We start from the raw sequence: 72,089 nt of genomic DNA, 5'->3' as shown, positions 1-72,089 counted from the left end.
TAGAAACTCTGGAAGAAATAGCAGATAAGACACTTTGCGAATCGACAAAAATGACTGCGTTCAATACATTGTTGTCCAGAATATGCTCAATGGCTAATAAAATACCATAGAGCTCTGCGGTGAAGATGCTTGCCATTGAGTCAAGCTGTACAGCTCTTTCAAAGTTACTAGAATAAACTGCACAACCAACGTGACTTAAAGATTTCGACCCGTCGGTATAGTACTCGTGGCAACCTCTAGATATCCTTTCTTGTAAAGATATAAACTCTTTCTGAAGAAACTGTGGAGCAACGGTCTTCTTACTGTATTTGGTGAGAGACCAGTCACAACATACGGGGAGCTCGTTCCAAGGGGCAATTCTCTCTATAGATTTTAGCAAGTTAACGCCACTTGTGGAAGGGACAGGGAGGTTGAGAGGGTTACAGATACTTTGAACTCGAAAGCCTAGGGGGCGCACAATTGTTGGCTTGTTTTCAAACAATTTACAGAACTGAGGGGTGTGTAACATACTATAAGCAGGATTTTTGGGATCCGAGAGGACTTTGTAATAATAACACAGGCTCAAGTACTGTCGCCGTTTTCCAAGAGACATTTGATGTGTGTCCACATACAAGCTTAATACAGGTGATGTGCGAAATGCCCCAGTGGCAAGCCGGAGCCCAAGGTGATGAACCGGATCCAACATCCTTAGTGTGGAAGGTCGTGCTGAACCATAAACGATCGCTCCATAATCCAGGCGTGACCGAACTAAAGCATTGTACAACCGTAGGAGGCATCGCCTGTCAGACCCCCAAGATACATGTGACAGCACCTTAAGGATTGCAAGCACTTCTGCTTTATTTCCTTTAAATGAGACTTAAATGTAAGCTTTTTACCAAAGATCATGCCTAAAAATTTATGTTCGTGCTTCACCGATATTTCTGTGTTATTCAATTGTAAGAATGGATCCAAAGATAGACCTCGTCGCAGGGAGAAGGGCACACACACAGTTTTCTCTGGGGAGAATTTAAAACCATTTTCATTTGCCCACCTGCTCATCCTATTTATCATGAGCTGCAATTGCCGTTCACAACTAGAGAGGTTGCAAGACGAAAAAGATATTTGCACATCGTCCACGTAAAGAGAGTAAGAAATGGATGACGGTATAACTTGAGCTAGACTGTTTATCTTAACTGCAAATAAAGTGGCACTTAAAACTCCGCCCTGGGGAACACCATTTTCTTGTAAGAAGATACTGGATAAAGTCGAGCCTAATCGAACTTGAAATGTACGTTCACTTAAATAGTTCTGTAAGCAACGGAGCATACGGCCACGCACTCCACAGTTGTACAGATCTCGAAGGATACCATACCTCCATGTAGTGTCGTATGCCTTCTCTAAATAAAAAAACACGGACACACAATGCTGCCGGTGAACAAAGGCCTCGCGTATGACGGTCTCAAGTCGGACCAGATGGTCCATAGTCGACCGTCCAGCGCGAAAGCCACACTGGTTAGTATCGAAAAAGTTTTTCTCCTCCAAAAAAAAAAAACATAAGGCGGCGATTTATAAGCCTTTCACAAGTTTTCCCCAAGCAGCTTGTAAGTGCTATGGGGCGGTAGCTTGTAGCTAGAGAGGGATCTTTTCCAGGCTTCAGCAAAGGTATAACGTGGGCACATCTCCAAGTATGCGGAAAAGCAGCAGCTTCCCAAAGGTAATTGAAAAAGGATAGCAGGTGGTACAAGGATTCATGAGAGAGGTGTTTGAGCATCTCGTAGTGAACTCTGTCTGGCCCAGGTGCAGACTGCTTTTTTAAGCTGAGAGCAACTTCGAGTTCACACATTGTGAATGGTTTGTTGTATGCAACAGAGTTAAAGCCTGACATAGTGAATTTCTGTTTTTCAGCGGTAGATCGGAACTTTACAAACTCCGTACTGTAATTGGAAGAGCTACAAACACGCTGAAAATGTTCTGCGAGGAAGTCTGCTTGCCCTGTTAGAGATGCCGACATCGAAGGAAAAAGTGGAATCCTGAAAGCATGGTACTGCCCGCGAACTTTTTTGAGACGATCCCATACTTCTTTAGCCGTGACAAAACTATTTAAGGATGAAACATACTTTGTCCAAGAAGCCCACTTTGCCCGTTTTCGCGTCCATCGAGCTTGTGCTCTTTTTTTTCCTAAACTCGATCAAGTTAAGGAAAGTTGGATATCGCCGAAAAGTTCCCCACGCCTTGTTCTGGCTTTTCCGAGTGGAAGTACATTCCTCATTCCACCAGGGCTTGCACCTCCGGGGAAGATTTCCTGAAGTCTGTGGAATTGAAGTGGAAGCAGCATTTATAATGCATTCTGTAACGTAAAGCGTCGCATCCTCGGGAGTCATATGAAGAAACAAGGAGGGATCAAGTGCTGCTTCTAAACCAAAAATAGCCCAGTCGGTCTTTTCCAACTTCCATCGCGGGAGTCGAGTTGGTATCGATAAAATTGGTAAAACTCTCTCTAAAATTATGGGTAGATGGTCGCTGCCAAAAGGGTTGTCTAAAACGTTCCATGAAAAGCATGGAAGTAGAGATGGTGATGATAGTGATAGGTCGATTGATGTAAAAGTGTTGTGGGCAGCACTAAAAAATGTAGGTTTTTTCTTATTCAGTAAGCAGATTCCAGTTGATAATAAAAGTCGTTCAACAACTCCACCTCGGGAGTCCTGACGAGAGCTTCCCCACAAAGGATGGTGGGCATTAAAATCACCAAGGATTAAAAAAGGTTTGGGGAGTTGGTTGATGAGTGCTTGGAGTTCGTGAAGATGAAGCGGAACATTAGGTGGTAAGTAGAGTGACACTAGAGTGATGAGGCGGTCAAGAAGGATGCGAACTGCAACTGCCTCAAGTGAAGTTTGTAATGGAACTTTGGCACATGCCACTCCACTCTGAACCACCACTGCTACACCACCCGAAGGGCTTGAGGAATGGCGGTCCTTTCTAAAAACTTGATGATGACGCAAAACCTTTGTGTGCGAGTCAGTTAGGTAAGTCTCCTGTAGGCAAATAGCAACAGGGCGGAGCTCATCAAAAAATAAATTGATGTCATCTATGTTACGTAGAAGGCCGCGACAGTTCCACTGCATAATCCCTATATTTTTAACCATTTAAAACACAATAAGTATAACATAAAAATTATATTAAAAAGCTATGTTCCTTAGGGTTTAAAATCTAATTTCACACGCGGTGCACTTTGTTTTTTAGAGGGATTCTGCTTCCGATTAGAGTCACCGGAGGCAGAAGGGGTGGACTCTGATCTTGAGAGGAGAGCCTCCTCATCAGATCTCGACCCACCCTCGTCCATGGGCTCGTCTGCAGCTGCCGGCAGCTGGACCCTGGAGGTCGACTGCCTTGGCACCTCCCCAGGCTTCCTCTGGGGAGCAGAGGTGTGGGGAGGTAGGCCCCGGCCCCGAGAGGTCGAAGCGGCCGGTTGAGCAGGAGACGTCGTCCCCTGTTCTGGGGTGGATGCTGGCAAGGCAGCATTCACCTTGCGGTTCGGGGGCGGTGCCCCTGGCACCGCTCCCGGGGGTTTGGAGGGGGACCGTGATGGGAGATGCAGGTCGTCCGGAGACGTCTGCGTTCCCATCGAAACCATTGGCCGCGCTGGTCCCCTGCGCACGGCCTCGGCATAAGAGCCTTTTGAGACAAAGGCAAAATGCTTCTTTGCCTCCACGTAGCTGATGTTTTCAGTAACTTTTAGTTTAAGGACTTCTTTCTCATCTTTCCACATAGGACATGATCGGGAGTATGCCGGGTGGTTGCCATTGCAGTTTGCACAATGAGGCTCATTATCGCACGCATCTGTGGCGTGCTCCTTGCTGGAGCACTTCGCACAGGTGTCTCTTCCTCGACAGTTCCTCGAACCATGGCCGAACCGCTGAATCGAATGTCAAGATAATATGTCTTGTTTTTCGTTCGACACCATCTCGGCGGAGGGTGATGCGGCGTGCACCTACAACCCCTTGGCTGGCGAGGCCCTCAACGAGCTCTTCCTCAGATGTTTCGAGCAAGTCATTCTCAGAGATGACTCCCTGAATGGTGTTCAGCTTGCGGTATGGAGTCACGGTAACCTTGTAATCTGAAACGGAGTTCAAGGCGAGAAGAGCGTCACTTTGTTGTTTTGTGTTTATCTCGACCAGAAGGTCGCCCGACGCCATCTTTTTGGCATTGAAGTTCGTCGTACCAATGACACCTTCAAGGACTTTAGAAACAAGGAAGGGAGAAAGCTTGGCAAGTGGCTTTTCCGCCTCAGAATGGAGGACAAGAAACTTCGGAAATTTAAAAAGCTCAGGGGACTTTGCGGGATGGTAAAGGACTTCGGTGCGGGCCCTTTTCAGGGCCCGATCAGGTTCTTGGTTGTGTTTGGAACCCATAATAAATGGGGAGGCGTTCGGCGTCTGTAGCGCACCACCCACCACAGAGCCCAACATGGGGATAGGTAATGCGCCATAGCAATAAAGGTTTTGCTGACGACATTACGCTATCAGTGCTACCAAGACACTATAACCTAGTGCGGGTCTAGACAAGGGGTCTATCGCCACCCAAGGTTAGCCCTTGCCGCCAAAGATGGTGAATATGAAAGAAAGAAGAGCAGAGAAAAGAGAAAGATAAGAGGGGATAGTAGAAGATGTGGCGACTGACTGAATCATCCTGGTCGGGCCAAGCCAGGACACCCGTCTACAGGAAGCAGGGGCCAAAGTGGTGTGTTGCCTCGCCCGGGGGGCCCCGAAGGGTCCAAAGTTCTCCAAACCTACCCCGGGCTCAGCTCAACCACCAGGATGCCCTTTTCCCTGGACACGGGCTCGCCACGCACAGCCAGACGTGGGTGGGTCTTAGCCACTTTTTACTCAGGGTCTGTGGTGTCGCCAAAGTGGCTGGGGTCCGTGGTGACGCTACTCACCAAGCACCTAGCACCTAAGGTGCAGGCGCCCCCTGCGGAGCTCGGGGTCCGTGGAGACGCCACTCTCCAAACACCTGCTTTCACAGGTGCCCCCTGTGGGGCAAATATTACGGCGCGTCTAGTTTTAGTCTTCAGAATATAATCCAATGCAAAAGACACAGCATAGACTTGAGCAGTAAATATACTCGCAAATTCTTCTAGACGTTTAATTTTTACAAAACGACTTGAATGCACGGCGCACCCGACAAATGATGAAGTCTTGGCACCGTCCGTGTAAAAGTGAGCATAATCTTTATATTTCTCTTCTAGGTCAAGGAATTCCTGCTGAATCACAAGAGCTGATATGCTATTCTTATTAAACTTAGTGAAAGTCCAGTCACAAAAAACACGCACCACATTCCAGGGCGCCACGCAGACTGTGTTCTGAATTAGGTTAAGTTCGTCCAGATGAAGTTGAAGTGAGGAACAAAATTGCTCTATACGAAAACTCAAGGGTCTGACGATGCTTGGCTTATTTTCAAAGAGACGGTGGAATTGAGATCTTTGTACGGAATGATACGTTGTGTGATCAGGGTTTGCTAGGATCCTAGACGCGTAGGTTAGGCTGAGGTATTGACGTCTTTTACACAGCGACATTTCATTTGATTCCGCATACAAACTAAGTACAGGCGATGTCCGAAAAGCACCTGTTGCCAAACGCAAGCGAAGATGATGTACAGGATCCAACATCTTGAGAGCAGATGGGCGAGCTGATCCGTACACCACGGCACCATAATCAAGACGAGATCGCACAAGCGCGGTGTACAATGCAACAAACATTTCCGATCCGACCCCCATGATTTATGAGCCAAAACTTTCAGAAGGTGTGTGGAACGAAGGCAAATTTCCTTGAGAAATTTCAGGTGGGGAATGAAGGTAAGTTTTTTGCCAAATATGACACCAAGAAACCTGTGCTCCTTCCTAACAGGGATCAGAGTACCGTTTAGTTCCAAAGCTGGGTCTAAGGAAAGCCCGCGACGTAAAGAAAAAGGCACACAGACTGTCTTTGCAACGGAGAACTTGAAACCATTTTCATCTGCCCACTTACAAAGTTTGTTTATAGCCAGTTGCAACTGCCGCTCACAACTAGAAAGATTGCAAGAAGATGAGGAGATCTGTACATCGTCAGCATAAAGAGAGTAGGAAATGGATCGAGGTAGCATTCGTGCGAGAGAATTCATTTTCAGTACAAACAAAGTGACGCTCAAAATGCCTCCCTGTGGGACTCCGTTTTCTTGAACAAAAGGTTTAGACAAGGTGCTGCCAAGTCGGACTTGAAAGGTTCTGTTTGTTAGAAAGTTCTTAATGCATTGCAACATCCTACCACGGATATTACAAGCATACAAGTCTTTCAGGATACCATATCTCCAAGTGGTATCATACGCCTTGTCTAAGTCAAAAAACACTGCAACACAGTGCTGCTTGTTCACAAATGCCTCGCGTATAACGGTTTCCAGGCGAACCAAATTATCGAGAGTAGATCGACCTCGGCGAAACCCGCACTGATTTTTGTCAAGGACCTTTTGGCTTTCTAATATGTATACTAACCGCCTGTTTATAAGTCTTTCAAATGTTTTCCCGACACAGCTCGTCAGAGCAATGGGACGGTAACTTGATGGTAGTGAGGGGTCTTTCTGTGGCTTTAGGAGCGGGATTACATGTGCATGCTTCCAGGCATGGGGAAAGCAGGCTTTTTGCCACAATAAATTGAAGAACAAGGGAAGACTTTTCAGGGACTCAGGAGAAAGGCGACGAAGCATTTCATAATGAAATGCGTCGGGCCCTGGAGCAGAAACCCTCGTTATGTCAAGTGCCATTTCAAGTTCACACAATGTAAAAGGCTGGTTATAAGGCTCAGAGTCTCCTCCAGATATGGAGATGTTTTGTCGCTCTGCACGAGATTTAAATCTACTGAACGAATCACTGTAGTTTGCCGAGCTGGATGTGTTATAAAAATGTTCACCAAGGATGTTGCGGATGTCAACTGAAGATGAGGAAGGGGCATCAAAAGTAGGGATTGCAAAGCACCTATAATCTCCATTTATTTTCCTGTATCTATCCCAAACCTCCTTGGCAGGCACAAAACTATTTATAGAAGAAAGATACTCAATCCAGGATTTCCATTTCGACTGCTTCCTGGTCCAACGAGCTTTAGCTTTCCGCTCCCTGAACTCTGCGAGATTACATGATGTGGGGTATCTGCGAAGTTTGCCCCAAGCCCTGTTTTGATCCGCTAAGGTTGTGGCACACTCCTTGTTCCACCATGGTTTGCATTTTTTTGGCACATTACCAGAGGTTCATGGAATAGACACCTCAGCAGCATTTAGTATCTGCTCAGTAATATACAGTGTAGCATCTTCAGGTGACATAGAAGAAAGCAGAAAAGGGTCCAAGGTGGAATGTAACCCAAAAAGTGACCAGTCAGCTTTATCTAACTTTCACCTAGGGATACGTTTCAAAAGTAAGGGCAGCTGAACAACGCTCTCTAAAACAATCGGAAAGTGATCACTGCCAAAAGGGTTGTGAGAACATTCCATGTAAAGCAAGGAAACAATGAGGGGGATGAGATCGACAAATCTATGGACGTAAATGTGGTGTGAGCTGCACTGAAAAATGTTGGCTCTCTCCCATTAAGAAGGCATAGCCCAGATGCTAATAAAAAACGTTCAACTACACCTCCACGAGTGTCTTGACGAATACTACCCCATAGGGGGTGATGAACATTAAAATCGCCTAGAATCATAAAGGGTTGTGGGAGTTGACCTACAAGGCCCTGCAATTCACTAAGATTTAATGGAGTGTTAGGTGGTAAATAAAGTGATACTACAGTTATGAGGCGGTCTAAAAGAAGGTGCACTGCCACAGCTTCAAGTGGTGTGCAGAGTAGGACCTCAGAGCAGGCAACCCCACCCTGTACAACCACTGCCACGCCACCAGAGGGAGTGTCACTAAGACGGTCTTATCTGAAGACCCGGTGACGTCTTAAAATATGAGGAGAGCGGTCATGAAGATGAGTTTCCTGAAGAGCAAAAGCTATCGGCCGAAGCTCATCCATGAAATGATTTACATCATCAATATTTCTTAAAAGTCCGCGACAGTTCCATTGCATAAAATTTACTTTTGTCATTTATAAAATTTGTATATATCGGAAAATATAAATTAATAAAATTCGGTAGTTAAAAGGTTAAAACTCAGGAGAGAGACCACTTGGATTACTTCGGCGCAGTAACCGGTTTTTTATTCTTCCCTGCACGGGTCTGCGTCTGCCACTCCATACTATCCGGGTCAGAAGCAGGAGTAGCTGAATCGTCTAACTCCATGGACACGTCTGCCTCTTGAGTTGTGTCGCTGGTGTTGGCCAGCGTTTTCTTTCGACTTGGATCACGGGGAGCCAGGCCCCGGCCGCGACCAGCCGAGGAGGCAGCGGAGGTGCTGGGCAGAGCGTCTTTCAACTCTGCCTGCTCCGACCCCTTGGGTACTAGGGGAGCAGCACGGGAGTTGTGCCGCTCTTTGGAGGAGGCCCTCTCCAGTGAGTTGGGCCGAGAGTGTTGCCCCTTCTCCCCGGGGGAAGGCGTCGAAGTAAGGACTGGCAATGGCATTGCCTGCCTGTCCTTAGACTTGAGGGCAGCTAGCGTGCTCCCTCCTGAAGGTGGGGAGAGCTGCTGCCCCTGCGGGGGGGTGGGGGCCCGAAGGGCCACTGCCAGGGCTTCAGGCGAGACCTGGGTGGCCTTCGATTCCGTTCGCGGTGGAGGGCCCCTGCGCACCGCGTCGGAGTATGTGCCTTTAGAAAGAAAAGAGAATCTTTGTTTTGCCTCGGGATACAATATGTTTTCTTTGGCTCTCAGAGTAAGGATTTCTTTCTCTTGTCGCCACAAGGGACAAGAGCGAGGGTAGGCAGGGTGAGGACCCTTGCAGTTGGCGCAGGAAATGGCATTTTCACAGATGTCGGCTAGATGGTCGTGGCTGCCACACTTTGCGCAAGTCTCTCTCCCTCGACAGCTGCGCGATCCGTGGCCAAAGCGCTGGCAACGGAAGCACCGCTGGGGGTTGGGGACATAGGGGCGGATGTGGCAATTAAGGTATCCTGCCTTGATGGTTTCTGGCAGTGTGTGTCATTCAAATGTAGGAATGACGTGTTTGGAAGGGATTTCCTCACCCTTTTTTCGGAATATAATGCGCTTAACAGCAACAACACCAACACCTTGGAGTCCCTCGAGGAGTTCTTCCTCACTAGTGTGCAAGAAGTCGTCTTCGGAGAGGACCCCACGGATGGTGTTGAGCGTGCGGTGAGGGCTAACTGACACTTTGACATCAAGAAAACTAGTCAACTTCAGGATCGCTTCACTTTGTTTTTTGGTGGTTACCTCCACTAAGAGGTCTCCGGATTGCTGCTTTTTAGCCTTGTCGGAGGCTAAAAAGGTTTTTTAGTACCTTGGCAACAAGAAAAGGCGACAGCTTTGCAACAGGTTTATGTTCATAGAGCGAATGAACAATGAAAAACTTTGTAAATATTTCGATTTCAGGATCTTTGTCAGTGGTCTTGGGTTCAAGACAACGCCTTTTAAAGGCTTGCCCTGAACGGGGTTTAGAGGGGTGGGGCGCCATAGGAGGGCAAAGAGTGTTCAGAATCCGCGGTGCACCGCCCACCACCGAGCCCAACAAGGGGTTAGGTAACGCACCATAACAAGAAGGGCTTGGCTGGAGACGTTACGCTAACAGTGCTGCCGGGAAACTATACCCGAGTGTGGGTCAAGACAGAGGTCCATTGCCACCCAAGGTTAGCCCTTCCCGCCAAAGAGGGGTGAAAAAGGAGTGAGATAAGTGAGAGAGAAGTAAAGAAAACAGGAAAGGTAAAAGTGAGAGATCGGAGGGGATAGTAGAAGAAATAGCGACTAGACTGAATCATCCTGGCTGGGCCTTACCAGGACTCCCGTCTATGAGAAGCGGGGGCCGAAGTAGCGTATTGCCTCACCCGGGGGGCCCCAAGGGGTCCAAACCTGCCCCGGGCTCGGCTCAACCACCAGGATTCCCTTTTCCCCAGACACGGGAAAGCCACGCACAGCCAGACGTGGGCGGGCGAACCCGCATGGCTCGGGGTCCGTGGAGACGCCACTCTCCAAACACCTGCAGTTCATAGGTGCCCCCTGCGGGCAGGTCGTCCGGAGACGTCTGCGTTCCCATCGAAACTACTGGCCGCGCTTGTCCCCTGCGCACGGCCTCGGCATAAGACCCTTTCGATACAAAAGCAAAATGCTTGTTTGCCTCAGTGTAGGTAATGTTTTCGGTAACTTTTAATGTAAGAACTTCTTTCTCGTCTTTCCACACAGGGCAAGATCGAGAGTATGCCGGGTGGTTGCCACTACAGTTCGCACAATCAGGCTCATTATCGCAGACATCTGCGACGTGTTCCTTGCTGGAGCACTTTGCACAGGTGTCCCTTCCCCGACAGTTCCGTGACCCATGGCCGAACCTCTGGCACTTAAAGCACCATTGAGGGTTCGGCACATAAGGTCGGACCCGGCATTGAAGGTAACCTGCCTTTACAGTCTGCGGCAGAGTGGTTGAATCGAAAGTCAAAATGATATGTTTTGTCTTCCGTTCCACACCATCACGGCGGATAGTGATTCGTCGTGCATCTATAAATCCTTGACTAGAGAGGCCCTCAATTATCTCTGGCTCAGGTGAGTCAAGCAAGTCATCCTCAGAAATGACCCCTTGAACACTGTTCAGTTTGCGGTGAGGACTGACGCTTACTTTGTAGTCGGAGACAAGGTTCAGTTTAAGGAGAGCATCACTTTGCTGCTTTGTGTTGACCTCGAAAAGGAGATCATCAGATCCCATCTTCTTTGCATTGTAATTGGCGCCAATAACACCCTCAAGAACTTTGGAGACTAGAAAGGGAGAAAGTTTGCCAAGTGGCTTGTCACCTTTCGAGTGCATAACAAGGAACTTCGGGAATTTTTCCAGTACAAAAGATTGTTTCGTGTTCAGTGCTTCGGTGCGGCCCCTTTTGGGGGGCCGATCAAAAGGTTTAAGTTTGGAACCCATATGAAAGGGGAGGGTTTTCGGAAACTGTGGTGCACCGCCCACCACCGAGCCCAACAAGGGAATAGGTAACGCTCCATAACAAGAATGGCTTGGCTGAAGACGTTACGCTATTAGTGCTGCCCAGTCTCTATAACCAAGAGTTGTTTTGGACAAGGTGTCTGCCGCCACCCAAGGTTAGCCCTTGCCGCCAAAGGAGTTGAAAAGGAAAGAAGAGAAATGAGAAGAGTGAAAAGGAGGAGAAGACAAGGGTGAAAGTAGAGAGGGGATAGTAGAAGTGGCGACTAGACTGAGTCATCCTGGCCGGGCCTTACCAGGACTCCCGTCTACGAGAAGCAGGGGCCGAAGTGGTGTATTGCCTCACCCGGGGGACCCCGAAGGGTCCAAACCTACCCCGGGCTCGGCTCAACCACCAGGATGCCCTTTTCCCCGGACACGGGAAAGCCACGCACAGCCATACATGGGTGCGGCGAACCCGCATGGCTCGGGGTCCGTGAAGACGCCACTCTCCAAACACCTGCTTTCACAGGTGCCCCCTGCGGGGGATTTACGCATAGAAAGGCGGAATGCAGACAGCAGAGCTTGATCACGAGATGTGCTATCCGTCCTTCCATGTGTAATTCTTTCGAAAGTTTTTACACCTGCCAACGCGCTCTCCTCAAAACAATTAAAACTCGCGTTAGGCATTTTTTTTTTCGTTTGTTGCACATAAAATAGCATCATTTGCATTTTTTTTCTTTTTGTGTATTCATACAGATTCTCAAGGCATGAAAATCATTCCAACAAGCCTCAGGGACAGGGAACCCCAATAGACAAAAGGTATGGCCGTGGTAACTTTTTTGTGAAGTGCACTTGATTGTTGGCCAACCTATCAAGCTTCCTGAATATGTAACCTTCAGCATGCTAGGTTCTGCCGTAGTGATCTATGCAGTCTTATCTACGATCAACTGTAATGTAAAACGAGAGTGGCTGGGGCAAAGAGAATTACAACAAAAACAAAAGGATAGTAGGACCAGCCCTCTGCAATATTTCATAGCTCTGTTTCTCTTCTGCAAGTGTATGTGTTGTGACGAGACAAACTAATGTGTTCTTACATTGTCCTGTGCAGATCCTGGGAGGATAGAGAACACACATACAGCAAAAATTAGAAAGAGCAATGAAGTGGCTGGCCCATCACATGGGTATCATAGGATCTCGGTGGCCCACACCAAGAAAACCTGGTTCAACTCGTGGTTCAACTTGACAGTGCAAGCGACAGGTATCGGAAGCTCATCAAGAGGCCAAGATAAATGAGAAATACCAAAGTGGTCTACAGAGAGCTAGGTCTACACATTATTAAGTCTCGAAAGATTTTGGTTTAAGTCTGTAAGTAAGCAATGAATAAGTTCGCCCGAATTGCAATTCATTGTGTTAACTGTTTATTTACATGGACCAGTCAGAATGACACGAGCTTTCAACTAGGCATTAAATCTTTTGGCTGTGCTTCTTGAGACCCTCGAGAGACAATGTTGTCCACTGCGTCAGCAGGTTGCTCTTTGCACGATTTTTATGGAGCAAGATCATAGACTAACAGAAGCCTCTGAGCATCCCTTTTGTTTAGACACGTTGTTAGAATGCTGGTGGCCAACAACCTCTAGGCAGTTTTCTTTTTAGGGTGGGAGGGCGAGGGGGGAAATATCTGTTGCTTTGAACCAGTGATTCCAGGACCTTTGGCAGCTAGAATTCAAACTGCGTATTTAGAGAGTTTCACTCTTTAAGATCTCAAGTTTTGGTGGACAATATCTGACCAACTAAAATTTTGCATTATCGCCTTATTACACAGGTTGAAGAATTGATGTTTCATCGTAATTTAAGTTCAAGTTGGTATTTGAGATTCCACAACCTATAACCATTTAAATATCTTCTTAGACATACCTCACCGCAGGCACGTAGTTAGGATTTTGTTTCGGGGGGGGGGGGGGCGCTTATGACAAAATGCTGTATGGGGGAGGGGGGAGAGGTCCTAGCAAAATGGAAGATTTCGGGGGGGGGGAGGGCCAGGCACAATGGGCCTCCCCCCTGGCTACGTGCCTGCCTCACCAATAGGGCTAGGGCTGTTGCATACAATTCTCCGGCAAGGCTGCATATTTACTTCGTACTGGGTTTGCTTCCATGTAACACATATCAGAAATTATGATTATTGTGTTTTCATGTCTTGGAAACAGACATTTCTGTTTGCTGTTACAGTATTTTCTCTTTAATATGGACATCTCCAGTTTCCAAAACAATTCTCCATAATGTTGGTCATCCATAATCTTGAATCACTGTCAAGGTCACAAAGAATGAACAATGAAGGTGGTATGTTGTTTATTTTTGTCATCTGCAACTGGGAAAGGGAAAGAACTGCAAGTGATTCAGGCTGGAAACCCCTGAAATTTGTAACCATTGAGTCACCATTGTCATATCTGGCAATTGTGCAGCTCTGGGAAAATTCCGTAACCGAAGAGCTTTACTAAAAAGCGCGACAGGACAACGGGCACAGAAGGAGACACAGACACAGTGCTGTGTCTCCTTCTGTGTCCGTTGTCCTGTCGCGCTTTTTAATCAATCCCCAACTCGCCCAACTTTCTACCCTCGTCATTCTTTTTTCGCCTCACTAATATATTTCCCGCCATTTTTTTTTTGCGTTTGTCTTTACAGAGGCCACAATAAAAATATAAAAAAAACATGTACTTATCCATTTCGCTCCCAAGCTAGCTGTCCATAGTACATACTTTGGGTTTCTTTATTGAACGTGAAGAGTTCGAATTGTATGGGGACACATATCAGTCCCCGAAAATATGACATTTATAGCGGCGTGACCGAAACGATAGACCCCGTTAGCGAGACATGAATATTGTTTTTCAATCGCGAAGACCGATATTCTCGCGCCATAGTTGCGTCTGAGGTTTACGAAACTATAAGCAGTCACTTGGCGAACTAAGGCAGTAATAGTTGGTGCGCGCCGATCGCCTTTCAAAATGAAAAAGCTATGTCATGTTCGCGCTAACAGTGTCGCACATTGTATCTTCACTATAGCACCTCTTGCTAACGTAGATACTGCGCTCATTATTAATTTTTGTCCGCATAGCAACGCTTGTATAAAGTGACAGTGTAAATTGTTTTTCCTTGTCATGCAAATGACTGACTAAATGCGTCAACAAGTGCGAAAAATGCTGCATCTGTTTTGATTCCCTGGAAGACGCTGACGACAAGTAACGGACTGTCAACTGCTGGACACAAGGTAGGCAAGCAGAACTTACAATTCTTTGCCATAACACGTGGTATGGTACGCGCGGACCGTAATTTCCAAACAAAACCTACCGCGGTACCGGCGGTACCGCGGTAGGGAGCAGCGGCAGGGCACGGCGGAAGGGCTGCGCCATGTTGGATTTTGAGATCGTATTCGCAAACGGCTAGGAAGCCGCTCCAGCTAGCTCGACGGCGTCAAAAGTAATTAATAAAACGTTAGCGCTTCATTTTATGAACATAATTATCGCTGCTTATTTTAGTTTCGCAATCTATTAGTAGAGCAATGAGGCTTCGGTTCGTTGCGGTAATAAGCGCCTCCGACCACGGAACCGCTGCTGAGCGTCCAGTTTTCCCAGAAATCGACTCCATTGGGTCTATGGCAGTGCCCGGGTACTGGTCACACCACTGATCTCTATGAGAAATGCTGGATCGTGCTTCTCCGGTCCAGAGCCGTGAAGCCACTGGACGGCCATCTTGCTCTTAGACGATTTGGGGTTTCGCTAGCGTTGCAGAGGCTGGCGGCAGCGTGCTACAAACGCAATTTCTACTCGTTCGTCGTCATTCGCCAAAGAAGTTTTTTCATGACCCTGTGTACCCGTTAAGACTTGCCGTGTGAACACGCAGGAAATTTTACGAAAGCGAAGTGCCGCAGAAAAAAGGCACAACTCGTCGAAAGCAAGTTTCGCCGGTCTCGCGGCGGGATCAAAGCTTTCTTGGCATGCCCAAGTGCTGCGTCTCTGTGCCTTGGCCAGCTTGGATACCGATCAAAAATCAACGCCGTGTGGATGTGTGTTGTGAGCGCGATGTGCGTGAAACCGTATGTAAAGGCACAACTCGTCGAAAGCAAGTGTCGCCAATCTCGCGACCTGATCAAAGCTTCCTTTACACGCCGAAGTGCTGCGTCTCTATACTTTCGCACACTTGGATACCGATCAAGATTCATTTCGGCGCCGTGTGGATGTCTTGTGCGAGTGCAATGCGCACAAAGCCATATGTACCTCTGGGCAGCGTTTTACTTTTATTCTGACTACTGTGTTTGTAACCTGCGGCACTCGCGGTCCAGAAACGAGCTTGATCCAGTGTCCAGTGGGGAAGAAAAAGGGGGGGGGAGGGAGGCAAGGAAGCGGCATCAGCGGCGCGTTTTTTTTTCTTCTTTGTTTTGTTTACTAAACGCTTATGGCAATCAAATTAGCAGTACAAAATCGTTATTTCTGTTGTGGCTTTTTCCTGCTGCACTGCGCTTTCATAAAAATGTTTACGTGTTTTCAACGGCAAGTCTCAACCAGTGTTGTACACGTTCCTCAAGAAAAGGAACGAAAGCTCGTTCCTCGTTCCTTCTGAATTTTGGAACGCGTTCCCGTTACAAGTTCCATCTGCGAGAAAGGAACTCGTTCCCGTTACAATTTAAAAAATGGAACGTTTCGTACATATACGTTACATTTGTATTTTTCCAATTACCATATTTGGTTAGATCAAGCAAAGTTTTCTTTTTTTATCTATCCCATCAAATGGGAACATACGAATTTATATGTCGCGACGGAAAGGCACCAGGAGAAGAAAATAAGCGGAATCAAAGTTTTATTTGTATATATATATTCAGGTTTAAAAATCTCAGCCTTTAACCAGATCCACGTTTGTGGTGAACGATTCAGACAAGCCAAATCTACGGTTACCCCACATTGCACGAGCGTTTTGCAACAAGCTGACACGTTTCCATCTAACAAAGTCCCTTGTTCGAACTGAACAACAGTTGCTTCTTGATGTTGCTCTCCGCAAGACGAACAAGTGAAGGAGGGGGTATGCTTTTGGAAAGTCAGGGTTGGATTCGTTGTTCAGTTTGAAGGTGGGGGAAAAAGGGAGAAGGAATAAAGGTTAATTTTCTGTATCGTTTAAGTGACCAATGTTCGGGATACAAAAGTGCGTTCGACGTCTCGTAACCTGTGATTTTGCTGTAACTGTAGGTCTCTCTATAAAAGTTCAGAAATGGCTGTAGTCGGCCTTAGATTTCTGGGTGTATGAGGATTCGTGGAAGCAATTAACGTAGCTGAGTTTGAAACGTCCCTCTTTGTGTCTTTTCGTGGGACTAAACGTTTTGCTTTTTGTACCACAGTCTCGGGCACTCAAAGAAAACAACAAAAAAAAAATTATGTCCACTTATTTTCCAGCAACCGACTGTTACTAAGCGAAAACCACTCACTATAAATCCTAAGATAAGTAACCAAAACGTAAACGATTTAAAAACAATATTTTTGTAATGATACAGCTTTTATACTTTTAAAATTTCCCTCGTAAAAATAGAATAAAAATGACCCCACTAAAAAAAAAGGAACGCCGTTCCTTTTTCCGTTCCAGTAAAAATGTAACGCGTTCCCGTTCCAGTTCCAGCGATGCAAAGTGGAACGGCGGCGTTCCTTGGTTCCTCCTCAAAGGAACGCGTTCCAGGAACGCCGTTTCTTGGAACGCCGTTCCGTACAACACTGGTCTCAACCCTTACACAGGGTCCTAAAAATCTTCGGCGAATGACGACGAACGAGCAAGAAAAGTGTCTTGAGCACGCTGCCGCCAGCCTCTGTAACGCTAGCAGAACCGCGAATGGTCTACAAGCAAGATGGCCGCCCGGTCACACCATCAGGCCCGGAGCGGATTGGCGTGTATAGCAATAAAATAGTACTAAAACCACTAAAACCAACGAGGTTGACTAAAACGACTAAAACATACTCCAGAAACGTTGATGATTGTACTAGTTCGTAGATTAAAGCAATATAACAGCAGGGACACTGACAAAGTAGAAGAAGACAGACAGAGAAGGGCACTGACTTACAACGGAACCTGGTTGGTGCTGACAGCGGGTAAATATCACACATGCCCGAACCAAAAGCTAAGGAAAGAAAAACACTTTGCGTATGCATTATATTTCTGGCATGTGCAGAAATGTGTGAGCTAAATATACTAACCTCGTGTACGCTTAGCCCTCCTTTTTCAACTTGCCCTTTTCCCTCTGTCAGCAAAACACCCACCGAAACAAGTTTCTGGCTGGGCCACTGGTGAGACTGCGGTAAAAGAAACGAAACTTCTGAAAACGAAACCAATTCAATACATCTCTGTACCAATTCGAATCCAAAGCCAAGCTGGAGAAAGAAAACGCCATTTTTCCTCAGGCGTGCTTTTCTTTCAACCTGTGATACCGAAGCAGCCTTTGGTGATCCGCGGTCGACGCAATGGCAAAGTATATTCTTGTCCACTACGATGATAACATTGTGGAGGTGGTACCTATCGGTTTTGTTCGGAATAAGCAATCAGAAGAAGTAAAAAAACACGGCCAGTACAAGATCGCATGGTGCGCGGACATTGATCTGAAGAATCAGGCGCTGCCTAATGGTGTGACCTACTACAAGGCAGTAGTGTTGCAGTTGTTCGGCGAGGTTTGTGTTTCATTTGCTCTTCTTAACGTAGTGGCGCGCCTCATTGTTGTAAATAATTCACGCCGACTTTTTCCGTGCACATTCTCGTGCTTGCCGCACTCGGGTAAGTTGGTCCTAACTGTGATCGATTATTGTTTACTCATGGATATCATAGACGCACCGTAATACCGCGCGTCCGCCCATTCCACAGTAAGCGCCCATTCCCAAATCTGTAAGATCTGAAAAAAATGCACACAGTAAATTTATATGTAAAATTGATGACCGGAAAAGCGCCCATCCCCCATTTTTTTGCGATTCTCTCCAAAGTTTGAGTGGGCGCTTGCTCGGTATTTTACGTAGTGGCGTCTTTCATTTTCTCGAAGGCGCGCTGGATTTCGCGGGACAACAGCGGATGAGCGTGCATCATAGGCAGTCGCGATTATGCACGTGTGTACCACGATAAGGGGGGCGGGAAGGGTGGGGCTAGGGTAAGGAAAAGGGGAGGACAATACTTTATTATGCCAGCGATTTTAGAAAACGTGTTGTCAGTATGTCTACTTGAAATGCTAAATACGAAAAAGTTGAAACACGTATCCAACACCACGGAAGTTCTTATGTAATCGTAGGATGGGCGTGCACAGAAGTTCCTTGGTAATGTTGGTTTCGTGTTCCTTAAAATTAAAAGCATGATGGTAATAAGGCAATATTACAATCAATATGTGTAGCGAAATTCGCCGACCTGAATTATGTCACATGCCCAATAAATAGGATAGTGTTGAATCTGGTTTCTCAGACACATTTGGGGCAATTGAGTCGAACTCGCAGTGTTAGACTTGCCCCAAACGAGTGTAACTGACTCGCAGTGTCCACTACTGTTCTTTTTAAGGTTGTTGAACGAAGTATAGCGGTAGACGGAAGCAAATAGTGATCAATCCACGACCACTTGGGTCTTGGCCGGCTGCTCTATTAAGATCCCCGGCGTGTCGCTGGTGCGCTTGATAGCATGGCTTCTGCCCCAGACTGCTGAATACTGAAAAGGGCTTTAATTTTATGAGCTCGAAAAGTTTCGGCATTGAAGATGTTTTGCGGGCACAGGTTGTCGCGACCCACAGTGGTATTGCTTCGCAAAAATGAACTTGACCTCAGCCACCCTACTTGCTGTACGTGAAGTTCCGCATACTTGTTTAGTTGCCTTCCGTCGCCTGCTCAAGGCTTGTGCACTTGAATAAAAGCTGCTTTATAAGATCAAAGCACTGATATGTAATCCGGCTGCGCGAGCGATTCTGCAATGAGGATACACCTTCTAAACCCATGAGCATACTAATATGTGCTTGCATACTATTAAACCTTGTGGGTGCACAAATTGCCATCATAGCGTCGTACATGCATGTGGGAACAGGCTTTGCAACATGTCCACACACAGCGAGTGGCTGAGTCAAAGCTGCCTAGTTGGCCGAGCAGACAGGACCCAATCACGATGGCCTCTTTCCACCTCTAGATTGCGTTAGCTCCCCATGTCGTATGTATAGACTTTTCCGGTTGGAATGCATGACATCATGCGTATGCGTTACTCATACTGCTATACCTTCGCCCTCCTAAATTCTATATACTGTAAACGGTTTAATTTTCGCGGGCTCAATTTTTTGCGAATCGGGCCAAAGCTAAAAATTGGAAATTATTCGTGGGTTCTAATTTTCGCGAATCGAGTGTATCTTTCGTAGCGTTCACATATTGCCCGAATTGTTTGCGGGACATATTTTTTGCGAATTGAAGGCGATTCGCGAAATTCACGAAAATGAGGTCCTCGCGAAAATTTAGTCGGTTACAGTAATGTATGGATGCTGATCGGTATCCCTGGCACTGGACCCATGTGTAGCCAGAGTGGCTCAGAAATACAGTCATGGTAAAACGAAATATAAACAGCAGAGCACGTGACATTCTGAGCCTTCAGATCCTCCTTGTGGAACTTAATGATACTGCTCCGGCAAGATTACAAAGCGTTTTGGCATTATCTCTGCCCATTGCCCTATGTAGTACCGTAATTGCCCCTTTAGTCTATGGCGCATATTTTGGAGGTCCGCTTTTAATAAACAAATAGACGCCAGCGATTGCAGAAAACGAGAACATGAGTAAATCAGCTATGTCATTTGTAGTGACAGGTGCTCAAGGGCACTATGGTTGATCACTGTATTTGTGATTGTGCTGCCTCTTTGACGTTTCAGTCAGTGAAGATTGCCTTCTATCCGAGCTGAGTGTTTGCACTGACGACGCTTAAGCCACAAAGCTAGTGGGTTATTACAAAAGCTGTGGCTAGCGTTCCGTCCAGACGGAACGATAGTCGCAAATAGAGTTTCGTCTAAAGTGCTAATGCCCAGGCTCCGAAGTAATCTTTCAAGAGCTTTTTCTTAATGAGTGTGAATGAACCGCGCGTCTATCACCGGAGTGCGTGTTAACCTAACTGGCCCACCCATTTACTTTGCGGCGACAGTATGCGGCGGCTCATTACAAAACTGTTAATTGTCCCACCTTTCAATGCCGCTTCATGGCAGCGGCGCCCCCGTCACTCAGTTAATAAGTTTATAGTTCCGTCTGAACGGAACTTCAGTGGCGACAATCACTCCGTCTGGACGGAACTCTAGACACTTGCTATTGCAAAACGACACCATCCTCCAAACGAAATTCAATTGCATGACCTGGCAAATTCTTTCAATAAAATGTGTCGTTCCTGCGGCTGCACAATAAGATGCTGCACAAAAGTCACTGAGATGAAGCAGCGCTTTTGGGGGCCGTAAATTGAGATGAAATTTGTCAACACACAAAAAATTAAATGAACCAGTCACTTGCTTTAAACACTGCCCGCACCCACCACAATCAGGCGCCGTAAGTACTGTTCGGTCACAGCTCCGTTGTTAGTATTTATTTTGACCGGGACTGTACTTAGTTGCAAGGTGACAGAAAGATTAATTCACAAATATATAGGCTCACATAGTTATTTTTTCTATCTACAGTAACCATTGAGTTAATTGACAGCCTCATCATCATGTGTCTGTACAGCCTCCACAAATTCATGCTGTGCAGCATAATCATCCCAAATCTTCATTATTTCGATGAAAGATTCAAAATTTTGCAAATAAAAGAGTTTTCTGGTATGGTGCTTACAGAGCACACCATTGACACGGCAGGGATATGAAAGCTAAATAAATGATCATGATTGTATCATAACGGTTACACAGAAAGAACAATAACCTAATTCTGAGCAGACACACTTTCGTTGAAACAAAGTCTTGCGGCAACACCCAAGGTCTTTACGATTCTACTTTGTGCTGTATTTTTATCAGTACAGTCTTGCATAATATTTCTGGTTAAGTAGTGTACATTTATTTTTAAACACTTTATAGACACACTCAGGGAAGCCCAGAGCACGAGGAACACCAGGAGCGCTGAGGCTTTTGCTGCCGAAGAAAAAGAAAACAGCAAGGCACTTGGAAAGGTGGGTACTCAAAAAAATGTGATAGTATGTTTATTGATCTTTTTCAGAATTACTCTACTTTGAAACTATTTGGTAGATGTAACATATGCACTGCAGGATCGAGGTGCCTTGACTGAAACGGTTTGCTTAGGTGAGCTAAGCAGTCAAGATAACTTCACACTTCCATTCGACTTCTCTACAGCAAGGTGACTGACCGGATATTCCCAACGAAGTGTAATTGTTCACCACCACTTGTATCGTGTCCGAGCAATTCTCAGGAATGTTCAAACCTGTGCTTGCAAGCACAGCGTCTGGATGCTTCCCGTGGCACATTACAAAGCAATGATCATAGAAATTTGAAGTGGGCGTGGAGAGTATGCATAGACAACAAAAATTGGAGCAAAACGGCAATGGACTGCGGAAAGTAAAAGGTTACCCTTGACATTTCTGGTTGTCTTTAATGATATTACACAGTAAACAACTACAGGAGAAAGCTGTTAGAGGGCACAAAAACCTGCTTAAAGGGTAACTGCAAAGAAAAAAAGTGTTTTTTTTTAAACAGCCTAATTGGGACAAGCATGCCCCAAAACAAATCTTCCGCGAAAACAAAAAAAAAATTTTAGCAATATTTACGCCACAGGACGTAATTTAGTCGGAGTCACAACCTCTCCACATTTGAAACTCACGCTCTTTCGAAGCGCGCAGAGTGGCTTTTGTACGTCACTCCGTGACGTATAATACCAATTTTATGGCGCGCGACTTAAAACGGACGAAATAGCCGCAAACTAAAATCAGTCTTGCACAATAAATAGTGCTGTAAAAAGTTTTGTTCTTGGCGGAAGTATTGTTTCGTAACATGCTTGTCCCAAATAGCCTGTTTAAAAGTACACTTTTTTTTCTTTGCCGTCACCCTTAAGAGGGCTAGGGAAACGAAATTCCAGCGCTCATTTTCTAGCTTGAGTGTGTTGCATGTTGCACCCTAACCTCAAAAACACCAGTCTTCCGTTGAAAGCCATAAAAAAACTATTTTTAAAGCTAAATAAACAATCTTTCAATCTGCACCTGTTGGATGCATGCGGAGCAGGGTTGGGCAGTATCGCGATACAAATGTATTGCGATAGTATTTCAGAAATACATTTCGTATCTGTATTTCTGTATCGCGATTCATTTTTTTCAGCAGTATTTGTATTCCTGTATCGAAATACATTTAGAAGGCTTCTTCTGTATCGCGATACAATCAGGATGAATGTATTTCGTTACATTTTTTTAAGAATACTCCCCCCCCCTCCCCCCCCCCCTGAAGAACAAATATAGTCTGAACGCCTTTCTTTCAATTTCTTTTACTTTTGAGGGCTCCACGGTTGGATATTGTAGCCAATATTCATCTAGGTTGGATATGGTAGCCAGCCAATATTCATCTAGGTTGGGTATTGTAGCCAATAATCATGCAGTTGCGTACAAAATTTCGTCTAGTAAACAGCGCTCAGCGTTTTTTAATCAGTCAGTGCAGTGCGTGACGAGATTAGTGGTAATTCCTTTAGACTTGAACAACGCTGCTTTGGGGATTTACGCAGGATCAGACTTGTACATGTCACTGGAACATATTAAGGAATTACATTTACAATTACTCAAGGCTAAATTGTAATTAATTACAATTACCCTCCAATAAAATTAAGTGACCGTTACGCCAAAACGTAATTCGTCACTTTCGTGGCGTTACTTTCAAAATTATTGTCGTCAACTAAGAAACAAAGGGAAGAGGGTTATTCACGTTCTTATTGTTGCCACCTGTTCCATTTATTGACCTTGAGCATTTGAGTGCTTTATGCTCTGCACTGAGCTTCAGCGAAGCAATGGAAGTACTACTTACCTCGAAGATGGAGCAAAGCTTCATCGTTGCAGCCATTGCCTGATAATAGAGAGTTTTAGTAAATCGTCCCGATGACTCCGACAACGACATCCGATACTCCGCCACCGCTTTTGCGCATGCGTCATGCCGTTATCGGAGGTATCGGAATGATCTGAAAAAACTCTCGATTGTCAAAATCGCGAAGCTGTTGAAGTCGTCATACAACTAGCCAAAACTGAAATAAGAATTGATTTGTGTTAATCTTACTGTACTGGCATATATTGCCAGACAAAAGCAAAACATAGATGGTACCAGTACGGTGATAATTAAATAATAAATAAGGGTTGGCTCGATATTCTTCTTCCTTTGGTTCTAAACAGGTCGAGCCTCGTTTGAGGAGTTCGTGAAGAAGAAAACGTTTCCAGTATATAAATATAAGTAATAGAAAAAAAAAACACTAGGACGTTCATAACAACAAATAATAAGAACGTCGGTTAAAACAAGGAAATGTAAACGCACGTTTGCCATGTGTGCACTTTCCTTAATGTCTTTCAGAAACGCACGGAGCACGGACCGATTTTAGTTTACTCCGGTGTACTCCCGATAGACGTCCTCTGATACCACGGGCAGTCAAGCGCAGAGAACTAAGCCACACTATGGCCCCACCGATGAGTTGCACTAGGGTGCCCCTACCTGTTTCCACTTCTCAATTCCAGAATCTCAAGTCTACGTCAGCCATCATTATGTTTTATTTGTAAAAATCTCTGCTCGAGATAAGATGCGTCCTGCTCGGGTACAAACATCAACAAAAAAAGAAAAAAGGAAGACAATTACCATTTTCGAAGTGCTTGCAAAAGCTAACTCACAAAAAGGGTGACTGAGAAGCAGATAACTTGCAAAATTCACAAATAAAATGGGTCAACCCTAGAAGTTGGAACACAAAAAGGTAAGTAGCTTTTGAAACAGGGCCAATTAAGGGAAAAGAAGCTGAAAAAGAATGCATTGTGTTTTCTAAGAGAAGTGTGCAGCAACAAACAAGGATGCTTGGGGAAATATCAATTTCAAGTATTATCACATCTCTTTTAGTGTGTTTTAGGGTAGACGGAGCGTTGTCTCGTGTTGTGACGTTATGAAAATGGTCGTAGTCACTATAACCGACAAGGACATTGTTAATACTTGTCTGTGCACTTACCGCCTCGAGCCTCTCGAAGAAGGACAAAAACACTGTATCCTCCTCTCCCCGTTTTCGATTGCAAAGAAAAAAACAAATGGTCTAAAAAAAGCGGATATAGCTTGCCCCCACCTCTTTCTTCCCTTTTTTTTTTGTAGAAATACATATTTGGGTCTTTTGACATTGTTGTTAGGGTCTAAAAAAACATTCAGGCGCTTGGTGTTGTAAAGAAAGGCTTTGGGGAACTGAAGAGTGCCAAGCTTCCTTTTGCGCTGGTCAGTGAGCCAAAATAAAAACAACCCTTTTTATAGAACCGGGGGGGGGGGGGGGAGGAGGAGGAGGGAGGGGGAGTCGTGAAAAATTAAACGGATTACGTACAACTCAGCGCAGGGTAACGTGTGTACATGTGTTTCGCGAAAGGAAGAGCTGGACCGAGGCGGGGTAGTGTTGTTACAAACTGCCAAGTCTAGAAAGTTTGGGGTCCTCCCAGAGAAGTTTGAAGAGCGGGTTCTTTTAGTGAAAAGACGGTGAGAGTGCAGGTGAGAGTGCTTTTAGCTGTTGATTCCTTGTTTCGGCGTTTTGAAGGCTCCCTTAAGTAACGATATCGAGGCTGTTGAAAGTGGGTCCGGACATTTCGTCGAACACCGTTTCATCGAACGCCGTTTCATCGAAGTCGTTTCATCGAATGCCTTTTCAGAAGAAGGCATTCAGGACGGGTGGTTGCAGGAGATCGAACTAGCTCTGACCCCCTTGTTGTCCCCACCCTCGGTGTTCACTCAACACAAGGCCTGCGCACATGCTCTCAGGCCTTATGGGCATGTCCATCTCATCTTCTACAATAGAGCGCGGTGCACAGGTTAATGTAAAAAAATACTAACAATCGACGAAGCGACGTTAAGTGCCGCACCTATCCTCAGAGAATGCGAGCTTGACCCACTTCGGCTTTTGTGCGGAGCTGGGACCGTTCATGCTGCATTGTTCAGGCAGGCCGGAGTAGAAACAAAATAGCCTCTCCTCCCCCTCACCGGAGAACACGAACTCCAGCCGAACACTGACACCGCGTTCGGTTATGTCGGCCGAGCGCTGAACCATTGTATTTGTTGTCCCCATCCGTGTAGTTCTGAAGTTAACCGCTTGGGGCGTCACGGTCTGTCCTCCTCCCCAATTTGTGATCATTGTTGAAAGGGGCGCCCTCATTGGAAAGGACCGCGGTGACGTTTTGATGGGATTTAGAGTGACATGAAATTTATTTAGAGGTCGAAGTATCTTCGCATCAGTCGTCAGACAGACAGGATGTCAGGGAAGGGACCGCGGTCAATCCTTGATGGAAAGTTTTTTGTGCCCATTGAAGACTCCACTTTTTCCGAAACCACTACCTTCAAGGCAAAGTGCCAAACCTGCCTGAAAGTAATTTCGGGCTCAAAAACTTCCACCTCGAACTTCAAGCTTCATCTCAGGGTAAGCATTTATTTTGTAGTTCATAAAATATGTCGTACATTTGTTTTTGCCCTAGAGCTATAGTGACCAAGCCAATTTTTATACACACCAGCGGCTACATCCAGCGAGTGCAGTGGAGTATGAGAAGTATCTACAGAGGCCTGAGAAAACCACCAGCGGACGCAAACCAAAGGACGGAGGGGAGCGGTCTCAAGCACATGTCAGTCAAAGAAAGATAGACAATTTCATGAGCATTCCCGGACAAGTAGACCAGAGGAAGTTTGATCAGCTTCTTCAAAACCTGGTAGTTAAGGCCATGCTACCTCTGCATTTTATTGACGACGAACCGTTCCAGGACTTTGTGAAAGGTAATATTTTCTTGACTTTCTGTGACTGCGACGTTGCGAATATTTCCTTTGTAGTTAGTGTATAGATGCCTTATGTTCTGCCGTCTTAGGAGTGTGCCCAACAGCCACGGTGATGTCACGAAGGACTCTTGCTCGGAAAATTGATGAGGATTTCGAGAGGAAGCTTACCAGCATTCGGCCCGCCCTACAGTCTGTAGCCTATGTGTGCACCACCGCAGACGTCTGGTCAACCAGAACAAGGAGTTTTATGGGCACTACAGCTCACTGGGTGAGATGCCTTTACCATTCTATTATACAATATATGTCAACGTGTTCATAGCGTGCGTGATCTCGTGTTCGTCATTTCTTTTATATCATTCTAAATGCACCGCATGATCGCTGGTCTCATGAGAAACCTTTACGCAGCTGCTCAGTCGGCTTTTGAGATTTGACTATAAACTTGTAATTCAAAAAACTTTAACTATACAATTTACTTTTGTCCGAATGCCTTTCAGATAAATTTTCAAAGCCCTCCTTGTCTGAAAGGTTTACTTTGCGACATTCCTCCGTAACCGTTCATTTCACAAGTCTACTTGTATTTGTGAGTTTAAAAGTAAATTTATTTGCGTATTTTCAGATCGCACCTGACACGCTTAACCGAGTGTCAGCTGCATTAGCCTGCAAGCGGTTCGAAGGAACCCATTCACATGACCGCGTCGCCGACATGCTTGCAGATGTTTACACGGAGTTTGACTTGGACACACAGAAGGTTGTCGGCACCGTAACTGACAATGGAAGTAACTTTGTGAAGGCATTTAAAGAGTTCGGCATTGATAGCCAGAGTGAAGGTGAGTCCGCATTAGCATCTGGCATCAATTTCACATATTTCAATTTAACTTTTTATTGTTTAATATTTAAATAATACAGTTGTCATTGAACTCCCTCAGGCACCACACGTATAAACTAGTCGTTGAGTTACATCAAATGTCGCTTACGCCTTCCTGTCCTATTACGCAGATGCAATGGATGACTTCTCTTTCTCTCATGACGTCACCACGCCCTCGCTCCCGCATCATCTGAGGTGTGCTTGCCACACTCTCAGCCTCATCGTGACATGTGATGTTAAAAAACACTAAACAAATCTCCAGCTTGCAACCGTCTCCATGACAGCGCGATGTCGAAGTGCTCAGAGTACTGGAGCTCCTCCCATCGCCCAAGATCCGCGGAAACAGTGGCTTCGGTTCTTGGAAGGCAGCTACCTACACCATGCGTGACCAGGTGGAGCTCCCTTTACCACGCCCTGGTCGCATTTCTAGACAACAAAGCCCAGCTGAGGACACTCTCCGAGAAGCTCGACTTGACGACCTTCAGAGATGTTGAGCTGGAATTCTTGGAAGAGTATCGCGACATCCTATATCCAATTGCCACAGGTAAGAAAGGTTCTCCTCTTTCCCTTGCATTCGTGTTAGATGCATTTTAATGGGAGTCAGAGGCCAGATTCCCGAAACTTTCTTACGACAAAAAAGTTCGTACATTTATCTTACGGCAACGTTACGAACTTTTGACTATTCCCGAAGAAAAATGTTCGTAAGTTTTGTGCAAGTTACGCATTTCGTTGCAACTTACGCAAAACTTACGAACATTTTGCTTCGGGAATTCTCAAAAGTTCGTAACGTTGCCGTAAGATAAATTTACGAACTTTTTTGTCGTAAGAAAGTTTCGGGAATCTGGCCTCAGAACGGGATAACTATTGTAGACGACCTAGGCTTTGATGAAACCATTAGACATACGTGTTTTGAGTTGAATTATAAAAATAATCTGCCATGCCATGTTATCTTTCTAGCAATCAATATTCTACAAAAAAGCGCCAACGGCTACTATGGCGAGCTCCTCCCGACACTGACCACTGTCCAAAAGAAGCTCAACGCGATCCAGCCTAAAACCCGGACCAGCGTAGTAATCTTGGACAGCGTTCGTGACGGCCTACATAAGCGGTTCGGAACCTTCTTAAAAATGAAGAACGAAGAGGCCCTCATCGCTACCTGCTCGCACCCGTTCTTCAAGTTGAGGTGGACATCGAAGGAAGATGGCAGAGCTTCGAACTTGGAGGACCTCCTGGTGCGTGCGGCTGAAACCTGTGGTTTCGTACCGGAGCCCTTGCCTGAGGAAGAGTCTTTCCCGGCGCTCGAAGACTCGTTCTTTGAGTTCGATGTGCAGACCCCGCCACCGAGGACCCCACAGCACCATCTCCGGGCCGAAGTCTACAGATACCTAGAGGACCAAAGGCATGAGATGTGCATGCTTCACGACTTCCCCGCCGTGAAAGCGGTGTTTCTTCGGTTCAATACGAACCTGTGTTCCTCGGCAGCAGTTGAGCGCCTATTCTCTTTTGCCAATATGACGCTGCGCCCGAATGGGCAACGCCTAACAGATGGGCTATTTGAGAAGCTCCTACTCCTCAAGTGTAACTGCATTTAGGATTTCCATGTTTTCCCTTTGTATCGCCTTAATGTCGCATGTTTTTATTTTGTATCGCTTGAATGTCAAATAAAAGACAAAGCAAGAATGATTTCCATTGCACCTCCCGACGAATTTGTTGCGTATGAAATTAGTTGGGCTCTCAAACAAAAGTGAAAAAAAAATGTGTTGCAGTATCAGTATTTCTGTATTTGTATTTCTGCCCTCCCTAAAATGTATTCCTGTATTTGTATTTCCAAAGACTTTTTGCCTCTTTTTAAAATGTATTTCCGATACGTATCGCGATACATTTTGACAGATATATTTCAGTATCAGTATTTTAGCTACTATTTTCATGTATCCCAGTATTTGTATTTCCAAATACATTTTTGAGTATTTCTGCCCAACCCTGATGCGGAGCCTGTTTGGGAGGTGATCTAGCGACGTTGGGGAACTTGCTACATAGTCGTGACGTAGCAGATTCCTTCGGAGCAGCGCCGCTCTTTGGAATTTCAACATTTTCCTTCTTAGCTTTCCTCCTCAACTCACAAATCTCGCATTAAACCAAACAGGCCAAGAAGATGGAAAGGAGGGACTCCCCTCTTTCTGGGACCCTCGTTTGTGCACCCGGATACAGCCATCCTTGCCCTAGAAGATTAGCCCGTCACTCAAAACTCGGACAAACGTTGCTTTTCCCAGCCCATTCACCCATAGCTGACAGTGCTGTGGAAGCTACGTGCTCCTTGGGCCAGCCACACGCTCATCACCCCACAGGTACTTTGAACGGCTCGGTTGTAATGCGTTGACGCTATTGACACCACCACAAAGCTGACAACGCCACTAAGGGCGAAGCTCATAACCACGCCAGCCTTGCTACGTCACGAATGCGGGGAATCTTTTCTTTGTTTTTGTTTGCACCGGATATCCCATGACGCATCGCGCTCTCCGTTCGCTTGTCTTCGAGCGCTTGCTCGAGTGCACCGTTTGGAACAAAAAATATAGCCAGTCGTTCAAAATACTACAAACGTGCGATTATCATTTACGGTTATTATCCGTCATGATTGACTCATTTCCGAACGAAATTTGAATATTTCAATTTTATTTCCATACCCCTTTAACAGAAAGAAACTACACCTGGAGGTTGAGGAAATGTTTTTTTTTAATAAAAATTTATTGTTTAAAATAAAGTTTTGTGGTATATTCCTTGATTAAACAAATTAGTATGCAATGGATTAAAGTAAGTAGGCCTAAATTGTTCTAACTAATTCCCCTGTCAGATGGGCACGTTAAATGACATTTAAGCAAAATGACATTACAGCTTGGCCAATCGGCGTGTTTAATACACCACGCTGCGCGTGCACCCGCCACGTGCAGAACCAGTATCCCAAGCTGATTCGCCGAGCGGTGAATGACATTCTATTAAAATGGCATTTATTTTCCCGTCTGACAGAGGTATAAGTCTTTTAGTATAAATGACATCAGGAAAAATATTTGAACATCAAACTGATTGGTGAGGTCAAAACGGCACAAATTGATTCAAGTTTACCTAATAGTAATAAAATGAAGACACATCCATCATTAGCAATGTGCTCATCTAAAAAAAAAAATTATAATATATGTCACCTCCTTTATCACAGGCACAAAAGGCCAATGCAGCCCAAGGCCAAGTCACCAACTGGGACGAGATCCTAAAAGCCCACACCAAGGAGATCAGAAGAAATCCTGTGTTTGCAGGTGCGGAGCTACCTGTGCCAGTTGATACCACAGCCAGCGAGGTATGACATGCAATGATGATGATGTTTGGGGGTTTTATGGCGCAAAAGCTACGGAGGCCATACTGCGCCAAACAAAATTTAAGAAATCGGCTGTTGCTGTTAACGAGCTACAGAATAATAATTACCGATGTAGGGTTAGATCTTTTTAATAAAACCCGCGCTTGTGATAAAAGACAACACACAGTCGAATGGGATGAGAGGGTATTCTCCCAGCAAAAGAGCAGGATGGAATGGGATTTCGAAGTGAAACAATTCTGGAAAGTGAACACGACGTTCCTTGTCCAAAGCTGAACACAGCCACAGGATATGCATGATGGTAAGCGTATACCCACAATGTTCACACACCGGTGGGTCCTCTCCACTAAGAAGATATTTGTGCGTTACGTAAGAATGACCGATTCGAAGACGGCACAATAGTACTTCATGGAATCGGTTCCTCTGAGAAGAGCTCTCCCAGAGCCCAAGAACCGGCTTTATAATATGAAGTTTATTATTGCACTCCATGTTCCATTCAGACTGCCAATAACGAAGAAGGGATGACTTTGTTATAGGTTTAATGTCTTGGTGTGGCAAACAGGCGTGAGACAGGGGAAGATTACCTGAGGATGTAGCGAGTCTGTCTGCTTCTTCATTACCTTTTATTCCCATATGACTCAGCACCCAACAAAATTTTATATCAAGGCCTCCATGTACCGCTTTATTAAGCTTATTTTGAAGTTGCTGCACCAGCGCATTCTTAGTAACTCTAAAGGAGCATACTGCAGTAACAGCACTCTGGGAGTCTACGAATAGGACAGTCTGCTTTATTTTAGCTCGGAGAATATAATCTATAGCCATAGATATTGCATAAACTTCAGCTGTAAAAATGCTGGAGAAAGTATTTAGACGTTTCACTTTAATAAAACAATCAGAATGTACGGCGCTGCCAACAAATGACGACGTCTTAGCACCATCAGTGTAAAAATGTGTGTAGCCTTCATACTTCTTCTCAAGCTCAGAAAATTCCTGTTGGATGATAAGGGCAGAGACGCTATGTTTATTAAACCTTGTGAGAGCCCAGTCACAAGCAAATGGCACTATGTCCCAGGGGGCAACGCAATCTACACTCTGCAAAAGATTAACTTCGTTCAAACACAGATCAAGTGAAGAACATAACTGCTCTACTCGGAAACTCAAGGGCCTCACAATGCTTGGCCTATTCTCAAAAAGGCGGCAAAATCTACACTTCTGTAGGGAGTGGCAGGTTGGATGATTACGGTTAGCAAGCACCTTGTAGTAATAAGTTAAGCTTAGATGATGGCGTCTTTTCTCGAGTGACATCTCATTTGATTCAGCATACAGGCTGAGGACGGGCGACGTCCGAAAAGCACCTGTTGCGAGTCGCAGTCCAAGGTGATGGACTGGATCCAACATCTTGAGCGCGGACGGTCGTGCGGAACCATAAACTGGAGCCCCATAGTCGAGACGGGATCGAACAAGAGCGTTGTACAGCTGTAGAAGGCATTTTCTGTCAGATCCCCAAGTTTTATGGGATAAGACTTTCAGAATATTCACAGTTTTGAGACATTTTTCTTTGAGTGACTTGAGGTGAGCAATAAAATTGAGCTTTTTGTCAAAGGTAACAACACCTAAGAACTTGTGGTCTTTCCTGACAGGGATGCAGGTTCTTTGCAGTTTTAGGGATGGATCCAGTGATAGACCACGGCGTAAAGAAAATGGGACACAAACACTTTTTCCGGGAGAAAACTTAAAACCATTTTCGTCCGCCCACTTAGCAAGCTTATTTATGGCAAGCTGTAGCTGGCGCTCGCAGCTCGAGAGATTGCACGACGATGCTGAGATTTGGATATCGTCAACATAAAGTGAGTATGTAATGGACGGTGGCAAAACCTGTGCGAGAGAATTCATTTCGATTACAAAAAGTGTAACACTCAGGATACCTCCCTGGGGAACCCCATTTTGTTGAACGAAAGGATCTGACAAAACAGTTCCTAATCTGACCTGAAACGTCCTGTCAGTCAAAAAATCTTTTATGCACTGCAGCATACGCCCACGAATTCCGTAGCCATAAAGGTCTTGGAGGATGCCATACCACCATGCTGTATCATAGGCCTTTTCTAAGTCAAAAAAGACTGACACACAGTTCTGCCTCTTCACGAATGCTTCACGTATGGCCGTTTCTAGGCGCACCAAATGATCCAAGGTGGATCGTCCTCGGCGGAACCCGCACTGATTGTTATCCAAAATACTTTCCTTTTCTAGAACATACACCAGCCGCCTGTTTATCAATCTTTCATATGTTTTCCCAAGGCAGCTGGTTAAAGCGATCGGACAGTAACTAGAGGGCAGAGATGGATCCTTACCCGGCTTCAGGAGAGGGATAATGTGTGCCCGTTTCCAAGCTGCTGGAAAGCTAGCCCTTTTCCCCAATGAATTGAAGAAATTAAGAAGGGATTCGAGAGATTCTGGAGAGAGATTACGCAGCATTTCGTAATGTAGTCCATCGGGTCCAGGAGCAGAGAGTTTTTTTATGTCAAGGGCACTCTTTAGCTCGTACTGTGTGAAGGGCTAATTATAAGATGCAGCGTATGATCCCGGCGTAACTATATTATGCTGCTCTGCTCGTCGTTTAAACAACTTGAAGGAATCAGAATAATTAGAGGAGCTGGACACAGAATAAAAGTACTCTCCAAGGACATTAGCCGTATCTTTCAGTGAAGCAGATGGAGGGTTGAAAACAGGAATCGTAAACCCTCTGTAGTCCCCTTGGATTCTCTTGAATCTATCCGACCTCCTTAGCAGTTACAAAACTGCTCAGAGATGACACATATTTCATCCAGGTTTTCCGTTTCGATCGCTTACGGGTCCACCGCGCTTTAGCTTTTCGTTTTCTAAACTCAACCAGGTTTCTTGAGGTGGGATACCGCCTGAACTTGCCCCATGCCTTATTTTGCTCCATGCGCGTCATGGCACACTCCTTATTCCACCAAGGTTTGCACTTACGAGGCAGATTACCGGTAGTTTGGGGGATTCTGAGCGGCGTTAATTATCTGCTCTGTCACATACAACGTGGCTTCATCCGCAGTCATGGAGGAAAACAAGGATGCATCCAGCGTGGAGCTTAACTTAAAAAGAGACCAATCGGCTTTGTCTAACTTCCACCGAGGCATTCGTTTTAACAGAGTGGGAAGACAAATGTCGCTCTCTAAAGTAATAGGGAAGTGGTCACTCCCAAAAGGGTTATTAAGAACCTGCCAAGAAAAGCAAGGCAGTAATGAAGGTGATGCAATAGATAAATCAATAGATGTAAATGAATTGTGAGCTGAACTAAAGAATGTAGGCTCCCTCCTATTAAAAAGACATATTTGAGATGATAGTAAAAACCGCTCAATTACTCTGCCTCGAGAGTCGAGACGGGCACTGCCCCACATAGGATGATGGGCATTAAAATCACCTAAATTAAAAAGGGTTGAGGAAGTTGTCCCACGAGTCCCTGGAGCTCAGAGAGATGCAGGGGAACATTCGGAGGCAAATAAATAGAGACAACCGTTATAAGACGGTCTAAAAGAAGACGCACCACTACGGCTTCCAGTGGGGTGCAGAGTGGTACCTCTGAACAGGCGACCCCACTCTGTACAATCACTGCCACGCACCCAGAAGTGGAATTAACACGATCTTCACGAAAAACTTGATGACGCCTTAAAATCTGTGTATGACGAGCTTGGAGACGAGTTTCTTGTAACGCAAGGGCGATAGGCCGGAGATCATCCATAAAATAGTTAACGTCATCAATATTGGGTAAAAGACCACGACAGTTCCACTGCATAAAATGCAAATTCTTCATTTATGTAAAAAGGTTAAGTGTAAAATTAAAAAGAGAGAGGCAATGAAAAAATTCAGAGTATGAAATTAATGGTTATTTGAGAGGGACCACTGATTTTTTCCCTTTAGACTTGAAAGTCTGCCACTCCATGTCACCCTCGTCGGATGCAGGAGTGGGTGACTCAGCGGTATCATCCATCGCCTCTATTTCTGGAGGCGAGCCTTTACCTGAAGGTTTTGGCTGGCTTGTTGTGCGGGGTGGCTTGCACCGGCCACGACCAGCCGAAGAGGCACCGGAGGTGCTGGGCAGAGTGTCTTTCAACTCTGCCTCCTCCGGCCCCTTGGGTACTGGGGGAGCGGCACGAGGGTTGTGCCGCTCTTTCGAAGAGGAGGTCCTCTCTGAGGAGGTCGGGCGGGAGTTTCGCCCCCTCTCCCCGGGAGAAGACCGCAAAGTGCGGACAGGTGCGGCATTTGCCGGCCTGTCTAGAACCAGCGAACCAGCATGTGCACTCCCTCCATGAAGAGGTGGGCACTGCTGCCCCGGCTGGGGGGTTGGGGCCCTGAGGGCTGCCTCCAGAACCTCAGGTGAGACCTGGGTAGCCCTAGACTCCGAGCGCGGCACAAGACCCCTCCGTGCCACGTCGGCGTACGATCCCTTCGACATGAAGGAATACCTTTTCTTCGCTATAGCTGATATTTTCTTTGGCTTTAATGGCAATGATTTCCTTCTCTTGCTTCCATATGGGACAGCCACGATAGTAGGTAGGGTGTGGTCCCTCGCAATTAACGCAGTGGGCCATATTCTCGCAATTGTCAGAGATGTGATCCTGACTGCCACACTTTGCACAAGTCGCCTTCCCTCGACAGCTGCGTGTTCCGTGACCAAAACGCTGGCAACGGAAACACCGCTGGGGGTTGGGGACAAAAGGGCGGATGTGGCAATTCAGGTATCCAGCCTCGATTGTTTGTGGCAGTGTGTGTCGTTCCAATGTAAGGATGACGTGTTTTGAAGGGATTTCTTCACCATCTTTTTTGAACATAATCCGTTTTACGGCGACAACGCCGGCACCTTGGAGTCCCTCGAGGAGTTCTTCCTCACTAGCGTGAAGGAAGTCGTCTTCAGAGAGGACTCCACGGATGGTGTTCAGTGTGCGGTGAGGGCTCACCGACACTTTCACATCAAGTATGGTGTTCAGCTTGAGAAGCGCTTCACTTTGCTTTTTATTATTTATCTCAACTAGGAGGTCTCCTGAGTGGAGTTTTTTAGCCTTGTAGGAAAACCCTACAAGGTGTTCAAGTACTTTGGTTACGACAAATGGTGAAAGCTTTGACACAGGTTTCTGTTCATCGAGAGAATGCACAACGAAAAACTTCGAGAAGTTTTCTACCTCTGGTTCTTTTTCAATAGTCTTGTGTTCAGGGCAGCGCCTTTTAACGGCTTGCCCCGAACGGGGTTTGGAAGAGAGGGGCGCCATAAGAGGGCAAGGAGTGTTCGGAATCTGTGGCGCGCCGCCCACCACGAAGCCCAACGAGGGAATAGGTAACACCCCATAACAAATATGGCTTTGCTGGAAGCATTACTCTATTAGCGCTACCCAGAAACTATAACAAAGTGTGGATCTGGACGAGAGTATCTGTCACCACCCAAGGTTAGCCCTTGCCGCCAAAGGAGTTGAAAAAGGAAAGAAGGGAAATGAGAAGAGTGAAAAGAAGAAGACAAGGGTGAAATAAAGGAGGGGATAGTAGAAGTGGCGACTAGGCTGAATCATCCTGGTCGGGCCAAGCCAGGACTTCCCGTCTACGGGAAGCGGGGGCCGAAGTGGTGTATTGCCTCGCCCGGGGGGCCCCGAAGGGTCCAAACCTACCCCGGGCTCGGCTCAACCACCAGGATGCCCTTTTCCCCGGACACGGGAAAGCCACGCACAGCCAGACGTGGGCGGGCGAACCCGCATGGCTCGGGGTCCGTGGAGACGCCACTCTCCAAACACCTGCTTTCACAGGTGCCCCCAGCGGGGGTATGACATGCAATAACAACCCATTTAAAGTGTATTTTTAAGTGTGCTGGCTAATTCACCAAAGTACTTTTTATTTGATGATTCCGGGCATACTATTATAGAAGAGTGCCTGATCTCTAAAAAAAGTAAAAGCAGAAGGGTATATGACTGCCAAGCAGGCAATATACCGAAACGATCATGTAACTATTAACAGTGATGTTATAGATTCATTTTTCTGTTGTATTGCCACAGTCCTTAGCTGTGGTATCGACACCGGTTTTAACAAAGCCGGGGGTGTTGGAAAATACTACACTATATCTGAATTTAACTATATCTGAACTGTATAAAAATAATGCACGAGTAACGAGTAACTCGGTCGCTTGTTTTTACACCAAATTGGTGACATGAGTTCACTGCACGTTGTTGGGCATGTGCAGGGAGGCTTTCCTGCGCGAAATGTTGCCTTTCCTGTGCCCGCTTTGGAGACAGCAGATCGGCGACACCACAAGCAAAGCAAACAATGCTGCCGTTTGCACCTTGCTGGGACGTTATGGCGAATGCTTTCGACACTTATTGGCATGCCACAACAGCTTTTCAAGATGTGCGATGTGGGAGAGAAGCAACTGGCATGGAATAGAGGTGTTGCTCTGTGCTGCGCTTAGAAGCTCAAGAAACTTTTTTGAATTCGATTGCCCATGCACGACTTCATAGGGACATTGTTGGCAGCGCTCCAAATGCTCCTATTTGCTTTGCTCAGCATGCAATGTAGGAAGGCAGCCCTAAGGAAAGAGCGGAGAGCATGCGGTGCTGAACAGGCCGGCGGCGGCAAAACAGTGCGCTCTGTGCTGCAGAAACTTTTCAGATTCCAGTTATTTTTACATTTATCGCAGAACTTCTCTTTACTGTGTCCACCTCTCAAACGCCTCAATTTCTTCAATTAAAAGTGAGCACAAACACTTTGAAGAAGTACATATGGGAATGGGAAATCCCGATCGCCTCGTCATATTTCTTAATGGCTGACTTTGTCATAACTTGCTGCAACATTACCTGGTCTGCAGTCTCTGGTGTGGTCTGCCCCAGTAAACTTGTTGCCACTGGCTTAGCTAATAGTGGTAAGAGAGATTGAAAACCTTTTGAGATTTAAAAGGCTATAGGAGTCAAAACTTCCTAATTATATTTTTTTTTTAGAAATGCTTATAGCTCTACTATTAGCTATAGTAAATGTGTGCATGTGCACTGACATGTTCTAAATAATTGAGTGTTGCCTTTTTTTTGGATGTTAAGTGTATCCACCATATTGAGGAGATCGCAAGACTCCGGGCAAAGTGCAAGCGTTCGAAGGACAAAGCACGAAGGCTGCAAAAAGAGTTGGACGTCGTCCAGGTCCTGAACAGGGATCTACAAACGGCCTTGGTTCGGAAAGAAGGTGCGTACTCTTATTTTAAATGATTTTGGTGCCCTTGCAGAAACGTTTGGGTCTAACTTTTTCCCAAGCAAAGCAGAGAACCAATTATTGCACTGCTTAGGCATGGTTGCAAACCCCTCCCTTCTTCCTTTTTTATTTGTGGTTATAAAAATCTGCAACAAAGGGTTGTGTTGCTTCCCAGTGGTGTACTTATCTTGTCCGATAGTACCCTATTATGGTTCCTTCATAACTGCTCTTTTAAAATTCATCAATTTCTGTGCTGAGACTTTTTTGTGATAAATGGTAACAGAATGTGGGAGATTTGGGTCTGTCCGCTCCTGGCTTCTATAAGTTCTAGATGGAATGAGGAGTTTTAGATGTTAGAAAAGCGAAAAAATGAAATGGACAAAGCTACCGTAGAATACCGTGCATCCGCCCATACCACATGAAGCGCCCATTCCCAAATTTGTAAAATCTGCGAAAATATGCACAGTACATCGATATGTAGAATTGATGACCGGACAAGCGCCCATCCCCCATTTTTTCATGATTATCTCAAAATCTTGAGTGAGCGCTTGCCCGGTATTTTACGGTATAAAACGAATGTCGAAAGTCTAGAGTTCCTGTATAGGCTCCTTACGGAAGGCAGAGTTGCGCGTCTGTTTTCCACGTGCCACCGCACCGCTATTCGCCGAGATCTGATCACGTGAGCAGCCGGATCAAGTGTCGTGCAGGAAAGAAGACGTTGCGCGCGCCCCGGCGTACGTTCCCCTGCTTTTGAGCACGCCACGTGCCTCGAACGCACGCCACCGCTATTTGCCGAATTCAGTCACTAAGGAGCAGACTCCACATGCTGTGCAGGAAAACCGGTGCTCCGGGAGTGATTTAAAAGGTTAAAAAGCGCAAACAAAACAAGGACAATAAAGACACAAAGACGACAGGACGGGCCCTAAAATCACCCGTCCTGTCGTCTTTGTGTCTTTATTGTCCTTGTTTTGTTTGCACTTTTTAACCTTTTAAATCAATATGAACCAACTCGCCCAAACGCAAGTTTTAATTTGGGGGTGGACGCACAACTCTTGCTCTCGTAGGGAGCCTATACAGGAGCTCTATTTAAGTCTGCCTAGCTCTCTCGCAGTCTCTTCCAGTGTGGCAGAGGACTTTTTATACTACAGCTATTACAGAATGTTTTTGCATAGTGACCTGCAAGCCTACAACTGCAGGTGCTTTCGGTGGCAACGACATGACCACGAAGGCCTTTGTCAGCCATGGCAGCCTGTGGATGCAGTTTACTGCAACTTTGTCGCAACTGCGGTGAACACAGTTAATGCAAGTGTCTCAATCATGTTACGTTTGAGCATCCCCAAAGTGTTTCGGTTGCTCACATCAGAATAGTACCTTGAGCTTGACCAGATTTTTATGTGACATCTGTGCAGTGCCTTCAAGTCATTAAATACAGTTCAAAATTAACTTCCATGTTCTCAATGTTGACTGTTGGGCGAGTTCGGGATGAATCTTCAAGAACATGGTAGCGCCCAAAGCGCCACTCGACCAATACCGTACGCCAAAGCTGCTCTCAGGAATTGTATTTCTTTCCGCCAAACCATTCGCAGCCAAGCTGACACAACTATCACCGTGACTTTAACCGTTTTTTCAACAACTATCACGTCTGGCCTACGTAGGCCAGACGGGAAGATGTATTAACAATAAATTACGGGAGCACAACTAGAAAGTGAGTTGCTATTGGGATGGCCATCTGTCGATGCATTGTTGTGATTGTGAATGTAAACCTGTGATTAAAAAAGGTATGATCATCAGCACACATAAAGATAAAATCGTAAGAGAGATTATAGAGGCGAATTAAATCAAAAGTCACGGCGACAGTTGTGTCAGCAGGGCTTCAATTATTTTGGCGGAAAAAAAAAACACAGTTCCTGCGAGCAGGTTCGGCTTACGGCATTGGTTGAGTGGCGCTTTGGCGCAGAGCTTATATAGATGTTGATCTCTGAAAATTCAGCAGTTGAAGTTTGCGCACTGCATTTTCTGTTCCTTCCTCTTGTCCTTGTCAAAAAGCACTACCATGTTCTCGAAGTTCCATATTCCCCCAGGATTGAGTTTTGGTGTAATGCAACAAATAAGAATGTAATGCCTTCTAAATTGTTATGAGGTTTGAAAGTGCCTGGTTAGTCTTACAATGTATATATTGCATATTAGTGGAGAATTTCTACCTACCGTAGTATCCCAAGTGATAACCCTCCCTAAGGTAAGCTGCGAACATGTTAAGAGAAAATAAGGAATGAGCTAACGGTTAGCGTGTAAAGGTTAGTTCATCTTCAGCGGGGTAGCTGTTAAGTCCAGATATTGCGGTAGTTTTTTATAAACAATATTCCATACTATTTCCTCTCCACGAAAACATGAGTGCAGGAGGAGCATGCTATGTGTTCGACATACTCTCTTTGAGAAGCTACAGCATCATAAATTACATGGCCATGACCCTTACTATACCTATTAAGTTTTTGGCAGATGGTGTCATAGATGCTGTGTAGGGACTGGACCAAACTGTGATCAGCCTTGTGTTGTGTGGCACTGCTCTCCCTGTATACACAGGGGCAGGAGTGCAGCCGCATTGCTCAAGGCTGGTGGGTGGTTGATCAAATCGGTATATGCTTGCCACCTCACTCTCAGCTTTTAGTGTAGCACCACACACATTTTGGGGCAGTGCCGCACACTGTTCATATATTGTCATATATTTTTCACAAAACCGGTGGCAGCAGCACCAGCTCCAGTGGTGCAGAACGTGTGCCAGACACGTGCCGCCTTGGATGGAGCAGCTGGTGCCGTGGGACCTCCGTCCGCTGAGGCAGCTGCCAAAGCACCCGCTGAGGCGGATCAATATCACCTCCTAAACTTTATAGAAGAAGGTGATATGGTAAGTTGATTCGGTAATTGTTGGCTTCATAGGAGATACCTTTGGATAGAAAGCTTTTCTATGCTTGCAGGATGTCTTCATTATGAAAAGACCTTGACAATTTGTCATTGACCATGTAGATCTTGATAAATGTTGCTCAAATGAGATTTCTTTCAGCCTTATCATCATAAATCATTGTTTTTTGGTGTTGCATCACTTCACCAGCAGTGGTGCTTATAATGTCCTGAAAAACGTATCTAAGGCGACATATGTTTGTAAAAGATTTAGACTTGCATCTCTAACATACTGAGTGCATAAGGCAGAAAGACTTAGAGCATCACATTCCTTAATAATTACCTTTAGTCCATACAATAAACCCTTTTCAGAAGTATGTGCGTGTGTAAGGCCGCCATTTCTTAAAGGGCAACTCCTTTCAATTCCGAAGATTTCGGGATAATGAGGGATTTCGAATTAAAAAGCCCTAGTAAAAGACACTACGTCGTTAGCTTCGCAAAAAATGAAATATATAATTTTAAATCTAATTTTAAACACGAGCGGAAATCGAAACCGAAACTTTGGCCCCGTCCGGCAACATTGGCCTCGGGCCGCCAAGTCCATGGCCATCACGTGGTACGAGATGTCACGTGATCCTCGGCCCAACGACGGGCGGGATGGGGGCGGGCGTGCGGCAGGCGCGAGTGTCGTCTGCACCGCACTCTTCGCCACGTTTTGGTGTCTACGGCATTCGACGACGTCTGCACAACTGCGGCATAAGTTTGCGACTCTGCACACGTTGTGTCTATAGTGTGGACGAAACTCCGAGAGGAAATAATCACAAATGGTGAGATGACGACGGTGGTTGTGACGTGGAAGACCGCGGTAACGGCGGGACCACAGCGGGTGGTTGGTCTGCTCCCAAGAAGCGCGCTGCGCAGGCGCGTACGCCAATCACGTGGACACCGCTGAACACCGAGAGGCAACGTTGCTGACGTCATGCACTACGCTCGATCGGAGAAGTAAAAACAAGCAAAAAGGGGCCATGATGATGACGTTCAGCTCAATGTTGGCTCCGCTCATGCCGTAGCCTTGACTGCGCTGTTGGTTGCGCCTGAATTCGCCCGCTCGAGTCAGCCTATTTTGGCAACTTGGCGGGTTGCGAAGTTTGCCGGACCGTTTAAGAAACATTTAGAAAGAACTGCGTCATAATATTTGACGTGTGGTTTTCCTAAGCGATACTGAAGAGGACTGCATTGTTTTTTCAAAACCAAAATGAAGCGGAGTTGCCCTTTAAACGCGGATCCTGAGTAAGCATTGGAAACAAGCGCCGCGTCAGTGATTGACGTGGATAGGAAGTGAGTGCACCGTCAGCGTTCCACTTGAACTTCGATCCAATCACAGCTGTCGTCTCCAAGAAATTGCGACCGCCAATGTTGTTTGATTAGGTTTTGAAAAGGGTCTATTTTTTCTACGTCCACCAGGTACATGTGAATGAAACTCCAGCAATCTTGGAGCATAAAGTAGCTCTTTTTTTTTAAAGCGGTAGTTTTATAGTCCCAGCCACGCTTGAGGTTGCATAGCAACTGCGTGCACCGGTGAAAAAGTGGCATGTGTTGCACTGGCAACCGAAATCAGTGGGCTCGTCTTCTCATGTTCTCTATCCATCACGCCGACCGAAAAGTTCAGGGGGTGGGGACGGGAGGGGGATCATGAAACACCATCTAAGAAGCTGGGCTTGGAGGCAAAGTGGGCTGGAAAGGGAAGAGTGAAATCACAAAGCATGCAGTCAGCCAGTGAGCGTGCTGTTGGGTTTTTCTGAGCTGGCCAAATAATCTTGCCAGCAGCCGACGCTACAAGAGAGCTTGCCACCCAGTGCCCCGTCTAGTTCGACAGCGGCATAATCAGGAGACAGAACAAAAGAGCTCAATAGCTCGAGCAGCGTAGTACTGTTGTATGGGCGCTTCCGAGGACGTTTGAAAATGATTGTATTAAAAAAGGGGTTAAACTAACAAAAGCTCACTCTAATCAATATGCACGAAGAAGCATTCCATGAAAAGAGGACCTCTCCGCCAAATACATCGGTTTCGCCTCCTCTTTTCATTTTTTTATAGATGCATTTCCACAATGTTGACGTCATGGTGACGAGGAAAGCCTGGGACGACAGCATCCTGAACAAGGACGTAAGGCCAAGCGTCGCTGTCAAGAACCTGGCCGTTGCTTTGTGGGGGTCTAGTGTCCTTGTGCAGAGAACTGTTACTGGGGCGGCGTCGAACGCCAATACCAACAAGGACAGCAGGCCGCCTTTGACGCCCAGGAAAGTGGCATTCCTAAGAGGCGAGTGCAAATTATATGACGTAATCATAACCTAAACAGTTATTTGAAAAATCTTCTCAGTCAAGGCATTATCATGGCAGCTAGTTGGTATTATACTGGTAGTTTACAATGTTTCGGTGGTCTTAGGATGGACCGCATAAATTTATCCTTCAGTACACTCTGACGGGATTTAGCACACAAGTATAACATGATTGTGGAAGCTTTTAGTAAAATTATGGGAAGATTAGGCAAACTCGGTAAAACTCAAAAGCTCTTTTTTTTACACTTTTTGTGCAAACACCAGATAATTTGTTTGTGCCGCTGGCCTTTATTCTGGCTATATGAAGTAAACGGTGCCTAGGACCTTTTCATTTCCTTTTTATTTCAATAATTTTCAGTTGCAATACATGCCACAGTGGCCCGGAATATTATCTGATGTCTTCGCAATAAAAAAGGCTCTGCGAAAATTTGTTCATTGGAACAACAATTCTCTTTTTTGTTTTCTTCTTTTTGACTCAAGGGTGTCTATGTGCTGATGCTTAGAAATGCTAAAGCCACTGCTTTCAGGTATACCTTTGTAATAAATAAGAGCGTGATATGCCACTTTATCTTATCCCTTTGATGTGCCCATGGAACAACGTGAACTCCCAGTAGGTATTGTGAAAAATTACAGTAGCTCTAGGTACTTGTTGTGCAGTGACAAAAAAAGCAGGGTTATAATATGGGATGTCTTAATCACTTACTCAACTGAATTCAGCATTAGCATTGTACTTATTTTTTAATAGTTTGATCTTGGCTTGCTAGAGTATTAAATAGGAGAGGGGCACTATATGTCAGGGGTCTCAAACACGCGGCCCACCTGGCGTTTGCTCGCGGCCCGCGTAGTCGGGCATAAGTAAAAAAAGAATGACACTAAGGGCATAACCAGCACATTTCACTAGGGATTTTGGTTGTGGAAAACAGTAACGTGGTGATGATATCTTTCATGAGCCCGATACTTGTCAAAAGGAGAAACCGGACGTAACAAACTAAACTTTCAAATGGCGACAATTGCTAATTGTGCCATTTTAATTCGAACAGAATTTTTTAAAAAGGGGGCGAGAGTTTTGTGGATGTTGTTTTCACTGTGTATTTGTGGGGCTCGGTGGACATTAGATAAGGGGATAACCGTCACATAATGTTGGCTAATTAACCAAGATTTGTTAATCAACCTTTTTATTATTGCTTTTATAGAGCATATCACAATTGCAATTTTCAAGCACGTCATTATTGAAGGCTATTCCAAATGAAACTATTCACGAAAGTGATGTGGCAGGTGATATAAATGAACATTTGTTTAAGCCTTACGTCTACAAGCTGCGCTCCTTTAAATATTTCGTCATTGCATATTTTTCAGAATGCCTAGTGATGAAGCTGCGGGGCGAAAACCAGCATCCAGATGCCATCGGAGTGATGTCAACGACTGCGAAAATCAACCATATCCGGGGGAAAAGATAAATGACTGGCGGAAGCAAGAAAAGAGAAGGGCGAAATAGTAAATATAGATGAAACCAGCGAGGTCTTGGCGATGGTCTGCAGTGAAATACGGTGTCGAGCGTGCATTCCCCCACAGGTCCCCACACAGATTGCCCACAGAGCATGGGGTTACGAAACCCTATGGGTTACCCACACGGCTCTCACAGGACTATGATCCTACACAGCTCCTATAGGACCTCTGCAGGACCCACACAGCTCCCATAGACCCACACAGACTGTGTGGGGACCCATGGGGACCTATACACCCACACAATCTTTGTGGCAACCCACACACCCAAACAAACTGTGCGGGGACCCATAGGGACCCGAACACCCACAGAATTCCTGTGGGACCCACACGGTTTCATAACCCCATGGGTCTGCGGGTCTTTGGAGCGGGGGAAGCCCAAGATGATGAATGGGATCCAACATCTTGAGAACAGACTGTCTGGCAGACCCATAAACAAAGCAGCCATAGCCTAGTCGGGAGCGTACCAAAGAGCGATAGATCCGCAGGAGGCACAATCGATCTGAGCCCCAAGACCGGTGCGAGAGAACTTTAAGGATATTGAAAGATTTGTGAGCTCTCAATTTCAGGCTTTTTACATGAGCAATAAAATTCAGTTTACTATCAAACGTAAGACCCAAAAATTTGTGCCGAGGTTGGACACTAACATTACTATTGTAGATTGTTAGGGATGGTTCAAGGAGGATTCCACGTTTGCGGCTGAAGCAAACACATGCAGTCTTCTCAGGAGACAACTTGAACCCACTACTGTCACTCCACTTAGTAAGCTTGTTGATGCCTAGCTGAACCCTGCGTTCACAGACTGAGAGGTTACAGGAGGAAACTGAAATTTGTAAATCATCGACGTAAAGAGAGTACCGAACCGACGGAGAGATCACTGAAGCAATGGAGTTCATTTTAACTATAAACAAGGTGAGACTTAGCACTCCCCCCTGTGGCACTCCATTTTCCTGCAGAAATTCACGGGAGAGTGTTTCCCAGTGGACTCGAAAGGTGCGCCTGTCTAAACAGCTCTGAATTGCACGAAGCATGCGACCAAGTAGTCCGAGGTCAGACAGGTCCCTCAAAATGCCAGAGCGCCAAGCCGTGTCGTACACTTTCTCGAGATCGAAAAACACAGAGGCAGTGCTGCCCGTGCGCAAAGGCCTCACGCACAACAGTTTCGAGACGGACCAAGTGGTCAACTGTAGACCTTGATGAACTATAGCCGCACTGAATTTTGTCGAGTACCTTACTACGCTCCAAATAGTACATTAATCTATGATTAATCATTCGCTCCAGTGTCTGACAGAGACAGCTGGTAAGAGCAATGGTCCTATACCTGGAAACACAAGAAGCATCCTTACCAGCCTTCAAAAGTGGAAGGACATGTGCTACCTTCCCAGATGAAGGGAAATAGCCCTCCTGCCATATGCGATTATAAAGATATAAAATGACATCGAAGTGTACAAGGATGAAGATGCTGTAGCATTGAATAATGTAAACCATCTGGTCCAGGAGCTGAGGGCTTTGTGTTATGAAGAACTGCGAGAAGCTCGTGCAAGCTGAACGTAGCATTATATTCTTCCTGTTCACCTCCTGAGGTTTTCAAGGGATTGCTCTCAGCCTTCAGCTTGTGTCGAAGGAAGGTAGATGAATAATGATGTGAACTGGATATATACACAAAATGTTCCCAAAATTATCAGCTTGTTCCTCGAGTGCGTCTGGGCATGTTCCATTCCTAAAAAGCAGGGGGATTTTAAATGCATGATAGGAACCATTGATCTTGTGTATTCAATCCCAAACCCCCTTAGGTGGGGTGCTGCTATTTATAGTGGAAGCACAGCCTTGCCAACTTTCCCGTTTGGCTTCTCTTCGGACGTAACGTGCACGTGCCTTCATTTTCCGAAAGGATATGAGGTTATCTCTAGTGGGGTGTCGTCTCAGAATACCCCAAGCCCGATTTTGTTTCTTGCGTGTCTCTTCACATTCCAAATTCCACCAGGGCTTTGGCCTCCTAGGAAGAAATTGAGATGTCTGCGGGATGGACAGCTTGGCTGCTGTGATAATGCGCTCAATCAAAAGATGATCGAGTTCGTCAATTGTGAGACTTCCGAGACGAGAATATGCTAAAAGCGATGCCTGCTTGAAAAGGCTCCAATCAGCCTTGTCAAGCTTCCAACGAGGCGGGCGTGTATGAATTAAAGGAGGGGCTACGCTACAAGTTAAAAGAGTAGGAAAATTATTGCTTCCACGTGGATTGGAATCCACACTCCAGGAAAAATCTGGAAGTAAAATAGCAGAACCAATTGAAAGGTCGATGGAAGTTGATGACAGATGATGGACTAAAATAAGTTGGCTGGCCCGTATTAAAGACAGACTTTGTGTGGTTAAAACTGACACAATTTTTCCTCTGACATCCTGACGTGTGCTCCCCCATAAAGGGTTGTGACAATTAAAATTGCCCATCAAAAGAAAAGGCTCTGGAAGCTGGTCTAACAGCAAGTTAAAATCGGAACATTTCAAGGTGAAAGAAGGTGGTAAATATAAAGAGCATACTGTCAGAGCTTTATGGTGCATGAACCGAACTGCCACTGCTTCAAGTGGTGTGGACAGTGGAACCTCTGTGCAGGGAACGTCTCTCGGGAGGACCACCGCAACTCCACCAGAAAAATTGCCAGAGCCTGGGCGATCCCTCCGGAAAACCTGGTAACGTCTCAGAAAATTAGTGCGACTGAGACTCAAATGAGTCTCTTGCAAGCACAGCGCTCGTGGCTTGTACTCCTCCAGAAGATGCTCGACATCGTCTAGGTTTCTTAAAAGGCCACGGCAGTTGCACTGTACGAGTATTGAAGCCATTTTAGGGACAAAAACCGGAGCACATGGAAAGGTGAGTCAGTTGCTTCACTTCGGAGGAATTTTGGGTTTTTTTTAAATTTTTGTTTCTTAGTAGTCTGCCACTCCATCTTGTCTTGGTCAGAACCCGGAGTCGACGAGGGGGCAGACAAGGCAGCGCTAGTGTTTCCCTGAGCCTTGCAGGCAGACTTGCCCGCCGGCCTGGGAGGGTCCGTGCCGCGAGGCCCCGATCCGCGGCCACAATCAGAACTGGGTGGAAGGGTGGTTGATGAACTGGAGAGGGGTTCTACCGTGTCCATCTGTTCCACCTTGTTTCCCGACAAGGAAGCTGCATGCGACCCACGCAGCTCTTTGGTTCCTGGCTGTCTCTCCAGAGACTGAGGTACTTGCTTTTTCTCCTCCATAGGAGTGTGGCCTGTGTTGACAGGTACAGCCAGTGCTGGCCTGTCCTGAGCAGAGGAGTCAGCTGGAGCGCCCTCTCCACGAGAAGGGTGAGCCTGCTGACTCTTTGCCACCGTCTTGAAAGGGAGGGAGGCACGGCTATCGCCGGCCCGTCCTTGCCCAGGGGAGCAGCATGCTGCCTCTGTTATGGGGATGGGGCCTTTAGGTCGGCAACCAAGAACTCAGGAGAGACCTGAGTGGCCTTTGTCTCGGAGCGTGGTGCAGGGCCCCTGCGCACCACCTCGGCATAACCTCCCTTAGAAAGGAAGGAAAAGCGCTTCTTTGCATCTGCGTACGACAGGTTTTCTTTAACCTTAACTGCGAGGATGTCCTTCTGTTGCTTCCAGAGGGGGCAGCTTCGGTAGTAGACAGGATGTGGTCCTCTGCAATTTGAGCAGTGTGCCTCTGCCTCGCAACCATCAGACACGTGACCCTCATTCCCACACCTGGCACGTCTCCTTCCCACGACAGCTACGTGATCCGTGGCCAAAGCGCAGGCAACGGAAACACCGCTGGGGGTTGGGGATGTATGGGCAGATGCGACAGTTGAAATAACCGGCTTTGACCGTCTCCGGGAGTGCCCGTCTTTCAAAAGTGAGGATAACATGTTTTGAAGGGGTATTTTCACCATTCTTGCGGAACACATCGACGACACCTGAACTTTTCAGTCCCTCAAAAAGTTCATCTTCACTGGTGTAAAGAAAGGCTTCTTCAGAAAGGACACCACGGACCGTGTTTAGTGTACGGTGAGGGCTCACCGACACCTCCACGTCCACAATGTTGGTCAGTCTGAGAAGCGCTTCGCTTTGCTTTTTAGTGTTCACTTCAACAAGGTCTTCCGAGTGTAGTTTCTTCGCCTTGTGAGAATATCCAACAAGGTTTTCTAACACTTTGGCGACAATAAAGGGTGACATCTTTGCTACAGGTTTTTGTTCGTCATGTGAGTGAATGACAAAAAACTTTGAAAATGCTTCGACAGTTTCTTTTTCAATGGTCGGTGGTTCTGGACGCTGCCTCTTAGAGGTTCGTCCTGAACCGGGTTTAGGGTTTGCGGAAGTCATGAAAGGCGGAGGATGTTCAGAAACTGTCGTGCACCACCCACCACCGAGCCCAACAAGGGCCCCATAGCAAGTATGGCTAGGCTGGGTATGCTACACTACCAGTGCTACCAAGTAACTATAACAAAGTGTGGTTCGAGAAAGGTATTTGTCTCCACCCAAGGTTAGCCCGCTTTGCTGCCAAAGGTGAGAATGAAAAAGAGAAGAGCAGAAAAAGGAGAAAGAAGGGAGGGGATAGTAGAAGAAAAGGCGACTGACTGAACCATCCTAGTCGGGCCAAGCCAGGACACCCGTCTACGGGAAGCGGGGGCCGAAGTGGTATATTGCCTCACCCGGGGGCCCCGAAAGGTCCAAACCTACCCCGGGCTTGGCTCAACCACCAGGATGCCCTTTTCCCCGGACACGGGAAAGCCATGCACAGCCAGACGTGGGCGGGCGAACCCGCATGTTTCGGGGTCCGTGGAGACGCCACTCTCCAAACACCTGCTTTCACAGGTGCCCCCTGCGGGGGCCGTGGGCTATGTGTCACGAAGAAAGATGCCGGGCTCATGAGTGTGCATACATTGCAGGTCTCACTGGCGGTGTTCGGTGCGTTCCGGCGGTCTACATCGCGATGTCCCAATGTCCAGCATTGGGGCGCGACGATGCTGCAGGGAAGGAAAGGGCCCCCTCCTAGGACCGTCAGCTGTTTGTAAGGATAGCGTATGTAGGAGCAGGAATCAACCTGGTCACAAATACCAGGAGTGGTTGAGTACTGTAGGCTTTCGCCGGTTTCAGGGGCTTCTTCTCCAGTGCCCAACATCGTACAGAACGGTGGTCCCGAACGGCCCATTTACGACTCACGGCCCCAGTTTGGGAGCCTTGTGCTCGGTTTGTCGCGCTGCACTTCATTCCCGGATGGAGCAGTGGTTGTTAGACTTGTTGACTGCACAATCGGTAGGCGACCGAAGCCTCTTGGGGGGTGACCTGGTCTGGATGGACAAGAGAATGGAGGTACCCTGAGTGGAACCTGCCAAATAACAAACCTTTGGGTCCTGAAGCGTGACTATAGGAATTGATGTGGTAGTAATGTTGACTTCTTAGCGATTGAGCTCGTTGCAGTCAACCAAGGCAGCTAGCCTGTCATTGGGAAAGGTGGGCATTCGGGCCCGCTTAAATAGACATTCCATAGCATCGACATTACATAGCACGTACACAGTCCCCAAATCACCCCAAACAAGCATTTCCAAAAAAACTACCGGTACTAAAAGTAACGGTGGCCGACTCTGTTGTTACTTGAATCACCAAAGCGCCTCGGTACTGCGATCAGGCCTAAGTAATATCTATGAGTGAGCATACTTCCCGTTGTGATGCTGCTTTTACAAATATGTTGTCACGACATTCCATTGCAGCTTCACAGACATCCATAAGGTATTTTTTGGTTATCGTTCCATTCAGTTTGAAATATTTTCTTGCATTATCTTAAGGAATATACATAGTTCCCGCGTGACTTCACTTCCTCTGCTTCCACCCGTTGGCCACCATCGCCAGGTACTGAGAAGGAGACATGGATGCTGCTGCCGCCGTATGTGCGCCACTCGATTGCTTTTTCGCTAAGGAATTTGTATCGCCCGTACAGCACGATGGCGACAGCCATGTACCATAAGTTCTGCCCTTCCTATTTTGAAGAGCTTGTGGGGAACACACGGGCTTAATATGAATCTAAAGTGAAGACGTGCGACGGCGTCGATCAGTACACGCTACGCGTCAGCACGGACATAACTCCCGATGCAGACGTGCGGCGAGCCACAACACATGTGGACCTAATTACCTACCTCGTTTCCTCGACGAACCATGTGTCGCTGCAACAAATGAATGCCTTCAAGGCCTTGAATGCTCACAACTATTTCAAGGCTGGATGGGTGAAGAGCCTGACAGCGATGCATTTCCCATCAAAGCGTATAGTCATGCTGAACGAGGAAAGTTTACACGCAATAAAACAAACGCCTTTATGAGAGCTGAACGTTTGCCTGCAAATGAAAAGGTGTGCCCGTACTTGTCGTACTAAAATTCGCAGAATCTTAGCAGGGTAAACTCGGCGCCGCCGACGCAACACCATCAACACAAGTGTGCTACAAACACCACACAATTACAGAAATACTGCGAGAAGGTAAAAACATTCCAGCAGCGCGCCACTACCAGACACCAAACACGGCCCCGCGGCCGCTTTGGGAATGCACAGGGGGTGCGAACAGAAGCATCCAGCAATCCACGTAAAGTTGAGCAAGGTATTTCTAACCGGTAACGAAGTGACCACCGCAGACACGTAAACTTCCGATGTATGCGAGCAAGTCAGAGGTTTCGGCGTTTCTCGGACAGAAGCCTTGTACGCTCCCACTGTCGCGTTATCACCTTCGGCAAACGATGCAGCCCTACATTTGGCTCTGCATTTCTCTGCTGTGCAGAAGACACTCTTCTTCGGCAGTCAAACATTGTGCACATCGGTATGACTTCACCACTGTGACCGTGACCGCACACCAGAAAAAAAGGAATGTGCACTGCGTGCGCCGCAAATACCGTAGCGACGCACCCAACGCAGCATTGGCCACAATTGCTGGCACCCATCCCAAAACAAAAACTATATCAGTAAATGGCAATGGCGCTCACATATTTTATAAGCATCAGCTGTGATGTCCGTGAAAACTATGTATAGGTGACATTCACTTGACGTCACTCACTAGGTTCGCTGGCATCGCCCACCACGGTCGCCATCTTCGAGGTCTCTTGCTATCGCGAATGCCATCTGGCCGGACCTTTTGAGCGTGGTTTAGCAGTATTTTACAACTTTAAAGGGTCTTTTTGATCGAAACTAGGGGTTATTCTTATACTTTGGTGCTTTTGAAGCGCCGTGGGGGTATTTTTTGTGTGTTATACACGTTTGCAAGTGGCTCTCCGGCTTAACCTCGGACCGCGCGCGCCTTGTTGAAGCAAACTCACTCTCCAACCAGCCGTTCTCTGCTTCTCCTACAATGTTGCCAGGTGAAATGACGTCCCCCGCTAGTCGTGCTCATATCAGACCAAGCGTGCACGGCAGGCACGGCCGGTCCGCCATTAGTAGCGGGGACATCACATTCACCTGGCAACATTGTAAGTCTCACGGTGTTGGCGTTGTTGGGTCGTGGTTTTGGCAGTTTTGGTTCGTGTCTCCGCTTTCTTGCCGCTTTCCGAGTTCGCGCATGGAAAGAAATAAGCGTTCTCGGTCCTCCGGAAAGCATTGTGCGGTATTCGGCTGTACAAACAACAGCCGCAAGCGAAACCTCGAGCGAACATCAACGGCTAACGGGGTGGAACTCAAGTTTCACCCCTTTCCTGTCGACAAGGATGAGAAGAGAAAGTGGCTCTCCGCGGTGAATCGGGCGAACTTCACGCCAGCAACGAACTCACGAGTAAGTTGAGCGTTCCTGTTGCCTTGGCGACATCTGACATGTTCCCAACTGCACAGGTGTGTTCGGCACACTTCGTAGGCGGCACGAAGACGGACGAAAATAGCGTCTCGCAGTTAGACCTGGGGTATGCGAGAAAGGTAAATATTCGCACAATCGCGATAGAATATCATTTGATTCACGACAAGCTAATGGCTTGGGTCTGACAGGTCGTCTTTGGGAGGCGCCGTTTGGCGCGTGACGCCAGTGACCAGGAGCCGACTACCAAGGTGGGTATATTTACAAAGAAACACGCACATTTCCTTGATTTTCTGTGACAATCTTAATCGAACTCACTCTGGTGGTCTCTGTTACAGAAGAAAAAGCTGCCCTCCAAAGCCACTAACTCTGCTTCCGTGAGTTGGTTTTGCGCAAACAAAAAATTCTGTTTTGGTCTGCAATGGCATTGTACTTGTACACTGAATAAGCTATGTGACTTGGTTTGTTGTTTCCAGCACTGTTTCATTGGCTCAGTCCTTGAATTTATTTCAGGCCGTACACTCCGTGTAGTCCACTGACAACACAGACTTGGGTGCCGCGTTGCGGCAGCCTGTGTCCGAGCACATGGTAAGTTTGCAGAGAACGAGGGGTGCTGTGACAAGCTTTGTGACCTGACCTGATCTTTTGGGCGTTGGTTTATTGGCTCAGTCTTTGAATTTATTTCAGAGTACGCATACCGTGCAGTCCACCGACGACACAGATTTGTGTGCCGTGTCGTGGCAGCCTGCGTCTGAGCATGTGGTAAGTTAGTTGCGAATGGGGGTGCTTTGGCGATCTGTGTTACTGGGTCTGATGTTTCGAGCATTGTCTCAGTCGTTGAATTTATTTCAGACCATACAGTCCACTGACGACACTGACTTGGGTGCCACGTCGTGGCAGCCTGCGTCTGAGCATGTGGTAAGTTAGTTGCGAATGAGGGTGCTTTGGCGACCTGTGTGACTGGGTTTGATGTTTCGAGCATTGTCTCCAGGGCTTAAAGTCTGGGGGGTCTCAGGGGGTCTCGGACCCCCTACTGATTTTAAAGGATGGTCTGGGACCCTCCTACACAGCCCCAGCATTGGTGAAATCAAAATCATACCTTGCAATAAAATAGATTGTTTTCAGGGATGTAACATTCAGGGATTAGCAATTTAAGGGTTGCAGGCACAGTGTGGGTAGTCAGCGTTTTTTTTTTATTTTTTATGTGCGTCTAGCATTTAGTACATCTTGTCAGAACACCCCCCCCCCCCCTTCCTCTCCTTGTAGAGACCCCCTTCAACTTATGGGAGACTTTAAGCACTGATTGTCTCTATCGTTGAATTTATTTCAGACGACGCAGCCCACTGACGACACTGACTTGGGTGCCACGTCGTGGCAGCCTGCGTCTGAGCATGTGGTTAGTTGAGAATGAGGGTGCTTTGGCGACCTGTGTGACTGGGTCTGATGTTTCGAGCATTGTCTCTATCGTTGAATTTATTTCAGACCACGCAGCCCACTGAAGACACAGATTTGGGTGCCATGTCGTGGCAGCCTGCGTCTGAGCACATGGTAAGTTTTTTGAGAATGAGGGGTGCTGTGACAAGCCGTATGACTTGGTCTGATGTTTGAAGCATTGTTCCATTGGCTCGGTCTTTAAACAACCACAAACATCAGTTTTGGTCTGCGTGCAGTTGTGCAGCGAATAATATCACATTTGTTCCAGAGCACAAATGTGGCACTCATGGGGCACAATTACTCTTTGGCACAACGACCTCCTTCTCCTAAGCACACAGTAAGTTCTAATAAAGGTGTTTAGACAGGCAATATAAATTGGTCATGAAAATGCATGTGCTATTTCGAGCACATTACATTTACCCAATCTTGAACAATGATTTCTTTTTTTTTCTTTTTTTCAGACTATGTTTTCCATGCTGGCTGCTGATGACACGGAGTTAGGCGCCACGCCGTGGCTGCCCATGTCCGAGCACGTGGTAAGTTAGTTGAGAATGAGGAATGCTGTGACAAGCTGTGTGACTTGGCCTGATGTTTCGCTCTGTTTCATTGGCTCAGTCTTTGTATCGATTTCAGACCACACACTCCACGCAGTCCACAGATGACACAGACTTGGGTGCCACAACGTGGCTGCCTGCGTCTGAGCATGTGGTAAGTTCGTTGAGAATGGTGTTGCTTTGACGACTTTTGTGACTGGGCCTGATGTTTTGAGCATTGTTTCATTGTCTCGGCCGTTAAATTGATTTCTGACCACACACTTTACGCAGTCCACTGACGACACAGACTTGCTTGCCACGTTGTGGCTTCCTGCATCCGAACATGTGGTAAGTGTCAGAAATGAGGGGCACCATGACGATCTGCATGACTTTGCCTGATGTTTAGAGCACTATTCCATTGGCTTAGTCTTTGAATTTATTTGAAACCACACACTCCATGCAGACCACTGACGACACGGAGTTGGGCGTCTCATCATTGCAACCTGTGTCGAATCGCATGGTAAGTTTCTTTAGAATGAAGGGTGCTGTGGCCGGCTGTATGAAAAGGTGTTCGCCTTGCTTTCAACATATAGTGTCCATACATGTTAGTGGCTACAATGCAGTCTTGGGTAAGTTACTTTTAAAAAGTAATTCGTTAGTTACAGTTACTCTCAGAAAAAGTAGCAAAGTTACCGTTACAGTTACTGCAACACAAGAGTAACTAGTTGCAGTTACTTTCAGAAAAAGTAGCAAAGTTACCGTTACAGTTACTGCAACACAAGAGTAACTAGTTAGTTACTTTTAAAAAGTAACGACGTTACTTTTCAGTTACTTTTGTATAACACGAAAAAATGAGAAAAACTTGAAAACGCCCCTCACAACGTTTTATTGCATAAAATTAAAAAGTAAGCTTTTTACTTCATACTGTAACTTAGCAGCAGTTGCTTCTCGAAGTTAGTGTTTGAAAGTTTCCACGCCAAGAGTAGTGGCGCAAATCGAAATACGAAACATGCGCAGTGCGGAGTAGAGGCGCTAATCAAAATACGAGACATGCGCAGTGCCCTCCACGTGTATTGTTGTTTCACGGTTGATACACCCGATTAAAAGCGTTTGCACAGGAAAAAGAAAAACCACAACATAGATAGGGCTTCAAGACACTAAGATGTAAGTGTTCAGTCACAAAGTACAAGCGCGTGCTTAAAGGTAACTAGATATTGTTTTCATAAAATCTACACGTGGCTATATTCGGGTCGTGACTCGCGGGAAAGAACGTATTCACAACTTTTGTGTAAGGCCAACTTGACACTCGAAATGTCGGAATAGACGATATAGAAAGTGCAAGGAATGGCTAAATTGCACTCGTTCAGTGATATAAGCTTGCGACAGTATACACGGCATCCCTTAAGTATTTTAACCACCCATTACTGCGGTTTTCTAGACTAAGTGTTAAAAATACGGTATACGGAGTACGTAGCGCCGGGTCCCTGAGAGTACCTCGTCCTAGAACAAATTATGGGCTCCAAATGTTACAGCATACATTGCCAACATTACTGAACTTTTTAAGAGACCACCATGTCTGTCTTGATGCACTAAATAAAAAAAACAATACGCACAATATTCACTTCTAACTTTTAAACTTTTTTCTCCTGCATAGAACTGCCTGTTTGGTTTTTTCGCCTTTAAAATGTTTCTGTTAACGTTTCCTGTCTGCCGATCTGCCGATAGGGGGCAGGGGCTTTGTCGAGCTGCACATTTTGCAGCTTTTTTCCCTGTCTCCGTCACCCATATGTACAAATGGGAGTAAATAAATGAATTGAATTGAAAACTCATCTCTGTTACGTCACGCCGCGGTGGTGGCGCGTCGGACGCACTTCCGGTCCGGGACTGTGGGCGGAAGTGCCCATGTGAGACGTATATTCCTGCGTTGTTTTGAAAGGAACCAGACAAAAACCTGCCTTCTCGTCAAAATGCCGCGACTGGGGCTGTACCAAAAGTGTTGAGAAAGATTTGAAGGTCAGTTTTCATGCGCTCGGTTCGTCCGAGAATGCGGATATCTGCTGTGAAAAGGGAAAACCAGATGCCGTCGGACCGTCATTGCTTGGGCGGGAAGCATTTTGGGTTGAATTCACGGATACTTCTCGCCATCAGATTTATTTGCTTTGTTCCAAAATGAGCGCCGGAAAATCGTCAAGTTGTACGGACCACCTGCGGACTACGTTCAGTGCGTCTTCAAGTTCAAACGGCCGCCTGATCGTTCGAACTGTCGTCTGCTCTTTCAAAAGTTTATGCTTGTTGTCTGCTCTTTTAGAGGACACCGGCCCGTAGACCAAACGTGGGCCTGATACTTGCGATAAGAAGTGAGTGCAGGCCTCAAAAGACTTACATTTGAAGGTTGGTTAGCAGGCTCGATGTAAACAGAAGATACAAGGAGATGTTGGTCATTGTTACCAGTGGCCATCACCGACTTGTTATGCCTGATTCACTTGGTTAGATTCTGCTTGCGATTTTCAGTATCGACGTCGACATTTTAGCTACGGTTCACACTTTTGCAGTCCAAGCGACGTCGCTATTGAAAATTGCGAGCGAAATCTCATCATGTGAATCAGGCTTTAGCGTACATTCTGCAGCGTCCACGCGGAATGAATCGCCACATGTCAGATGATTGACGCAAAGTTTTGCGGTGTAATGAGCCTCGGTAATTTCGCTGACGCCTCGCAAGTAGTCGGGCATCGTTAGGAGGACGTAGAATCAACAATTTCAACGCCAAAAAGAGCGCGGGGACTCACGCCGACGCCGACAACATCTCATTTCAATGATTTGTTTATGGGCGACGGCGAGCTTCTTGCCCACACCCCCATCGCGCATGCGCGGCACCGGTGGCGTCCGCTAGGGGCGCTCCGGGCGCTCCGGTTTGTTTGTAAACATGAGTTGGTGTATATTATTCATAAAACACTGAAAAGTAACGACAAAAGTAACGTCGTTACTTTCATCGTTACCTCAGAAAAAAGTAATAGAACTACAGTTACAAGTTACATTTTTAAAAAGTAACTCGTTACAGTTACAAGTTACCAAAAAAGTAACGAAATTACAGTAACGCGTTACTACCCAAGACTGCTACAATGACCCTGCTTTAACATCACGGTTAATCGTTCCTGTGCTTATGGTAAGGTTTCTTGCAAACTACGGCTATCTCAGTTTTTCGAAATTGAAGTGAACTTGCAGCCAACCAGGGGTGACTAGGTGGTGCATGTGCTCGTACACAGATGTCACTGCGCTCCTGCAAAACATTTCATCCTTTGCAGGGGTGGTGGAGTGCTGTAATCTTCTGACCCCTGCCCTTTCTTTTAAACAGTACTCTATTGCATTTTGCTGTAGGAGCGGTTAACTCTCAGGTTAATGTATTGTAAATTTTTCTTACAGGACAGTGAGCGACGTCGCATGGCTCCACATGTGTGCCACCAGGGTGTCCAGTGGGAGGACCCATGCCTCAGCGACCATCTGTACACATTCGCTGCTCCATCTGTACCCACTGTTCCTCATGGGACTTATAGCCTGGAGGAGCGGGACATTTTGTTTTACACCGGTGTGCAAGCCGACGTGTTTATGGAGCTCGTAAAGGTTGTGCCCCAGTTTGCGTCGAGCAAGTTTGTGATGCCAGTTGAGCAGCAGCTGTTACTCACGCTCATGAAGCTGCGGCTTGGCCTTGTGTATGGCGACCTCTCCAGAAGGTTCGGTGTTTCCATCTCCACTGTAGGGAACATTTTCCGTGCAATGCTTGCAACACTCAGCCAAATTCTAAGGAGTGTTGTCGTGTGGCTTGCCCAGGATACAATTGCAAGGAATGCTCCAAAGTCCTTTGAGGAGAATGGTTTTGAGGCACTACTTGCATCTTGGATTGCACTGAAGTGTTCTTGCAGCGACCAAAAAAATTGCTCGCGCGAGCACAGACATATAGCGCATACAAAGGCCACAATACAGTGAAGTTTTTGGTTGCTATTGCTCCCCACGGAACAGTGATGTTCGTGTCTAAGGTCTATGGTGGGCGAGCGTCTGACAAGCACATTGTGAGGGACTTCGGGATTATTTCCCTCTTTAGACGTGGGGACCAGGTCATGGCTGACCGAGGTTTCTCTCTCGATCCCGAGATGGAAGCCAAGGGAGTCACGCTCAATGTGCCTGCGTTCACTCGAGGTAAACTCCAGTTGAGCGAGAAGGAAGTTACTAAAACAAGAAGGATTGCGTCAGTTCGAATTCATGTTGAACGCGCAATCAATCGCATTAAGACTTACAGAATTTTGAAGCAGGCTCTTCCAATCCAACATCGTAAGATAGCAGATCAAATTGTCTTTGTATGTGCAGGGCTCTGCAACCTGAAGGGACCTTTGATTAAGCCTTAAAATTGTCTCAGTCTGAGCAAACACCTAGCTGGTGCCAAACTTGTATGTAGAGTCATGCAGATACTAAATGGCTCCTCACAAGTGGGCGTTTTTTTTTTAGTGCTCGACTGGTGGCTTATGTTCGAGCTAGGGCTGACCTCATTACTTGTTCATTTAAAGCAGACAGGGGGGAGCCCACCGACACAGACTATCGTTATCCTCCGTGTCTGTCACTGTGATCCGAGTGAAAGGAGGGAGAGAATTCAGGAAAACAGTCGAGCGCAATATAAAATAAACCAAAATAAATTATGAGTTTCTTTCAGTGCTTTGACCCTATTTTGTTTTATTGCTATCCCTTTTATCATACAATTAATTTGAAAGCAATTTTAACATACCAAGTCCCTTGCAATCACTTCCAAATGTCACTATTTTGTACTCTTCATTCTTGCAAGTAACTTGTACTTTTTTTTACTTGTCAATTACTTGCACCTTATTTTTTCAGAGTTTTGACTTATGTCATTTTTTCTCTTCGCTCCTTTGAGGTTGCATAGAAGGAACATTCTGGGAGCCTCAAGGTGGCAGCTGTCGTTTTGCTAAGGTAGCTGAGAGATTTTCAGGGATCTCCTTTTCAAACACTATGCACCAGATTTGGCTAAAATTGTGCTTGTGTACCTATGCTCTTGTCATCCTTTTCACTCATTTTAGATGTGCTTAATTGTACCTCAAATTCTCACTTTGTGACAACCCCACTAGGTTGTGTTATCTTCATAAAGGGTGTCTCAGAGGATATTTTTTTCTCTATTTCTATGTGGCCATGTCTTATTGTGTGCTCAGTGTTCTTTGCAGCGAGTTTGTATATTGTTTTTATGGTAGTGATCCTGCGAGTTTACAATACATCACATCTCACACTTTTACGGCGAATTCAGGTGGTCAATCGCTGGCGAGACTGAGGCGGCGAAACCGACAACCAGAAACGCGCCGGCAGCACACAACATGACCCTCTGCACCCGAAGACGAAACGCCAGACGGTGGCAGTTTACTTCGCCTCTTGCACGCGCGACACCGCTAGCGAGAGGCTCTCGCTGCCGTCACTCATGCCTCAACGGCTTGGATTGACTCGAGTAGTGGCTGCTGAAGTGACTTCAGATCAGTGTCGCTCTTTGGCTCATTTTTTTTTCTCACTGACTTTCTCTCCCATTTTGGAGGCGATGACACCGGATACAGTCTGGCGCCTGCTCGCTCGACCGTGTAGAGCTCGGGCAAAAAAAGCGGCAGAAAGTTACTGGTGTGCGTCGGCCGGAAACTGACCACGCGAACACTATTGTCGGTTTTCCGGCAAAATAGGTTGACGACAATTCACCGCCCGAATTCGCCATTAGTCATCGCCAATTCAGTTGCAACCATGTACACTATAAGACTGAGTGTGGACATGACGTAGATGCTTTTTTTGTATTTTGCTCATAGGAGTCCGAGATGAAAGGTCCCAGTACTTTTCAGACTTCTACTCTTGCAGTTGATGTGCCAGATGAGCACAATAGTTTTCAAGAATTGCATCCTTGTTCATTGCCTTATTCTCAATACACTTAGTGGTACTGAGAAGAATTGCCTATGCTTATAAATTAAAAAAAAGATTAAAAAACTGCAATCGCTTGCACATAACTGTCGCACTGTGTACCATTTTTCCCTATAATCATGTAAATGTCCTTGTATTGCTCCCCAAACATAGCAACGGTGCACCACAATTTTAACCCCTTGCCTACACGTATCGTCCTATATGGACTATAAAGCCCAATCACGAGCGTGACGAGTGTTTGATTTTGGGAGCTTGTTTAGTGCACTCTCTGGCAGAATCGCCCCTGTCGCTTCTTTATTGCTCTCCTTATCTCGGGACGTTTCATTGTATTTCTTGCCTTTTGTCGCAACTGGTGGAGAGAGATGGATTGAAACAGTTTGAAAGGGTTAGAGAAGAACTTAAATCAATATAATTGTAATCTTTATTTCATGTGCCTACAAAGAGCCCATTGCCTATGAAATAGTGCACAGCAAGATACTGTAACTAAGAGAATGAACACACTGAAATTGACACTCACAGGAGCAAGGGAAAACAAAAGCCAGAAAAGAGCACAGATATTTTAAAACCTAACAGCAATACAAATTAGACTAAGAAATTCTGCGACTTGTTATTAACAAAAACAAAAATTGCAGACAGGTGGAAAACAGAAGATTCATGTCTAATGAGGAACACTTGTACCTTTTAAAGAAAGCCAGAGACATGTCATGCATCCCGCAATAGCAGCAAAGAGGAAACCGACTACCATGGCCGCTGAGTGGGCTAGCAAAATGTCAATGTTTTTAAGCATATGGATCAACCGTGTTAAATACCAGTTGCATTTTTACGGAAAGATGATGGATGGATAGAAGATAAGTAAGCACTAAGGGATAACGAGGAACAAAAATAAACAGCTTAATGGGCTGCTGAACTGAAATTTGGATTTTGCAACGTATCTACACTACAAGCTCCAGAACATCACTTGTGCATCGGTATCTCGAATAAATGGCCGCATCTTGGGAAAATGGAAGTGCAAGTGAGCGAGGCGCGTGATGTTACGATTTGCCCAGTACAGTCGAGGATGAGGGGAAGTGAAGAACCATGGCATCGTGTGCCTTGTTCAGGCTTGTCTTCTCTAAAAATGCAGCAATCCATTCAAGATACTGTTGCACGAGAAATGTGGGGCTTGAAGAGCCCCATTGAGCATCCATTGTTTTTGTGAAATCTGAATTCTGGTTGAGTATCCCATTAACAAGCGTGCAGAATTGGTTCACCCATTGCACCATTTGAGCAGAGGGCAAAAAAGATCTCTCTCAACAACGCTGACCACACAAAGACTGAGGCATCACAATGTCACAATGCACAACGTCCACTACATCACGACACTTTTACAAGGCACCGGTACTGGTCGGAGATGTTCACCTTTCCAGAGTGAAGGTCATTCACGAGTGTGGGCAGGAGGCTTTTGAAATAAAAGCCGTGGAGTCTTGAAAGGTGGCTGTTCACAAAGTCCCTGTTGTACGGAACAACTGCTGTCATGTCGTGCTCCTCCGACCACACATACAGGTAGCAGGTTGACTTCCCAGTGCAATGCATCGCGAATTGGACTTGGTGGTAATACTTGTTGCGTCCATTTTCTAGCAGTGTGTAGGTTTCGTCATCATTCTTTTGCAAGTCGTAAGCTCTTGTACCTAGTAACGTAGAGCAGTCGTCCACATCTGGGCACTTTATTTCCACTAGTGCATTCTCACTGTCGATCACGCCGTCAGGGCTGGCTGCAAGCCATGGCAGTGCTGGACATATCACGAGCCCCGTCTGCCTCACTGTGCACTGATGTCTTCTAGCAAACTCCCACCTTGCCCTTGGCTTATTCCGGCGTCCCCGCTCAGTTGCCCGATTACCTCTGATGTCCATGACAGCTTTGGTATGGTCAGTCGATGGCCTGACAGGTACACATTTTACCATGGATGAAGTGAGCCTCATGCGGCGACTTTCGTGCCAGAGACTGCTTTCACCTTGCTGTGCTGTTCTACTACACAGCAGCTCTGCTCCTGCTGCACTGACATTCACAAGGTCGCTGTATACTTCCCAACAGGCAGGGCAGCTTTCGGGGAGGATGCCGACGTCCTCGTGGCTATTGTGCTTGACAATGGGAGGCAACACCTCACACTCAACTGCTTCAGTGAGGGGAGCAAGTGGGGCAGCAGTTAATGTTAGGTGGAACAATGTTCCCGGGATGTCCATCAGTCCAGCAAGGGGGCTGTTCCTTACATGATCAACATAGTCCTCGTGACTCTCAAATGCAAGTGTTTGTACCGCCCCGTTTATTTCTTCACCTTGCTCACTGCCAAATGCAATATTTTCCAAGCTTGCTGGTGTCACATTTCTCTTTGTTCCTCTGTTCCAGGTCGCCGCTTCATCTGTGCATGCAATACCGGTCATGTTGTTCGAAAAGGCATACTCCATCTTCCAGAGTATGGCACCCACGTGGCTGCATACCCTTGCCTTTCCTGCCATACAGGAGCAGCCTCCAGTAACGACACGTCCACTCTTGTGCACGCATACCCATGCCTTGTGCGGGGAAGCATTAAAAATTGCGACCTTCCGACCTCTGCCTTGTAATACGCCAGGTCACCGTTGATCCTATGATGGTGAACCATTCCTACCAGTCCAGCAGTCAGGTATTGGTAGGAGTCGAGGCTCTTGTATGCCTTTACGTCTTGCAGATCACAAGCCTTTGAATGTAACAAATAAAAAACAATGTCCGGCTTCTCGACAGGTGCCCAACACTTCATGTCGTCGTCCCATACAGACACCTCTTTTGGGTGCACGTAAGTCGTTGATTCTGCAAGAAAAATATATTCATATAATTCATGTACAAGTGAATACCGGTGCAATCTGAATGAACCAAACGTGCCTTTTGAAGTATGAGGTTTATTATAGCACAATACAACCTCAACATATCCTCAGCTGCATCTGAGTTTGTAAAAAGAAGGCACTGTATCACCAGCTTAGGCAATGTCTTCCTTCAAATAGCCATTTAAGTGCACATTCACGTTTTGAATATCCAGTGAGGAAGCTTTCTTTACATGCTCCTTGGTTTGGTTCGTGTAGTTGCTGAACTAAAAGTTTGTGTCCAGAGTTCCTTTTTCACTCTGGGTTCAAATGCGCTAAAAATGCCGGGTTGCGCATCCCACGCGCAGCCTGCATGACTAAAAGTGCAGTCACTTTAGAAGTACGGGGGATTTATAATAGCACCGACATCGTGCATACTATTTTAACGGGAGACGATTGGAGCACGTGCTTCGATAGAGCAAGAGCTCAAACTAGACTGTTTTTTTTGTTTGTTTTTTTCTCGTGAAGTGCTTGCGTGTGACCGCTCTAACACACAGCTAATACCAAAGCGTCCCGAGACAATTTTCTGAGGAAGTTCCAGCGGTAGATTAATTCGGCCGATCCGATGGCATTCCCATCGCTGCCTTTCCGTTCTATCTAGACGAGAAATTTACAGAGCGCTCAACAACCGCTAGCCTGGGGTCTTGAACGTGCCTCACGCAGTAGTGGTACACGACCACAGGCCGATATGATCCTCGTCGAGGTTGAAACGACCTCCGAGTGGCTCCGGGGCAAAGCGCTAGCCTACGGATCCCCAGTCTGCGGGTCCGAGTCCCGGCCGAGAGGTGCACACAATATGACGGAGGCTTATTGCGGAAAAGGCGACGTGCAATTCAGATTTGCGTTGAACCTCAAAAGATACCCAGGTGGCCTAAATTAATCCTTAGTCTTCTTGGGGCATGCCAAATGCCCGTCGTGGATTTGGCACATAACCCCGAAATTTACACTTATGGAACGAGCAGGCATGTGGATCGAGCCGATTCAGCGTGAAATTTTATTAAATTTTCTCCGAGCCACAATGCGGTAACACACGGCCGCCGGAATCCCTGCCCCGATTTCAAAATATAGAGATGTGTATAATTGATAACACGAAAAAGCTACTTTACTCATCGCTCATCATGTATCAACATCACATGCGATATGCTCGCGCCTGCTGCTCGTGTCTCGAAAAGGCTTACTGCAGTCGCTGAAACACATTTTTCGAAAGACTTAACACTCGCGAGTTGCTGTTCAACTAACCTCTGTGATCATTTTGCGTATTGGTCTTTTAAAAGTGATTGTATGTGCTTACCGTCGAGATCCAGGAAATCCATGCGCTCCCAGTCATCACCAGCTGAAGCAGACGCCATTGAGCTTCGACCGATCTTAAAAAAAGCTATTTAAAAAAAAAATACTGGAACAGTCTTCGGTCGAAAAAGGGCACAAAACAATGAAAATAAACGACTGAACCAATATGGAGGCTGAAAAAAAAATACTTAAGACCTATAAAGCACACACAAGTTCCTCTCCAGTCAACCTCACACTGCCATGGGGAATGCGGGAAGAATGAACGACCGCGCACCCCAGAAGTCCCAGTGGCGCGCCCCAGCTCGGCGGAAGCTCGCCTCACGCTAGACGGCAGCAGCATCGTTCAAGATGTCAGCTCCCGAGAGCCTCTCTTGCAAACGTGTATAGTTCGTTTTTGTCGCTATCGGACTCGTTTACCGCGGCCGCGTTGCTCCCTCGGCTCCATGAAGCGCTCAGTGTCGCCCGCCGTGACGACGGCGGTAGCTCTTGCAAGAACAAATTTTTCTACTTTGGTGCTTTTGTAGCACGGTGTGATTACTCTGTTTTGTTTTGCTAGTTTATTTTTTTTTCTCTAGCGGATTTTCTGTACTACGGCTGTGTAACCGTGTTGCTCCATCGCCGCTGTGTCGTACATACGTCGTGCCTTCGGTGTTCGTTCCTGTGCAGAAACATACCGTGCGCCTCACAGAGTGCGCAGCTTATGAAAAATGCGGCGCATTTTTCTTTAGCCCAAGCGATTTAAAAACTGCATGTAAGCGATTTGGCGAGCGGGAAGACAAGCGACGGCGACCCGCTTTGCTGCCGCTCGGTCACTCGCGCGACGAGGCAAACCGCATGAAAGCGACGGGAGCACACGACCAAGGCGATGAGCCGTAAGTTTTCTAGAAATCCCAAAACCGAGCTACGCGACGAGTGAAAGAGAAGGGTGAACCGCATGTAAGCGATTTAGCGAGCGATGGCGACAGCGACGGGAGTCGGCAATGAGCGACGGAGATTTCTCGCGGCGGGTCGTCACGTCGCTCGGTTTTTGGATTTCTAGAAAGGGTCGCTTATCGCCTTGGTCGCTTGCTCCCGTCGCTTTCATGCGGTTCGCCACGTCGCGTGAGTGACCGGGCGACAGCGAAGCGGGTCGTCGTCGCTTGTCTCGTCGCTGTCGCTCGTCTCGTCCCGTCGCTCGCCAAATTGCTTACATGCGGCTCAGCCTTTACACACGGTACTCGGCGGCAACAAAGAAAACGGCCCGCCCCCGAGACCAACTTTTCTTCTCTCTTCTGTTCTACGAAGCTTCAACGATATGAAATTAGCACACACTAGCAGCGGACGACCGCGTAGCGTACCCAAGCCAGTCAAACCGAGACCTCGAAGATGGCGGATCGACGGTGGCGCTCCCTGGCAAAATCGAACCTGCAGGCTCAGTGAATACCACCTATTGGTGTTGCTGAAAACCTACTTTAACCCGCTTCATGTTTAAGCAAAAAGAGACAACACCAAAAAAGGGGCTGTATGTGCAATATCTTATGTTCCCTCTCTCCATCCCACTGCATCATTATTTAAGGCCCTAAACATAAAAACAATTCAGCAAATATATGCTTTCAAACCTTTAACATATTGTAGGGTTTTTCACCAAAACAATGTTCATTACATTCACTTAGCTAGCCTAAAACATTGCATCATCTTGCACGACCTTATGCGAAATCAGCCGCGAATAATCAGTACATCCCGCACAAATTACCTTGATCAGACGCTTGATTTCGATTTGTCAACCATACTAAACACTCTGTATAAAAAAGTATAAATTTAGAGGTACTCTCACATAAAGGGTTAGTAAATTAAATCTCTAACTTTTTGAATACTGGCGTTGTATTTATCCTGTGTACTTTCCTTATGTATTTACTGACAGCTCTCGTGGCTTATTGTCGGGTATCGTTTCTTTGTTTGTTTTTTGCCTAAAATGTTCATTACATCTAACATTTGTATGCAATGTGTCTACATTTAGTTTTTTTGTTTTTTTTTATTTATCTCTTTGTTGTCCTAAACTGCACGGGGGCTGGCACCTTCGTCAAGCTGCTACCCAGCAGCTTTTTGTCCTAAGTCTCCTCCTGTGATGTAAGGAGATGTGACCGTAAATAAAACAGGATTTGATTTCATAGGATCCAGAATTTGGTTTCTGTACCCCTTTAAGGTACACAGGATACATATGTATCCGGAATTAAAACCGGTGTATATAAAGAACTACCGTGTGCACAAGCATAAAGCGTGCGCATCCGAATCTCTTCAGTTGCCTTTGACGGAACATGAAGTTTCGGTCGGCAACACTGGCACCAAAATCCCGCCAAAACAAGGCGGTTGTTAAGCCGGAGCACGTTTTTTGCTTACATAGTTAGTGTAATTTCTCCCCATTTGTTCTGTGGTATTATTTTAACAGTGATGAAAATAGGTTTGTTGGGCTGTATAATTACCGAGAAAGCAGGATAAATCGGTGCGTCAGTGTGTATAGTAATTTAGTTGGAGAAAAACTGGCCTGGGACACCTGTGTCCCTCTGTACCTTGAGGGAGCTCCAGTTCTGCTTCGAATGCGTCGACGGGAACACACAAGGTGCCTTTTCGCCTCCACCAATATCACATAAAAAAATTAATGGTGTTTTTCATTCACTTACTACCGTATATTGCCGCGTATAAGACAACCTTTTTTTCCAGAAATGGGTGTCTCAAATTAGGGGGTTCGACCTATATGCGGATTCGATCGACCTATAGACCGACACGCGGGCTTGACGTCACGGAGCTGCGGCGGCGCTGCCATCGCACCGGAGCCGGGTGGTGTGGGCAAAAGCGCGCACGTTTCGCATGGGCGTCATAGCATTTCAGCATGCCGCGAAGCTGCGTTGCCGTTAATTACACCAAAATATAGAAAAAAAGTAGCGGGGTGGGTTTCCACAAGTTCCCGGCAGACATTGAAACGCATAGAAGGTGGATAATATCCGTGGATCGAAAAGAATGGTCGCCTCGCGCGAACGACCGTTTGTGCGGCAAGCACTTGAAGGCAAGTGCGGCTTCCATTTCAATCTCCTTCCCGAGGCTTGCTTATGTGTAGGGAGACCGTTGTCTGATCGAGATCACCCGGATTTAGTTCCCATGGTGTGTGCGCGCAAGCATCGGCCAAGCGCTCGTTGGAGGCTCGCTAAGCCCGTGCTACCCAGCAGGAGGGGATCGGCGAAAGAACGTCAGTGTTTAGGAGTTACTGAAAAAAAAGTAACGAAATACATTACTCGTTACATGCAAATAAAACGTACGCGTTACTGAGCTACGTTAGCTAAAAATAAAAGGAACGTGTTACTACTACCGATAAAAAGTAACGCAAGTTACTTCTGCGTTACTTTTTAAATTATGATTTAACACATTTTACGGTTTTGACGATACAGGTATGAATAAGCTCAAATATCAAGAAACATTCTGTTCATGCAGAAACTGAACATAATTACTTTATCTCTTTTTACGGTTTCACCTAAATACTCACGAGAATAAACGTGAAGGAAAACATGGCTTGAGGCCTAAAACACAGGAAAAATGCAAGTGTAATTTCTTTAAGACTTGGGAAGTAGTAACGATTAACGTAACCACGTTACTTGAAACAATAACGTAAGTACGTCACCCGTTACTGTGTCGAAAACGTAAAGTGTAGCTTACTACGTTACTGAAAAAAGTAATGCGTTACCGGCAAAGCCGTTACTTGAAACGTGTTACCGCCAAGACTGCAGAGCGGACAAAGCGTTACTGCTTGTCATGCCTTGTGGTCATGAAGGTAAGAAAAATATCATATTTTGACTTCAAGACGCTGTGTGTATTTATTTAATTAATAAATACAGTTCCGCAGACCCACAGTCTGCTGATCCCGCCGGCAGTGCGGAAACCGACTCGAAGTAATCGTAGGCCTCGGGAGACTTGTACGCCTGCACCGTGTCGGCCGTGAACTGGCTTGGCGAAAAAAAAAAAAAACTAAATGAACGACGACGTAAGCCGTCGACTTCGGTGGCAGCCACTTCACGTCAGAACTCCAGCAGGCCTGTTTACGGCGTACGGATCCTCGTAGGCAACGCCGTACACGCACAGTTTGTTTCGATACCGGTGCCACTCATGCTCGGGTAGCGAGCTCAAATAGTCGGGCATAGCCTACGACATATGTTGTGAGAAAATACGACGCAGAAATAAAGCTAAAAGCGTCCCTAAAACGTCAACAACGAGCGCACGCCACACAACGCAATGGCGAAAACACGGAACGCCGGGCCGCTTTTGCCCACATAGCTACCGCGCATGCGCGGCCTTCCGGCCGTGTTGATAAACAGAGCCGCTCCGCGTGTCGGTCTATATGCGGGTTTACACGCATTCTGAGCCGAATGAAGGGTTCTAGGGACTTTTCCCTACATAACGACATAGTTTCGTATTCGTAGTGAAAGACAACGTCTGGATGACTTTATTTCGGAACTTAAAACATATTTTTAAATCTAGTTATATATTTAAACAACAGAGAAATATTATACTGGCAAGAAAAAGCGCTCATCACTGCCCGAGAAACTCGGTCGGAACTTCGTAGGGAAAATGTCTGATTTTGTCCCTAGGCACACCGAAAGGAAAACGCGCGCACCATCGTCGCTATCATTCCTTTCTTGGCTCGTTCAGAAGACTGCGTCGGACGAAAATGCCACCGCAAGCTCGCCGCCAGTACAGCGCGTTGTTTAAACGAAAAGTCATCCTCTTCGCCGAAGCGGAAAACAACGTAGCAGCTGAGCGGCACTTCGGCGTCTCTGAAAAGTGTGTTAGGGGATGGCGGCGGCAACGCGATCAAATCTTCGCATGCGCGGGTACGCGACGCTCCTTTCGTGGTCCCAAGCAGGGACAGTATCCTGCCGTCGAAGAGGCTGTCCGAAAGTGGGTCGGTGACCAACGAAGCAAAAGCCTCAGTGTTTCGTATGAAGATATTGAGTGCAAGGCACGTGCAGTTGCTACGGAACTGAACATTGCGCGCACCGAGTTCAAGATCTCGAAGAAGTGGGTGACCAAGTTCATGAAGCGCAACGGGCTAAGCCTGAGAAGGCGAACGACTGTGTGCCAGAAGCTGCCGGATGCCTACGAGGACAAGCTGCAGGAGTTCCATCGCTACGTTGATGACCTCCGAACGCAGAACAGCTTCATGCTCGGCCAGATCGGCAAAGCCGATCAGACGCCGGTTTGGTTCGACATGCCGAGCAGAAGAACCGTCGCCGAAAAGGGTTGTCGCCAGGTGAATTTGCTGACGACGGGGAACGAACACAATCGCTTTACCGCGATGTTGTGCTGCACGGCCGATGGCCACAAGCTGCCCCCGTACCTGGTGTTTAAGCGGAAAACGATGCCGAAAAACGAACAGTTTCCGCCGAAGGTGATCGTTCGCGTCAACGAGAAAGGTTTTTTCAATGAGGAGACCGTCTTGGAGTGGTTTCGGCTCGTCTGGTGTAGGCGTCCGGGTGCCCTCTTAAAGCCTCGGAGCATGCTCGTTCTGGATTCTTTCCGTGGACACATTACGGACCGTGTCAAGAAGTCGATCGCCAACGAAGGATGCGGCCTGGCCATCATCCCGGGGGGGTTGACATCCGTCGTTCAACCCCTTGACGTGGTCCTTAACAAGCCCTTCAAGGACCGCGTCGGGGCCTTCTACAACGAGTGGATGGCCCAGGCGGACAACCCTAAGACGCCGACAGGTCGTGTGAAGCGTGCCTCGTTGAGCACTGTGGCCCAGTGGGTGAACGACGCCTGGTACGGGCTGCCTGCGGACATGGTCCGTGCAGCTTTCTCCAAGTGCGGGATTTCAACGCCGCTTCCCCCGTCCGGCCCCTCTGACCCACAAGGCAGCAACAGCAGTGACTGCGTCATCGTCACGAGCGACGATGAGTGAGGCACGAGCTCATAGGGAGACCTCATCTACCTCTATGTGAATAAATGTGATATTCCTCTAGCATAACTTGCATCTTAAAAAAAAAAAAAAACTTTTTTTTGGTTGGCGGTTGTCCAACATTAGGGGGGTCGACTTATATTCGGATTGTCTTATACGCGGCAATCTACGGTATGTCTCTGGAGCTACCCTCATTCCTTTTTCTTACCACCGATGTTCGCCTCTTAAGAGGATGGCTGGAAAACAGCGTAAATTCTTAGTTTCGAAGGAGGAAATACGTCAAAATTTGTTAGCCGATGACAGCGATAATAGATTGATCTCACTATGCGTTCGGCGCGTGCGCGGCGTCGTTATAACTTTAGTTTACAGGAGGCAGACCACAATACACGAGGGGGCTTGTGCTGTTTCGTGCTCTGCATGCAAAAAGCTCCAGCAGGGCTGTCGTGTGTGCAAGAAGACTAAAGTTCTCCCAATGCACTGTGGCAGTGGTGGTGGAGTCAAACTGGCAGGTGAAATTGGTCTCTTAGACCATGTTGCAGCTTGACACTGAAGATTCCAATTTCTTGGAGGAAGACGTAGGTAAGGTTGGGGTGGAGACTGACGCAGAACACCCAGACAGACATGGCCCTTCAAATCCTACGAATAGGCACAACAGGCCAACGTAACAGGATAAAAAATGATGCGCCATTCCACTCTGTGAAGGTACATGACCAGCGAAGCTGTTTAGCAGGCAAGACAGACGTGACACAAATTTTTAACAAAGGTACGAACACATTTATTGTCTTGATTGGTGATCATCGTGACGAACGCTATGCACACATGTCAAGGACTACACCGCCCCAAGGAGGCGGAAAAAAGTAAACACGCGTAACGGGACTGAAACTGGGCGGAAGGAAAGAAAATTAGGCAAGCAAGCAATGGAACGACAACAGAGGTGTAGTGTGTAAGCTAGCTCCACCTAGGGCAGCTATGGGCAATGGTTGTCTTGGAATGCAACGCTGACAGATAAACGGCATCACTGCTTGCCACGTGCCGTGGGCACGCTTCGCTCTTTGCCACGTGCCGTCTACATGAATACAGCAAGGATGTTGCGATTGGTTGTACCACATTTATATTATTAAAGGATTAATACAAGGGGCAACGCAAAAGATCTTGCCTGAACCGCCACCTCGACGAGATGTCTTCTTGATCGAACCTATCGACGGTTGATATACCAAGTCGGAATCACCGGGCTGTTCCATGGCATAGAACCAAGCTTGACAACTCGGTGAGTTGTGCTTTACCGGCCACCCTTCGTCATTGGTAGTCAGCTCAGCTTAGACTAGATCAAGTATGAGAAAAGGTGCCGTTATGTGCGGACCAGGGGCATCCCGCCTTAAACATAACAGGGGTGGAACTCATGAAATGTATTTGGGAGCAGCCACGGGAGCAGCTGAAACCGCTGTTTTGGAGCAGGTTGGGAGCAGCTAAAACTACATTCTGGAGCAGGCTAGGAGCAGCTCAGATCAGTTTTCACTGCACTTCAGCTTGTGTCTTAGACGAGCACGGGAGCAATTTCAATTGTGCTTAGCAGCACAGATGAACATGAGTGATTAGGGACCTAGGTAATGGGATAACAGTGTAACAGATGCCAAAACTTGAAACTTTGTAAGCCTTAATGAGAATCAAAAAGCAAGTACCATATGTTTCTGAAGATGGTGTCCTTGATATTTTCTGAGTGGCTTTCAGCTGCTCAAAATGCAAATCAGCACTGCTTATCGCACAACCCCCACGTGCTCGACATAGTAATTATATGTGCGAACCACGTGAAGTGCGTAAGCAACGGACGTGCAGTTGCATGGGGGAACAGGGCAACAAATTTCGAGTTTATCCTATTGTGCAACTCAATATCGAAGCAGCAGACTACAATTAACGGAGTTATCGTATTCAAAGCGATTAGCGGGAGCAAGGTTAAAATACGCCGAGCAGATCTACCGCTCGCGTGACAGCAGCTGGCAGGCAAGGTTCCGGATCGGACCGCGTTTCAGTTCTATCAAATCGCAATTATCTTGCGGGAATGCGGTTTCAACTTCTAACGATGAAGTACTAAAAGGAGTATTTTGCTCATTTGTTTTCAATTGGCTGACATCCGGATCCCGGGCTGCAGAGCCTCAGGCAATCT

At 46.5% G+C, this 72,089-nt stretch overlaps 1 protein-coding gene, 1 non-coding gene and 1 pseudogene across 2 annotated transcripts; all 3 read left to right on the top strand.

Moving 5' to 3' along the window:
- Positions 1–40,225: 40,225 nt before the first annotated feature.
- On the top strand, positions 40,226–44,111 carry LOC121834637 (BEN domain-containing protein 5-like). The gene is made up of 3 exons (XM_042288351.1): positions 40,226–40,325; positions 42,413–42,635; positions 44,011–44,111. The coding sequence occupies exons 1-3, from the start codon at positions 40,323–40,325 to the stop codon at positions 44,109–44,111; spliced, it is 327 nt and encodes a 108-aa protein (XP_042144285.1). The 5' UTR covers positions 40,226–40,322.
- Positions 44,112–51,954: 7,843 nt separating this feature from the next.
- On the top strand, positions 51,955–54,103 carry LOC115308619. Its single transcript, XR_005798694.2, has 8 exons — positions 51,955–52,053; positions 52,619–52,693; positions 52,784–52,849; positions 53,262–53,327; positions 53,414–53,479; positions 53,634–53,702; positions 53,827–53,901; positions 53,999–54,103. It is a non-coding gene; the product is annotated as an uncharacterized LOC115308619 (transcript).
- Positions 54,104–57,501: 3,398 nt separating this feature from the next.
- LOC121834636 lies at positions 57,502–59,582 on the top strand (annotated as a pseudogene).
- The last annotated feature ends 12,507 nt before the right edge of the window (positions 59,583–72,089 follow it).

Source organism: Ixodes scapularis, unplaced genomic scaffold (assembly GCF_016920785.2).
Source record: "Ixodes scapularis isolate PalLabHiFi unplaced genomic scaffold, ASM1692078v2 ptg001986l_1___fragment_2___debris__unscaffolded, whole genome shotgun sequence".
Lineage (NCBI taxonomy): Eukaryota > Metazoa > Arthropoda > Arachnida > Ixodida > Ixodidae > Ixodes > Ixodes scapularis.
Note: the sequence above shows the minus strand (reverse complement) of the source record. Positions and strands in the feature narration are given on the sequence as shown.

What these genes read in the sequence shown, in the direction of transcription:
- LOC121834637 (XM_042288351.1), top strand. An exon ending in GAAAGTGGCATTCCTAAGAG is followed by an intron (nt 42,636 to 44,010) that starts GCGAGTGCAAAT and finishes CATATTTTTCAG; the next exon opens with AATGCCTAGTGATGAAGCTG.